Below are 72,089 nucleotides of genomic sequence, written 5' to 3' on the forward strand. Positions count from 1 at the left end.
TCTGCTGCTTACAGTACTCTGCGTCCAACACGCAGCCTGCAACAAACAGAGAAGGCCAGGTACATGGTCAGAGGAACTGTCATCCGTCAGCACCATCTACTTTGGAAACGATGCAATTCCCCACACATGTTCGTAGGACCGTTTTTCCTCCATTTCCAGTCAGTAATGCGTTCGTATAATTTGGCGGTTTTATTAATATTCACCACGTATAACTACTTTACATAACAACCGAGGAATCCTTCTACTGATTCTTAAGCCCGAAACCTCGATAAGAGTTAATAAGCTTCCAGAAACACCAGTATAGAAAACCATTTTACAGTATGATAAATACACTACACAACAGCTCACATTTATGACGACAGGAACACGATAATGTGAAGTTTAAATAGAAGCCAAGTGCACAGGGCAACAATACTGAAGAATCACTTGTTCGAAACCCCGTAAATGGCTCCCATTGCAAGCGAAAATTTTAAATTTGTCTCAAAGCTGCCTACAGCATTCGTCTGCAATGGTGCAAAAGAGTGACCTCCTGTGACGTCACCCTTGGGTTCTTCGACGGTTGTAACAGCAAGGTTTCAACTTACGCAGAAAAGACAGAGCTCATAAGCTCACCAAGCTCTAAGGTCTACATCTACATCTACATACATAATCCGCAAGCCACCTGACGGTGTGTGGCGGAGGGTACCTTGAGTACCTCTATCGGTTCTCCCTTCTATTCCAGTCTCGTATTGTTCGTGGAAAGAGGATTGTCGGTATACCCCTGTGTGGGCTCTTAATCGCTCTGATTTTATCCTCATGGTCTCTTCGCGAGATATACGTAGGAGGGAGAAATATACTGCTTGACTCCTCGGTGAAGGTATGTTCTCGAAACTTCAAAAAAGCCCGTACTGAGCTACTGAGCGTCTCTCCTGCAGACTCCTCCACTGGAGTTTATGTATCATCTCCGTAACGCTTTCGCGTTTACTAAATGATCCTGTAACGAAGCGCGCTGCTGGGTTAACTGTGTCACATGGGCACAAAAACTCACATTCAATTTTCGTCGATTAGTTAAGGAAGCCTGTACACAGCACAAATTGCTGTCTCGCTACTCTCAAATGGGGTGAGTTGATGTCCAGCAGATTGAAGCCTCGTGATTTCCTTAGAGTGGGAATGAAACTCCGAGGAGTAACATCAGAAGCCAAATCTGTCAAGAACCTCGTCCTCTTCCTCACTACACTGCGTAGCGTCGCTTTATCGGGCGAAATGTGTGGGCACCATCGCCCCAACAAAAGGGATAGGTCCATTACAGCGGTCTATGCCAACCCCCAGGGCTTTTTCGTGTCGATTTTGAGCGGCGGTATGCCTGATATGTTTTTATAGTGCACCCAAAAGAAAACTGGCTGTTTGAACTTCGAGTGTCGCAGTACTGACCTCCATCGCAGAGGCGTCAAAGAAAAGAGAGAAATGTGGGCAATACGATGTGCGATGACCTTCCTATACTTTGACACTTCCATGGTGACGTTGAACAGAGCTTCACTGTATTTTGGTACTAACTCGTAACAACTGTGGGGCTGTGATCTTTCTTTCGCAGGTGTCAGCACCTTTCTGTATGAAGTGTCGCCGAGCAGCTAGAGGGTGAAGTCGCAGAGAATGACGCTTTTCTTCAGTTACAGAGCAAGGCTTTAGGCACCTTGGAGCCAAATTTTAATTTTAGGTCTCGCATTGGAGGACAGTTACGGAATTTCGAAATGGTGATTTTTTAATGTAGTTGCACTGTGTAGTTAGTCTGTAAGGCTCCAAGAAACTCACTAACTTTTTTAAGTTCAAAAGAAGTCTTAGTTAAAGATAAAATAGGTTCACTGGCTAGCAAGGATCCACAACACTTAGGAATTCGGTAACAACACAGCATTTGCAACTTTGGGGAAACAATAGGTACGTTACTTGCAAGAATTCACAGTAGAGAGAAAAAGAAGTGAAATGGAATTTCAAAGCCAAAACGCATAGAAGGCAAATGAATTAACTCGTGAAGCTTTACGCAAGCAGCAGGCGTCAAATTCTCAGAGCAGTAATGTCAACCAATGCCGGAAAATTCAGACAGCCAGAACGGTGTCCTTAAAGACAAAATGGTCAAGAACGTGCCCACCAAACTCTGTTCCTCTCATGATGGCCGGGGCAGAAAGCGATGTGCGCCGCCCACTTCCACAGCCAGTTTACCAGTGCATCCAACCACTGCTTGCGGCAGAGCTCCCCACTCAGCACACAGCGTATTGTAGTTACGAGGCCTCCGGCTAGCAGGTGCGCTTCCTCTTGTGGCTCCACACTGCCCTGGTATGCTGCGCTCGGCCAGCGCTGCCTCTTCCTCTCTGCTCCCGACTGAAGTCTAAAATGGAACTACGCAAAACGGTGCAGTGAGAGCTTTACAGCTCCGCAGCTGGAGAGATCGCGCCCTCTCGGGAGACGCTCCCTAACGTTTTGCTGGGCAACTAGCCTAGGTAACTGCGCTGAAGCCCTATTGATACGAGCTGCCACTGCTGATTCTCCTCCCCCTTGCACAATTAATCCGTTCGCGGCAGCAGACACGCATGTGTTCACTGCAGGTAGAGTGCCCAGGCGGCTACGGGATTATACACTACTGGAATTTAAAATTGCTACATCAGGGAGATGACGTGCTACAGATGCGAAATTTAACCGACAGGAAGAAGATGCTGTGATATGCAAATGATTAGATTTTCACAGCATTCACACAAGGTTTGCGCCCGTGGCGACACCTACAACGTGCTCACATGAGGAAAGTTTCCAATTGATTTCTCATACACAAAGAGCAGTTGACCGGCGTTACCTGGTGAAACGTTGTTGAGATGCCTCGTGTAAGGAGGAGAAATGTGTACCATCACGTTTCCGACTTTGATAAAGGTCGGATTGTAGCCTATCGCGATTGCAGTTTATCGTATCGCGACTTTGCTGCTCGTGTTGGTCGACCTCCAATGACTGTTAGCTGAATATGGAATCGGTGGGTTGAGGAGGGTAATACGGATTGCCGTGCTGGATGCCAACGGCCTCGTATCACTAGCAGTCGAGATGACAGGCGTCTTATACGTATGGCTGTAACGGATCGTGCAGCCATGACTCGATCCCTGAGTCAACAGATGGGGACGTTTGCAAGACAACGACCATCTGCACGAACAGTTCGACGACGTTTGCAGCAATATGGACTATCAACTCGGAGACCATGGCTGTGGTTACCTTTGACGCAACATCACAGACAACAGCGCCAGCGATGTACTCAACGACGAACCTGGGTGCACGAATGGCAAAACGTCATTTTTTCGGATGAGTCCAGGTTCTGTTGACAGCATCATGATGGTCGCATCCGTGTTTGCCGTCATCGAGGTGAACGGACATTGGAAGCGTGTATTCGTCATCGCCGTACTGGCGTATCACCCTGCGTGATGGTATGGGGTGCCATTGGTTACGCGTCTCTGTCACATCTTGTTCGCATTGACGGCACTTTGAACAGTCAACGTGGCTCTACCTTTCATTCGATCCCTGCGAAACCTTACATTTCAGCAGGATAACGCACGACCGCATGTTGCAGGTCCTGTACGGGCCTTTCTGGATACAGAAAATGTTCGAATGCTGCCCTGGCCAGCACATTCTCCAGATCTCTCACCAATTGAAAACGTGTGGTCAATGGTGGCCGAGCAACTGGCTCGTCACAATACGCCAGTCGCTATTCTTGATGAACTGTGGTATGGTGTTGAAGCTGCATGGGCAACTCTACCTGTACATGCCATCCAAGCTCTGTTTGACTGAATGCCCAGGCGTATCAAGGCTGTTATTATGGTCAGAGGTGGTTGTTCTGGGTGCTGATTTCTCAGGATCTATCCACCCAAATTGCGTGGAAATGTAATCACATGTCAGTTCTAGTATAATATATTTGTCTAATGAATACCCGTTTATCATTTGCATTTGTTCTTGGTGTAGCAATTTTAATGACCAGTAGTGTATTTACGCCCGTCAGATAAGAATGCCTGACGGCCAAGGACATTCTTGTGCGCCTGGTGGCGTAGTCCGAATTTCTATATTCCTGCCAACGCGTTTATTATCTGATTTTCTTCTGGGAGAGCGCTATAGCTTCCACCTGCTCCAGTTTCATTTCAGTTTACGAGTCTCTCCATTAGATACAATTTGAGGTCCTAACTATACAACACAAAACAAACAAATAAAGAAATAAAAGGGCAAGAACTGGCCAAATGAACCCAAGAACGCTATGTAGGAAAAGGCGAACAAGACAATAAAATAAGTGAAGTTTCTCACCAACACTCGCTGCCGCGACGAGCAACAGCGATAAACAAATGAAATATGTAAACTTAGAATAGAACGTGTGGGTTAGTGCTGAAGCTTTCATGGCTAACATAAACTGCAAGCACTGTGGTAACCGTACACTGAGATGCCAATTTTAAAAAGAGTTTTGTCGAAGAATGGTTCTACTGGAACATGCTACCAGCCTATAGTGGCCATAGCCGTCAGCGATCATCTGGCTGTGTGTCACCCGCCTGCCAGCCAGAAGCTCTTGTTTGCCAACGTTAGTCGGCCGGGCAGGCAGCACAGTCGGCCCTAGGAGATTTGCGGGGGAGGGAGGTGTTTTTACTTAACCAAGAGGGCAACTGGACTATACACATTAATGACTTTATCTAGCCCCACAAAATGTGACAACAACTCACTCGAAATCCTTTTGTCGCCCTGGCCTTCGTTTCCCAAATTTATGAGAAAGACATCACCTGCATTCAACCTCGCAGGACGCCTAACCCGATTACAGCGCTCCGCGTCACCCAGTGTGCAACGTAAATATTGGTCTTAGCTAGCCACCAATGCTTCCAGAAAATCCCTGGGGCGACCTCCTCTGGAACGTCGTTCACAGACCGTAAGTTGGAGGGAAGAGAGTTGAGGGAGTACGTAAACATCAAAGCTGTTGGTGCGGCGGTGTTCAAGACCAGGTTTAGTCATGAGCTAATTTATCTCACATTATGTGCGTGTGGGAGTGAAAAACAGATAGGAAGGATTTGGGATAGAGGTTAATTCGTTCCGAGAACGTTGGTTGTCGACAGTAACGTGAGAAATCTCATTCTCTAGACAAGATTTCTTAAGCTCTCTGGAGACAAAAGAGGGGCGTTATTACTAACTGAGAACTTAGATGGGGTAAAAATAGGGAAACATTAGAGGGAAGGCGATGGTCAGCCCGGCAATCAACACCTACTAGCCGCAGAAAACGAGGTAATGCACCAATAATTACAAGTATGTACCTATGTCTTCCGTAAACTGACATATGGCTGGGAGAGCTGTGTGCTGACCACATGCGTCTCCATGTCCGCATCCAGTGACGCCTGTACCTGAGGATGACACGGCGGCAGGTCGGTACCCCTGGGCCTTCATGGCCTGTCCGGACGGAGTTCAGCTTAATTTCGTTTTTATGCACCTGTGTTGCCTTGAGTGCGAGGAAGAGAACGTATGAAAACATTCCCCATGGGTCTCATTTGGCTTGGTTTCGCTACTTTAAGGGGGGACGTTGGAGAAAATGTATGTGTTTACACAATCTAAGACAGTTTCTGGCGTTTGAAAGATAATAGAACCAAATTTTGCAAGTGAGGTAATTGTGCTATGGGATTTATTCTGGAATTGTTTCAAATTTTTTCTTAAAGATTTGACGATTTCATTGTTAGGAATTTTCAAAACACATGCTATCACACAAGGAACATTTTCACAAAAAAAAAAAGAAACTTAACTTACAACTTTCATATTGCGGTAGGGAATTCTCAGTAATCAGATAAGCAAAGGTGCGGAACAGTTTTTTAGTATCAGTTTTAGAGCTCCTACAATTTATTTTAAATGATTATGCATATGAAACAAAGCAATTTCAGTTTCACAGAAAAGTAAATAATTTTGACAGATATACACTTAGAAAAATTTTGCAGCAGTTGATGTTGTGTTATATTATTAACGAAATGTGCACAAAATTTCACTTTTCTATCTCTAATGGTTCAGGGAAAAATGTTCCTTATAACTGAGAAATGAACGTTCCAGGAAATGCACATAAAAGATTTTACACGGATGTACATCACATACTAGTACCTTAATGTTGACCATAACCATACATTTGGTCTCCTTGCTCTTCGTGTACCTGTTTCCTTTTTATCTCACGTTTCTGGCGTGCCCTATTGGCTATATCATTCAGACAGTTCAGAACGTGCAACACTCGCAGTCTCTATCTTCTTCAATCGCTTGTCGGTGAAGCAACTTGCAACAAATCCCAGCCCAGTAAGGGTCCTTATTATTCCAACGCTACCATCATTTAACACCAGACATGCATCAAATGTGGCAATTTTAACAACAGTAGATGAGCTAAATTTTGTTGTTTGGCATCTTTTCCAAATGAGACTGTTGAACCTCTCATTCCGGTTTTGTGTTCCACCATGGGTACATTTCTTAACCAATCTGGATGAGCTAGAAACTGGAATGTTGCCTATATGGTGTTTAAGACTGCTTCAGGAAGACTGTGTTTATGTGAATGTGTTTTGTTTTCTACTTTTGCCTGCTTATATTGGCACCAAGATATATCACACAATCCATGCACTGGCTTCTCATCAGCTGACAACTTGTGAAAAAATATTACATACACTGCCGTCTGCATTACCTTCAGATCTCCGGTGTTTTGCCTTATTGCTTTGGCATAATTTATTTGCACATAGTGGATACCTTTGTCAGTCAGGCGTTGTGGCCCTCCCAGTGGCTTTCCATCTTTGAGTTTTACACCTTTTTGTTCTCGTTTCAGTTTCAGAAGTCTACCGCCCATCCTCTTCTGAATGTGCCCCACACACTCTAGCTTTTCATTGTTGCATCTATTTCCATGTGGCTTGCTTTCTACAACAGATCTGAAAGCACTAGAATCTCCAAGATATTTCACGTATCTAACTCCATGCCTCATTTCGGTCCGATGAAATATTAATTTCATTCCTGCTGGCTCCATGCCACCACTAGAACCATCATAATTCTTGCTGAAAGTTATTTTGTGTTTTATTTGCCACTGTCTCTCTTCTTCCTTATTGTCTAACGTTGTCTTCTGTGCAAAAATAGAGCAATATTTGGACATCACATGTAAATCCAAAACTTTTCCTGTGTCAACACTTATAACTGATGGAACACCGTGTAGGGTGTGCTATCACATGAAACACATAGATCTGTAGAGGGAAAAGTGTCATTTACTTCTGTCTGAATGTCTTTGTTATATAAAACTGCCTATTTCATCGTTGCTGACAAACTGCTATTACATTCTGTTTCCAAGGCGTTCAGAAGATGATTGTTTAGTGTTCAGTACCAGGCAGACGCAGATGGCATAATCATTACTGCACAAAACAAATTTCTACCTTCCCTTCCAACACCAACACATCTAATCCCATAGCAGAATCGTATGTTGGCTTCATACACCCAATTCTTAGCAGTTGATGTTTTGAATTGAATGGCCGTTTGACAAAACAAATTTCTACCTTCCCTTCCAACACCAACACATCTAACACCATAGCAAAATCGTATGTTGGCTTCGTACACCCAATTCTTAGCAGTTGATGTTTTGAAATGAATGGCCGTTTGACAACTCTCAAAAGAAGTGCTTATTACACATATTACCAACTCTGTCATTGCTGTCATACAGTATAATCTTAAAGATTTATTGCCACAATTACCATATGCACACGATTAATAGAACACGCAATAATTCCTAAGTCAATTATCCTAAAACACTATTCACTTCGTTTTTAGTGCACCGAAACTCTACACTAGTTCTAATTTTCTTCTGTGAACTGCTCTTCGTCTTAGATTCACATTTATCTTCCGTTGTATTATGTTGATTCACTTGTAGAAACTGTTTATTCACATGTAAATGGTGAGCTTTAGCGACTTTCGTAAATACTTTACCACTGTATCTTGACATTTTAAACGGTAAATCATATAGAAAGAGCTTGAACACAGTCGTAATTCTCATACTAACAGCAAAACTGAAATGTTTATATTTATGCACCACAGACAATAACAGCTGCCAAAGATAGCTAGACGCAGGCAAAGTTAACACGACGTAAACGGTTCTACAGCGTTCTGTACTCTTCCGATGCTCTTATGAGAGCAGGCAGCAATAAAACATCGCAATCAAGAAGAGTGTCATCTAGAAAAGTGGGCGTGGTGCTCCGCAGCGACTGAAACAAGACAGCTTCTTTATCATTTGTGGTTCAAATTAATCTTTGAAAATTGGAGACAGTATTTCCAACATTCTACAGAACTATCTGGTGCCAATTTTTTTTATATTTGTGACCAATTTTGCCTACTTCCCCCGTAACACCTCGCACTGATCAATCACTGTTCTGACATCATTACATGGCGTCAGCTAGGTGAGATGATTTTCACGGTAGTTTTATACATTCCCAAGTGTTCTGAATGTAAGAATTCAAGGAAGTATTTATAAACAGCAGGAACAAATTCCTAACAAAGACAAATAATTAATCCAGTATCTATACGAGTGAGACAGGACAGCATCTCTTTGTTGAGTTGGTAGCCCTTCAGTAGTTCACGAGTGAGGTTACTGTGTTTCAGTTCCTGATGCTGTTTTCTTTTGGGTTACTGAATTGCAAACGTAGCTCGAAACATAACGCGAAGACCCCTTTTAATCCTTGATATCTTTCATATCTTCGAGATCACCGCTAACTCAGACAAACACACAGCATATGGCATCAGTTGCTTGGTTATCCGAGTCTCTTATGTATTTTAGAGAAAATCGGAAGGCGGAAATGCCGATGCTCCAACACGCGATTCGCTCAGTATATTGCGGTCTGGCAAGACCCAGCTCACCGCCTGGCTATCGGTTTATAGTTAATATTCTCGATGTTCCAAACTGAATTTGAATTTTTCTAAGGCGACCAAAGACTAGCTTAACAACTCCTCAAACTCACAGACAATTCAGTTGCCAACAGAATCCTGGAAATGTATATTACTAATCGCCAATAACTGTCTTGATCCTGAAGGAGGACTGCTGCGACTTCAGAATTCGAGGCATCTGTTTAATCTATTAAACGTCGCTGGATGTCTGGAACTTCCAACATAAGCACATTAATCAAAATGGTTTTAATATTTACAAACGCGGTCTGTTGTCTCTGCGTGCACTCGGAAGCTTCTCCCTTTCTGCACTGCGATGGTGGGTACTAACTTCCTAAAAAATATTTACCATCCACACAAACCGATCAATATCATTCTTATTCTTAGATGGCGGAGAATTTCCGATGGCTCTGGAATGCTCTTGATCAACCTTTACTCCTATGACAGAAACTAAATGCCCTAGGAGTGAAATAGGGAATATTTAGCGTAGATGTCTTTATAGCGAAACCTACTCTATGCGAACGAAGCAGTACTTGACTAACGAGCTTCAAACGTCCATATAACCTCCTACTATACACAACATGTCTTCTAAATAGTTACACTCACCTCTTAACTTAAGATCCTCCAAAACGAATTCGTACAACTTCGGAAGCATGGTGGTACCTGTGAACAACCCACACGACCCAAGTAAAACAATTATGTAAATATGACAAGGGAACTGATTGTTAGAGCGCCTTTTCATTAAAGGTACAATATCCATTACCGACCTTAAGCTTGCACCATTCCCCTTGTATTCTAGAAAGACACGACACGTAAGTCTAGGTTGACGGCCTGATAATCCTGTCGTGATGCATTTTGTTAATTTTTTGATGCAACTCTCTCAATTCTGGAGGGGTAGCCGCTAAGGTGCGTTACGAACGGGTACGTCATTGGTCAGTGGTATTCGGCACTGAATCTTATCCATGACTCCTAGCTTGTCGATTAATACATCAGAATACTGTATAAGCACCGTCAACAAGTGTTTGGCCTCGCATTGCTGCAAACAGGCAAGTTAAATTCCTGCAGTTGATACGGACACATTAAAGCCTTTGGTAAAACTACGGTCACGTAAACGATTAAGTTCACTCGGCTGCTCTTGAAAATAAAAGTTCCTGCTGGAATAATAAAGAACCTATCTCGTGCTCTGAGTGAAATCACACCCCAGCAGAAGTTCAGTAGACAATCCTTTGACATTCACTAATCATGACAACCATTCAATTTTTACGCTTCGTTTACAGAGCCGATTCAAGGCAGTAAATTCCCACTAACGGTATGAAAATTCTGACTGACTGCTTGAAACTGACAAAACTTACAGTCGTAATCGAAAATGGAGTGATTGCTCCCAGAATTCCACAAGGTATCCACAGTTTCGAAATTAAGAGATGTGCACACGAATGGAAGTAGCTGTTTGGTGAGTGCCATAAACCTATTACATCCCATTAGTGGGAACCCTTGTTTGCACAATGTTTCCTTGGCATCACCTGTTCCAAAATTTCTCTCGTGCACTTCGATAACTGCTGACAAGATTCCTTGGCTTTCCGCAACGATAAAAATTCCCACTGGGAGGCATCACGCTTTCATTTAGCCAATTCATCGACCAGATTCTAAGACAAGATCATTTGGACCGCGTTTTTCGTCACCAAGTTAGAAAATATTTATAGCCACCAAAACCTTTTCGAGGTCCGCAAAGATAATAGGTTTATTAAAGTATATATGAACGATCTTTTGGTCTCATTCAAAAATGTTGACTTGCACGTTCGCGCATTACTCGAATAGGTAACTTCTACTTCACAGTCTTTTTCCACAGATCCTTTAACATGCCTCGATTATGAGAAACTGTACCAACCACAGCACTCATGCAACTCAAAAATGAAGGATATATGATCTGAAGAACCACAGTAAGAGCAATCTTAAGCGTTTCTGCATGGTGTTCCAACTTATTAAAGGACCACAGGAACATATCTGTATCCTGAACATTCTCAGCAGACAAATCGCTCATACCATGGAGCACTCGGAAGATGGGACTAAGTAACTTAGTGGATGGTACATATATCTCATCAAGAACACCAGTCTCGACGTGCTACAAATTGTCCCTGTCCTTCATTCACGAAAAACATTTATTCCTTATATGAAGATAGTAACTGTTCCGAAAGAACAGATGCCAATGATGACCACGCAGCTTCTCCAGAAAGAAATGATAATTAATCGACACCCTCAGCTACCAACAGGTGTTGTTGATATACCTCAATGGGGACAGCTGAAAATGTGTGCCCGGAACGGGACTCGAAAATGGTATCTCCTGCTTACATGGCAGACGCTCTATCCATCTAAGCCACCGAGGACACAGAGGATACTGCTATTGCAGGGACTTATCCTTTTCACGCTTCCCGTGAGACCCACATTCCCAACTGTCCACAACCTACATTCGTAATGTTCCCAAGGATATCTGCGCATCCACTCATTACTCGTGCCAGCTAAGGTGACGATTTCCGTACGAGTTCGGGTAGAGTGTGCGCATTCGCACAGAAGAAGGTCAACGGCCACATTGAGGTATATCAAAAAGCAAATGTTGGCAGCTGAGGGTTTCGATTAATTACCATTTCTTTATTCCTTATCCTCAACAAGGCGTTCCTCCATTCTGATGCACTGAGTCTGACTTGAAATTTTTGTAATTTTTAGATTCTGGAAGACTGTTCCTTGCAGTTGTAAACTAACATTAAGTCTTTAATTCGGTTGTACCCATCGTTAATTTGGATCTGAATACAATACGTCCGAGCGCAAGACGGATTACTACACTTCAGTAAGGCAACATTTCCCTGCAAACCAAAGGGCCTACGTCACAAACAGAGTGGTCTTACCTCGTCATTAATTATTCTTTAGCCTCTGAACACTGATAGCAATTAATAAGACCACCGGTAAAACTGGCAATGCAACTTATTTTACAATATAGTACTACACTAGTAGAAAAAGAACAATTCACATTCAGTACAACAATAAAACAATAACGTAAAGTTTAAACACGATCAAACTAGTTTGACTGCAGGAATCCAAGAATGTCAGAACTTTGTGAGAGCAGTTAAGGAATCTAAGTTAAAACGGGAATAACTTAGTTGACTAACAAGAACTTGCAGAACTTTGGTAAATTGGTAAATTCACAGTTTTATATAAACACCAGGCGATTTAGTTACAATAATAGATAACATAGAGTGAAATAAATTAAAAGGAGATATAAAGCCAAAACACATCGCACAATGACGAGAATACAAGGCAGCTACAACAATATTCACAACGACTAATGCCTTCACTTGCTAAAACAAGGAACCAAACGAACTCACCAGGGCCACTCTTCACCGTCGTGAGTACCAGAGCACAGAAATTTCGGAAGCAGATGTAAGAAATGTGCTCACCAAGTTCCCTTCCTCCTATGAGAGCTGGGGCTGAGCAAGATGGACCCAGGTCTCTTTCACAGACAGTTCACCGGTGCTTCCAATCAACATTCGCATTTGGCCGTGTCAATTACCTCGCTGTGTACTGCAACCAAGTAGCGTTCATGCAATACGTCGGTTTCATCTTGCGGCTACACACCACTCTGATATGTTCCACTCAGCCAGTGGTGCGCTCTGTCATCCGCTCCCATCCGAGGTCAAGAACAGAACTCCTTAGGATGGGCTGGAAAACAAATAAATGGACGAAACTGAGGATTGGATACACTACTTGACATAAAAAGGTTGACACTCAATGGAGAAGCGGAAATGTTTAAACACTTCATGATATCTGAGTGTACGTGATATTACTTCATGTATCATAAAATTTTAAATGTATTTACAATGAATTTGGAAGTATGAGACATCTTATGTTTATTTCGTTGACCTTTCTATGCGCGTCCAGTAACGCCACTGGGCTGAGGATGACACGGCGGCCGGTCGGTGCTGTTAGGCCTTCATGGCCTGCTCAGGCAGTTTTTTTTATCTGTCCTGGATGTACGCAGAGATTCGGTTGGATCTCATGAAGTAATTGTATCCTCTTATGAGACACAACTGTAGTAACTGGCGCCTGAGTCCGAATACTGGCACTGGAACAGAGTTGACTCCAGAGGTTTCCCATAACCTTCATTTGGGGACAGCTCTAAAAAACCTTGATGGCTACGGAAATGTCTGAAAATGATGTGCCATTCATAGACACACGTTCCAACGAAATTGCCCAATTTAGTATGACCTTTTCTTACCACTTACCACACATGGATAGCTCTGACAAATTTAAAGTGTCTGTGAATCCAGGCCCTGACAGGTAAGGAGGTCCCAGACACACTAGAATAGTAGTTGTTATATACGACCTAAAATAAGTGAGGAAGGGATAACCTCTACTTTAAATCAAACAAATGAAACTACTACATGTACTAAATATACGTATTTTTACTATCACCATACACATTGGGTCCAGGCTGCGTATTTCTGCATTACCATGCAGTGGTCTCTCTAAGTCATGTTCGTTGTGCTCAGAGATATTGGTTATTTTCTGTAATATTTTATATATTTCTTCATGAATTTCGACTGTCAGTTCATTACCTCCGACATCTGGTTCATCTGTCCACGCATATCATGGATGATTTCTTCTGACTCATCTCCCTCAGTTTGGATACATAATTGTATGTATTGTCCAGGAATCCTATTATGTTGAAACCTGTCTTAAGAGAAAAGTGTAACATGACTTGACGTCACACTCCCACTTCCCATGCCCAAAATTTCTTATTGTTGGTTTAAGAAATTGGCTCTGATGGTCATCTCTATTGATAATTATGGCAGATTTACAAAATTGGTTTCTATCGTGAGACTTTGACATTTGAATGCTATCCTAGTGTGTTTTGTGACATTGCTGGAGTGACTCACAAATCGTCGTTTGATTTTCACGTTTCATGCCGGGGACACTGGAAGTTCACTTTCAGTGTCGCATCGAGTGAATAGTTTTTTCAAAATGGCTGCCACCTCACTCCTACTGTCAATTATTGCATTTGCCATTGTGCTACCAGTTTCAGCACTAATTACTGGGTATACCTCAAATGGTAGATTTCGTTCATCCTCTCTCGCAAGCGCTTCTTTAATCACGTTGTACACACGCCTACTAATCTTTGTACTCTTCAATAGCAAACTCTATGGTACATCGATCACTTCATCTCCTTTTATATGGAAGGCTTTCCCAGAGTATGCTGGTACAGTTTTGCCATACTCTTCTGTGTATGCTCGAACAATCACATCATAATCCCATGAATATTACACATCAGAGCTGTACTCTAACTTGGATTTCCCCTGATTGTTCATTATCCTCATGAACTGAACGCATTCTCTTCTCTGTATCAAACACTGGTATAAGCAATGTAATATCTCATCATCCTCCATTTGTGTTATTTCGATTGCTGGAACTTCTGCCTCATCATCAGTTGAAGCCCAATCAATCGTGTCCCAAAATGCTAATTCTGCTTTCGATACTAACTGTCCTGTCTCTGCCACTGGTTTCTCTTGTTATAAGTCATAAGAACCTCGGTTAATTTGTCTGCTGTTAACTTTACAATTTTTTGTGGGTTGCGCGTTATCCTTCTTGTCCTGCCATTTTGACTCCTTGTCAATTCTGATGTTTGCCTCGGTTAGGTGGCCTAATCTCAACCGCACGTAATTCATTTGCCCTTTGTTGATTTGACGTACTCAAATACTGTGATTCTTTCACTGTCCCCGAAGTGTTGTTCAAATTCGAGTCTTTTTGATTCTATGGCTGAAACAAATTTGTCACCATTTCGCCGGTTCCCATTTCTATGATTATTTTTGTGTCGATAAAATCATCTGTTGCAGCCTTTACTGTTTCCACCTGAATTCCAATTTCCTTGATTTTTTACATTACTGCGGTCTCATTTCTGCCTTGACACATTATTATTGCCATTTTACCCATTTTCTGTCCTCGGCCCATCACCATTATCGTCTTTTTACTATCTTTGCTTTCGTGGATCATCCTCGGTGAATATAAAGTGCAACTCACGAAGCATTCCCTTGAAATACACTCCTGGAAATTGAAATAAGAACACCGTGAATTCATTGTCCCAGGAAGGGGAAACTTTATTGACACATTCCTGGGGTCAGATACATCACATGATCACACTGACAGAACCACAGGCACATAGACACAGGCAACAGAGCATGCACAATGTCGGCACTAGTACAGTGTATATCCACCTTTCGCAGCAATGCAGGCTGCTATTCTCCCATGGAGACGATCGTAGAGATGCTGGATGTAGTCCTGTGGAACGGCTTTCCATGCCATTTCCACCTGGCGCCTCAGTTGGACCAGCGTTCGTGCTGGACGTGCAGACCGCCTGAGACGACGCTTCATCCAGTCCCAAACATGCTCAATGGGGGACAGATCCGGAGATCTTGCTGGCCAGGGTAGTTGACTTACACCTTCTAGAGCACGTTGGGTGGCACGGGATACATGCGGACATGCATTGTCCTGTTGGAGCAGCAAGTTCCCTTGCCGGTCTAGGAATGGTAGAACGATGGGTTCGATGACGGTTTGGATGTACCGTGCACTATTCAGTGTCCCCTCGACGATCACCAGTGGTGTACGTCCAGTGTAGGAGATCGCTCCCCACACCATGATGCCGGGTGTTGGCCCTGTGTGCCTCGGTCGTATGCAGTCCTGATTGTGGCGCTCACCTGCACGGCGCCAAACACGCATACGACCATCATTGGCACCAAGGCAGAAGCGACTCTCATCGCTGAAGACGACACGTCACCATTCGTCCCTCCATTCACGCCTGTCGCGACACCACTGGAGGCGGGCTGCACGATGTTGGGGCGTGAGCGGAAGACGGCCTAACGGTGTGCGGGACCGTAGCCCAGCTTCATGGAGACGGTTGCGAATGGTCCTCGCCGATACCCCAGGAGCAACAGTGTCCCTAATTTGCTGGGAAGTGGCGGTGCGGTCCCCTACGGCACTGCGTAGGATCCTACGGTCTTGGCGTGCATCCGTGCGTCGCTGCGGTCCGGTCCCAGGTCGACGGGCACGTGCACCTTCCGCCGACCACTGACGACAACATCGATGTACTGTGGAGACCTCACGCCCCACGTGTTGAGCAATTCGGCGGTACGTCCACTCGGCCTCCCGCATGCCCACTATACGCCCTCGCTCAAAGTCCGTCAACTGCACATACGGTTCACGTCCATGCTGTCGCGGCATGCTACCAGTGTTAAAGACTGCGATGGAGCTCCGTATGCCACGGCAAACTGGCTGACACTGACGGTGGCGGTGCACAAATGCTGCGCAGCTAGCGCCATTCGACGGCCAACACCGCGGTTCCTGGTGTGTCCGCTGTGCCGTGCGTGTGATCATTGCTTGTACAGCCCTCTCGCAGTGTCCGGAGCAAGTATGGTGGGTCTGACACACCGGTGTCAATGTGTTCTTTTTTCCATTTCCAGGAGTGTATCAAGACAAAAATGACACTTTGATGTCTTTCGTACGGTCTGCAAGTTTGAGACACCCTTTGCATCATTTCTGCAATCACACCGACCATGTGGGCACAAATGAAATCAAGGCTGTATGATAATGGCCAATGGGTTGGTAAACCAGTCTGAAACTGGTACATAAAGATACTTAGGAGCAAGGAATTTCAGTCTTCTTTGTAATACTGAAATTTCCTTACAGTTAGGAAGTGGTCATTGTCAAATTTAGTGTTGCACCACATGGAGTAGGTTTCAAACCACCGCTCCTCCTCCCCAATCGCACGTTTATCATTATTATCTGTGCATTGTACCTGCATTACGTATTGCACGCTTTCGCTACATGTGATTAAACCGTTGTAGCAGTACACAGCTGAAGGGCTTATTTCAATAGTGGTACAAGTCCATTTTTGTTCATTCTGAGATACAGAGTCATAAAGTTAAAAGAGGACTGAAAAATCTGTAGCTGAGATACCAAAAATATTCAAGTATCTATACTTGAATATTTCTGGTATCTCAACTGCAGATATGTAATTGAATATTGATATATACTTGAATATTTCTGGTATCTCAACTGCAAATTTTTCAGCGCTCTTTTATCTTTAGGACTCCGTATTCCAGAATGAACAAAAATGGACTTGTACCACTACTGAAATAAGCCCTTCAGTTGTTGGTCGCAAGTGGAGCCAAACGTCCAATATTCCCCGTAATGGTTACTGATGTTCGATTTTGCTGCATACTGTCCATGACAGGATTGATATCCATTCTTGGCAGTGCCATCAGACTCTGGTATGATCTGTACCGTTCTCTATAGAAACTTGCTGTTGCCTGGTCTACTTCTATCGGTACTGCATTAGCTGTATGATCAACTGGTACGTTCGTTTCCAGCTTGCCAGTACCTATTTTACGCATCGGCATACTCGTTTTATCGCTTGTTACGTCCCTTTGCACATTTGTACATTCAAACATGCAAATGCACTCACGTGTCTGTTAATTTTCGCTGTCCTCTTGCATCCCGTTATCCCCTGCAGATGACTATTTTCCGCCCTTTATAGCGTCTCTATTCGAATTTACAGTGGATTCAGACGTCGTAATCGCCTCTGAACACAAGCTGTCGTTGTCGCTTCGACCTTCTCTACTTCGCCATAATTCCGCTGTGAGTCTTTGGAACTGCTCCTTGTTTCTCGATACGATCTTCAAACTACGATTATCAAACCATTTCAAAACTGCTTTCTTAACACTTCTTTGAATTGTTATCTCTTCGTTTATCTGTTGTGCCTTACGAGTTGTTTTCGTTGCAAGCTGTTGCTTGGGATGTAAAGAAAGGGACCTGACTGACAAGGTGCACTGAAAATTAATACGTTGAATAAACATAATGTTCTTGCATATTAATTAAAAATTCAAAATTTGTTAATGAGTATATTCAGTTTCATTACTTTTGAAACTTGATTTTTGACAAATCCATGACTTTATAATCAGATGGCAAAGGTAATGTATATCGGAACACTGGGAGGAGTTGTGGTCTAAATAACAACTGATTTATTCTTTCCTAATATCGACTGACAAATGATGGCTAAATAAGTGACACACAGATATTTTATCTGACAATAGTTTTGAGTGATATGCAGTCTATGGATTACAAAGCGACCAGTTGGGGATCTAGGCACTCGCACTAACCAGAACTAATAGCTTTATCTGACTACATAAAAGTGAATCTGTGGTATGGCACAAAAACTACGCTACTATTAAGCTCCTAAACTGTTGCACAAAGAAAGTGTTGCCGGTAGAGGATTTTGTGCACGAACTGACCTCTCGATTATGTCTCACGAATTTTCGATGAGATTGATCTCGGGTGATCTAGATGGCGAAGTCATTCGCTCGATTTGTCCACAACGTCTGGCGGCAAGGCGCATTCTGTAGTGTGATGTGAGCGGACCTGTATGGGAGCTGACACTATCACCAGTTGTGAAGTGACTGGCACAGCTTGTAGACCTGCTGCCTGAAGAAACAAGCTGGATTATTTTTACATAAGGAAATTCGTTGGGAAAAGGACGAGGAAATCTGAAAAATAACTGAGACTGAGCATCACTGTAGGATAAGGAAATACTATCGAATCCTACGAGACACTAACTCACTGCATTGTTCTTTGAGGTTTCGAGACTGCAGAAGGTTCATACTGACTTCTTACCACAATATTTCGGCTGGTAACAGTCCCACCATCATCAGGTTAGTGTCCGCCACTGGAAGCTGTCACGATGTCGGCTTTATAGCAAAACTCGGAAGCCTGACAAAGACCCCACAGGGAAAGTGCAAAGCAAAACCTCAGTGGCATTGAATTATTCGTCTATTATGCAAAAAGTGGCCAAAAGATAAAGACCTCATAGTTCTGTGCCACCCAGGTTATATGGTCATCATACAAAACACAAAGAACAACGTCCGTCACGGCCGATCGTCAGTAATATCGACACTCCCACACATCTCTACTGAGACCTTCTGTGAGGAATTGCACGCATCATGTTCACAACTCTGCCGACTTTGTCAGTAGACCGAAGCCACTTCAACTCAATGAAGCTGACTTATTAGTGAGCTTCCATGTCAACTTACTTTTCACTGAGATTCCTCTTACCGACTCTTCATCACTCATCCGAAATAAGTTCACGGCCAATATAACAGCACTTTTTCATTATTTCCTTTCCTCAAACTACTTATTGTTTAACAATGAATATCTTGAGCAAACTGACGATGTTCACGTGGGCAGTCCTCTCTCCCCTCTGGTAACAAACTTTTTTATGGAGGCTTTGAGGAAAGGGCACTTGTTTCGGCAGAACTTAAACCGAGAATCTTCTGGCGATGTGTATATGCCGCTTCCGTAGTGTGCCCCTTGATTAAGAAGAACTGCCACGTTTCTTGTAACATCTGAATTCAATCCATAAGAATGCCGAATTTACTATGGAGGCAGAGACCTATGGTTGCTTACCGTATTTCGACAACTCGGTTAGTATAAAAGTGGATGGGTCATTAGAGTATTCTGTCTACCGTAAGCCCACACATACGGACCTCTAGCTGCAAGCGTCGAGCTGCCATAACCCTTCATAAATTACCGGCGTCCTTTGGTGCACGGGCACATGTCGTTTCCAATAGAGACAACCGTACAAAGAAGAGAGAACATCGGCAGTTGGTGTTCAAAGACAATGGCTACTCTCTACATCAGATTAGTACAGCGCTGAGGAGGAAGAAATGTGAACGCCCATAACATCAAGAAGATAAGAAGCTGCTCAAGTCCAAGGTTTTCCTTCCATATGTCGGCAACTTTTCGTCTAAAGTAGGCTGGATCCCTAGGAAACCTGGAGTTAAGGTAATCTTGAGGCCACCGGCTAAAATTAATGCTGTTTTCGGTTCGTAAAGGACGATCTGGGACTGCGGAAGTCCGGAATAAACGAAATTCCTTGCCATTGCGGCAAAGCTTACTTACGGCAGTCAATAAGCCCAGTGCATCATAGGTGTGTTAAACATGAGCACCATACTCGCCTTCTGCAGCCCAATAAGTCGGCTGTAACTGAGCATTGTATTACCATAGGACATTCTCTGGATTATTCTACTACAAAGATCTTGGTACCGGCGGGATCCTTTTGAGATTCTGTTATTAAAGAATCTGTAGCAACACGTCTAGCACAAAATCTTACAAATCGTGAGGGCGGCTTTCAACTGGACAAGGGTTGGGACTCTGTGATCTCTGTAATTTCTCCTGAGAGAAAACATTTTATTCATAATGACACATCAGGAGACATCCGACGTTCGTTTTAGCGCCGCAAGCGCGCGTTCCAACCGAGGGCGGACATGTAGTTTCACCCTCATGCATGCAATTGCGGGCCACAGATGGTACAATATTTGCAGAGGACACTGCTGTGACGGCCGCCAATGCGCATTCATATCCGCGTCATTATTTGCTATAAAGCCAACACCATGAACTAGCAGACTCCAGTGGCGGACACTCACATGAGGATGGTTGCACTGTTGCCAACCGAAATATTGCGGCAAGAAGTCAACGTGATCCGGTTGCAGTCCTGAAATCTAGAATATCCAATACACTGGGAAAGCTTCTAGAATCACACACTGACTTCCTTTGTACAATCGTGCATGCATCCTGTGCAGCTAACTGCCACGAGAATTTAGGTCCCGTCTCGGGGGGCCAAGTCTGAGGCAGACTGAGATAGGAATCTGAGTGATCAGCAGCGCCGGCGGCGCCGCTTGTATAGGCTCGCTTGACGCGCCTCCCACGCGATCACGCGTTGTCCTCCTGACCTAGGCTCCTTCCAAGAGCTTCTATTTTAGTGGTCACATAGCCCACACTCCCATACCTCAAAAGCAGTTCCTCCTGTTTTCTAGGGTCCCCTTTGACATTAGGTTGCTCCTTTACTGGCACACCTCGTGCAACATTATATCTTCAGCTACACACGCTCAATACTTCACGCTACTTATTCGGGACACATATTCGATAACTGTAATCCATCAAAATTCCATCGTTTTTTGCTGCAAATCGTTTTCAATTAGGTGAACATACTCTGTTACAATCAATGATCCGTTCAATTGGAACGAGCATCCAGCCTATTCCATGTAAACACAGCCCATACCAGCTTACACAGTGCCTTGTTGACGGCATGGATTCATGGCTTCGTGGTATCAGCACGGCACTCCAACCTTACCGTCAGCTCTTACCACCTCAACTCGGGTCTCATATGACCAGGCCACGGTTTTCCAGTCGTTTAGTGTCCAACCGATATGCTCTAGAACTAGGAGAGGGGCGCAGGCGATGTCGTGCTCAAATGTTCAAATGTGTGTGAATTCCTAAGGGACCAAACTGCTTAGGTCATCGGTCCCTAGACTTACACATACTTAAACTAACTTAAACTAACATATGCTAAGGACAACACACACCTCATGCCTGAGGGAGGACACGAGCCCCCGGCGGGAGGGGCCGCGCAGCCCGTGCATGACGCCCCTAGCCACGCGGCCACTCCGCGCGGCTTTCGTGCCGATAGCAAAGGCACTCGGTCGGTCGTCTGCTACCATAGCCCATTAACACTGAATTTCGCCGCACTATCCTAACGGATACGTCTGGCCTACGTACCACATCGATATCTGCGGTTATTTTGAGCGGAGTTGCTTTTCTGTTAGCCGCAGAGACGTGGGACACCCGCTCAAGGATACTTCAACTCAATAAAGACAAGGCAACAACTAAAAATGAAATACAAACTCTGGCTTGTAATTTCAAACACATTATTCAACAATTGCATGACAATAGAAAACTAGTGTTTCCCCAGAATAATATACATAATAGTCCTACAACTTGAAACATTACTAAAGAGACAAAATTTCTCTGGGCGTCAAAGCACACCCAAAACAATAAATAATTTAAGACCCTCTTTACATAATTCTTACGAATCATACAAGCAATAAATGGTATACTGAGAAATAATTCCACAGAAGCAGGACATCTATTACGATATAACAGCAGATATTAAAACTCCAGTACAAAGAAAGCTATCCTTGAGGATTATAAAATTTCGGCGGCAAACAATGGCTCCTGTTTGTTTACCTCTGAAAACATTACCTAAATATCAGCAGACAGCCAGAAAATCGAACCTGTGGCTATTTTGGAGTGCACAGACACGCACTTAGATATACACTGCTTGCCCGTATCTCACGTGTGTCCAAAACAGACAAACCTCATTCACAAAAGTAACTACTCTTCAATAAGTTGTGCACGAGTGGTCAATACGAAACAGATGACATGGGCCTCCAAACACTGGGAGGTTCGTTAACTGCAAACAGAACGAAATTCATTATACATATATACAGCAGGCCTTTAAAACTTTGAATAATTCCCACGGTTTGATTCTGTAGCGTATACGGTTGCAGGCGGATACACTCCAAAGCCATTTTCACATGTTCACATCGTTTAGAAGCGCAAACGAGACCATCGTCCTCTCACGAGAAGCAGTACACACTCGCCGACGGCGCGTACGTCTCCGTCCGCAGCCCCACAGCTCACGTTGACAGAAAGAGGCAGAGCATGCGCAAAGAGCGACCATCGATAACCAGACTGCACACCGGAGCGCCAACCAACCGACCAAAAACAGCCCTCTCCCCATAGCGTCGTGTACTTTAATTGCCGGAAAGCGACCAAAGCGGAAACCCGTGGCCACGCGATACATAGTCGATCGCAGAGATCTTAAATGAATACAGAGAAGCTACTGGCGCCAACGACGCCAAGTATCAGCCTCTGTTCTCGGTCGTTAAGTGGAGCCATCGATTTCCGAATTGGAATGTCCTATGTGCCTAGCTCTAACTACCATTCCGTCCGTTAACTCCCGTCGGGCGGCCATAATCATGTGGGAAATCTTTTCATGCGGATCAACGCTCCACTAATGCACTGCCCTTTCATACCCTGTGTACTCGGAATTAATGGCATCTGTATTTGGACATATAGCTATCCCATGAGTAACCTAATTTTGACCACTGCGCACCGCTACGTTGGATACCGCATGGTGGCGCTGCGGGCACGTGACGCGGCATCAAATGTATGTAAGCGGAGCAGACACGGACGGGGGATCACACTAGCAAAGGTATGATCTGCAAATGGGGAAATTCATTGAGATAAGCCACCTTACATATGCTGAGCCTGTGAACGAGTATATCGAAAACGGTGAAGCTGGTCGAATGTCCACTTGCTACTGTCTTGAGCAGCTACAGAAAGAGGTACAAGAACCCAGAAACTACCACTGGACGCTATGTTGTTGGACGTCCACGAAGCTTCACAGAACGTGAGGTTCGGAGGTTTGTCTGCTACGTAAAGTAGAACAGATGGTGATCTGTGGCACCTCTGCCGGAGGAGCACAACGGTGCTACACGCACAAGTATTTCTGAGTTCACGGTACATTGTTGAACAAGGAGTTCCTCAGCGAACCACCCCTCCGTGATCAAATGTTGACCCAGCTACGTCGTCACTTACGAATGCAATGGGCACGGGACCGTCATGATTCGACAGTCGATCAATGGAAATGTGTCGGCTCTTCGGGTGAATCATATTTTTGCTGCGGTAGGGTGATGGTCCTCCCCACAATGGCGTCATCGACGTGAAAGACGTCTCGAAACGTGCAGTGCGCCACGAACGCAGGCTGGTGGGAGCAGTATTATGCTATGAGGGATATTCTCTTGCGCTTGCATGGGACCTGTGGTAGTAGTCGAGGACAAGCTGATAAGTGCGACCCACCTGCATCTCTTCGTACTTGATGTCTTCCTCGACGGTGATGTCATCTTTCAACGTATACTTGTCCGTATCTCGGAGCCAGAACCGTGCTACAGTGGTTTGAAGAGTATTATGGTAAACTCATGCTGTTGTGAGGGCGACCAAATTCGACTGATGTAAATCCTATGGAAACCATGTGGGTCTCCATCGGGTGCCATCACCGCATACGCAAATCAGCAGCCCGTTATTTATGCGAATTACATGTCCAATGCCACATACCTCCACAAAACTACCAACGAAATGTCGGATCTCTGATAAGCGTAATGAGTGATATATTTCGTCCAATAGACGAACACACATGTTATTAGGCAGGTGGTCATAATGTTTTGGCTCACCAGTATATATGGGCGACACCAAGCCAGAGGGCCCTGTTTTACATTCCAAAGCGAAGCTGATAGAAGAGTGGCTTCGATTTAACACGTTTTCCGATGAATATTATTAAAATCTCCCAAACTTCTCCTGATTTAGTTTTTCTGTGATTTCGCTATGTTACCACCACAGTGGCCTCGGTATTAAAGGCTGGCCCACTTCGCCCTTTATCCTCCTCGTGATAACGAAATGTACGATCTTCACTGGGAGTTGTGAACACCAACTGCAATCTTAATGACAATCATAAATGCTCAAGTGATCACGACCACTCTTTCCGAAGTTTTTCTGCCAGTGCGTCAGGTGATATGTAATAATACACTTCTGCATAACTCGAAGACGAGTGAGGTACAGTAACATAACTTATTAACTACTAGATAGAAACGAATAAATGTGCGTTAGCGTGTTGCCATAGTACTCCCACTCATACACAGAAAACTGAATGTCACTTGCCTAGTCTATATCGCCAGGTGTACCTGGGCCCTCAACATAACTGGAGGAAATGGGAAAGGCATTTCGTGTTAATCATTGAGCAATTGCAATGCACTTTGGTGCTGTTGTCGTTAAGACATGGCCCGGAGACAACATTCGGATGGCCTGTCACGGGGAAGAATCATCTGGTAACCGAAAAAAGAACGAAGTAACACGTGTGCAGTGCAGTAGTTTGGTATTGCTTACAGCATAGTCTCAAGTGCAAGGGAAGCGTTTGGAATCACTGGCAGCGGTGCCGAAGTAGAAGAGTTGGTAGACCGCAGTCAGCTATAGCAATAGATTGCATCTACATCTACATCATACTCCGTAAGCCACGATATGATCCCTCGAACCCTGTTCCACTCGCGAATAGTGCGTGGGAAGAATTATTGTCGGCAAGCGTCTGTACTGGCTCTGATTTCTCGAATTTTCTCCTCGTGGTCAATAGGCGAGATGTATGTGGGGGGAAGTAATATGTTGTCCGACTCCTCTTGAAAAGTGCTGTCTCGAAATATCAGTTACCGTTACATTGTACAAGGGGCAAGAGGAGACCCACGTCATTCAGCGGGTGCACTTGTAATCACATTTAACACGACGGCAAGGCACGCAAATTCAGGAGCCTCTGTGGCACGGTGACTGCGTAGGAATGGTTTCTTTGTCGAACGCCCAGTACGCTGTGTTCCGTTGACACATCGGCGCCACCATTTTCGACAGAGCACGTTGCAGAGGACGCCGTCCGTGGTGATCACACTTACAACTGAGAACCATATCGTTCCTTTTGTACCGTACAAGGGACCGTCATAAACAGCGGTAACTTCCGTCTAACTACTGTCTTTCAATAAAAATGTGATTTCTACTCGCTTCACTGCGCATTTCTTTCAGTTACCTTCTGCAGTATACTGTAGTAGCGTTTTCTACGTATATACGCCCCAAGTTTGATCGAGCTACGTTACTTGGCAGTGACACATCTTGTGACATTTACTTCTGTCCTTCAGTTTTGCACACAATTACAGGTGAGTTAATCTTTTATGGATCTCCACGCTTTAGTACCCAGTTCTTAAAGACTTCCGAAAGACGTTCTGCAACAGATTCTCTTTTACTTGTGGAAAGTGAAGACGAAATAACTGACCTCCGTTGCTAACACTCTGATACTTTTCTTTCTATATTACGTTGTAGTACTCATACGTCTATGATCTCTTAAATTATGAGATTAATCTCGGCTGAAGTGCATTATATTTAATGAACGGATCATCAGTAGAAGTAAGACGTTCCCGCCGTAGCGACCAGTGCTGACTCCTTGCATGCTTGTATGCCACTGCAATTGTAAAACGTCAGTACTACTGATAGCACAGATAACGTAAATCTGTGATGTATCACATTTATATCAAATAACCAACTTCAACTCTCTCAGTACCCCAACCTCCTGATATCACTTGAGTTTTCACAGGCACATTTATCTTTACACGCATTCCGCTGTGTGCTCTGTTTGCTGTATTTCTTTCTTTCGTCAGTATTAGTTTGAGAGTTAATAACGCACTATATGAAGTAGAACACTGTCCACAATCATGTTTAACCCTCTCAATATTGTCTGAATTGATGTACATAAATTACAGAAACCACTAAATAAGATTCGTCGGGTAAGGAGCTGTAATCCTACTTTTCTTGAACACGAGACATGGAAAGAAAATAGTTGTTCCAGTGCATAATTCTTCAAATCCACATGAATGAAATTTGATGGAACAACGTAAGGGTGAGTCATTTGTCAATCAAAATATGTTGTGTACAATTTAAGATTATGTGGTGCTAGACGTCTGCGACTTATCACAAAATTTCAGTCAAAATTAACTCACGCTCTTCGATGAATAAGGAATTTGTTGAAGGGAATAACGATATTCACAAACGTTAAGTGCATAAGTAGTATTTTGCAGCACTATCTGTCTGTGTAGAAAATCCAGTAATAAATGCTGGTCACTATATCACATATGAGGTATCTTCTCGATATTTTTTTCTCCCTTAAAAGTACTTTTCTTCTAGTGTTAGTGATAGTGCAATGGTTGTCAATTATTTCTTTCCATGCAATGTGTCTTGCGCATCACACTCCGCTCCAGAAAACATAGTTGCCTGCTTACTTCAGATCTAATACAAGACTTCCTGTAAATATCAGGTACTACGGTATATCAATAATTAGCATTTGATATCGTCTATTCCGTTAGGAAACTTTTCACCAACAGGCGATTTCTATTAATGGGCTTCTATGAAGTCTCTGTCGTTTTACCCGTAGGATTTTAGCCTGTTTCTGTTTGTGGTTTATTTCCTCCGAAAATTAATTTTCAGCAACTTCTTGGTTTTAGAACGAAAAATAAATCATCACAAATGACGGGAGAAGATTTTCTGTATGAACAAGCATTTTCTTCCTGCCAACAGGTTTCACAAAGAAATGTGGGGGAACGGATACAAGCAGCAGGCATCCCGTGGCGTTTTGAGTGGGAAAATGCACCTAAAAGGGAAGAACCAATAATGCGCAACGCCAGAACAAGGCACTTTATGTACCAATAGCAATGTAGCAACAAAAGCAAAACGAAAACAATGGAATGTAGTCGAATTAAATCGGGTGATGCTGAGGGTATTAGATTAGGAAATGAGAAGATTAAAGTAGTAAATGAGTTTTGCTATTTGGAGAGCAAAATAACTGGTGATGGTCGAGGTACAGAGGATATAAGATGTAGACTAGAAATGGCAAGGAAAGCGTTTCTGAAGAGGAGAAATTTGTTAACATCGAGTATAGATTTAAATGTCAGAAAGTCGTTTCTGAAAGTATTTGTACGGAGTGTGGCCATGTATGAAAGTGAAACGTGGACGATAAATAGTTTGGACAAGAAGAGAATAGAAGCTTTCGAAATGTGGTGCTACAGAAGAATTCTGAAGATTAGATGGGTATATCACATAACTAATGAGGTGGTATTGAATAGAATTGGGGAGATGAGGAGTTCGTGGCACAACTTGACAAGAAGAAGGGACAGGTTGGTAGGACATGTTCTGAGGCATCAAAGGATCACCAGTTTAGTATTGGAGGGCATTGCGGAGGGTAAAAATCGTAGAGGGAGACAAGAGATGAACAGATTCAGAAGTATGTAGGTTGCAGCAGGTACTGGGGGATGAAGAATCTTGCACAGGATAACATGGAGAGCTGTATCAAACCAGTCTCTGGCCTGAAGACCACAACGACAACATGTACCAATAGAAAGTTTGGCCCGGACTGCACAAACGGAGAACTGGTGGAGAGCATAGGCTGCTGTTTTAAGTGTATAACGTACTGTAGCAATACACGGAAGAAGGTCAGGAAAGTATTTCGTGAGAGACATTCATGGGCAGCATCTTTCCTTCTATGATCAGACGAACACTGTTCATCACCAAGAGCCTAGAAAACTTTCATAAAGCAAGATCCATCTTTCCATAGTGTAGCAGCGTAATTGAGTCCGGGTTACACAATGGGCACTCTACAAATCAAGGCGGGGATTACACTGCGACAAATTAAACAGATGCGCCACCGAACTTGTGCCATGTTTAAAGAATCAGTGTCGCTCCCAGCTGTACCACCACTAGCACAACCGGTCCCCGAAGCTTAGTGAGTTCTAGGAAAGTGGAGGTATTTCACAATCCTGGATACGGAAATTGCTGAAGCAACGACACGAGAGTCATTAACGCCACCCGCGGAAGATGAATAAACAGTAACATCGGTGGAAACCAGCGGTATGCAACAGGTATTGAATTCCATACTTACAGCAAGTTTCCCAGACGCCAGGCCACAGCGACCAAATGTGATATAACTTATTTTTTCACGTAGTCCATAGCTATCATAGTGCCTTCGGTTACTACCACATATCCAATGGCAGCCCAGGCGAATAGCCGGCCAACAGCCTACGTCCGCGACGCACTGCATTTATCGTCTATTGTCTTTGATTTACAGTCCAATTCCCATCATAATGTACTCACTGACGACATCATTGGGTCAGATTGGCTGGTGGGAAGCCGCATGTTCAACAATGTGCGCTGAATAATGTACTCCGAATAGCTTATCACTGCACAAGAATTGTGTTCTGTCGTCAGTTATACGAAAAATAGTCGCCTATGCAGCTTAACAGAGCGTATAAGCCTTCGATGAAACGTGGACGTGGACGTCCAACACCACCGCCCACTCATCGTACCAGCCTCCGCCAGATACTTTACATAGGTTATCAAGGCAATTAACACACTAGTAGCCGACCAGCTTCACCGTTTCTGAGGTGCTCTTTCCCAGGCGCCGTGCTATAAAAATCTGCCCTTCGTCAAAGGCGCTTATGTCACTGGAGCTTTTGCTTCATCAGCATATAATGTTACGACTTACGACCGAACGTAAGCTGACAGCTCGAATTGTAAGTTATCACAGTGCACACGGACAGATGGTTTGTTGAGCCGTTACAGATCGTGCAGCGATCGAGTCACGTGTTCATCCGCGTGCGAACTGCCTCTACTTAAACGTAAACAAGTAATGACCAGTGAGACATTTATGTTTGAAGCGGACGTTGTACGTCAGCTTGGGTAAATGTAGCGAACGCGACAAAGTGCCAAAAACGGACAATCGTGTTCGTCGTGCCCACGGTGACATGGTGTGTGACGTTGCTGAATATCATTGTGTTCCGTGATGGAGTGTTCAACGTGTCTACAGTCAGTGGTGTATCATTCGTTTCCACGAAACGCGAAGTCACAATAGTGGTCCGAAAAAGATCCTGACAGAGAGACCCGAGAAGCGTGTGAGACAAAATCCCTTCGAAATCCAAGAAGAGTGGCTGCAGGCAGTGAATGAAGGTCGATCCCCACCTGCAGGCGAGAGAACATTGCGACGGGAACTGCATGCAGTGAACATGTAGAGTCGGTCGCCTTACAAGGCGCCATTGCTCAAACAGGCACTTAAAGCTGCCCGCCTTCAGTGGTCTGGAAATCACCGAACGTGGACAGTAGCTGACTGACGGAATGTAATGTGGACTGCCGAATCACATTTCTCCTTATATTAAAATGTTTCACGTCACTGAGTGCACCGATGACCAAATGAATCATTTCATCCTGAACGTGTGCAAGGTCACATTCAAGTCGCAGATGGCTGTTTGACGATTTGGGGGTGTTTTTCTTACCATGAGTTGGGCCCGCTCACTGAGTAGACTACAACATGAACCAACATGTTCATTTAAAGATTCTGAGTGATCCGGAGTTGCCTTTCAGTCGACAGTTACATGATGTGTGTGATACTGGTACCACTATTCATCAAAATGACAACAGCAGATTTCATCAGACAGGAAGAATATGTGACTGATTTCCTGAACACTCCCCCACCTCGAATGGCCTCCAAAGTCACCCGACATGATCCCCACGTCGCACACACTGTAAAAGTGGAAAAAAAAAGTCAGCATCAGCATTCCAGCTATTGGCGGTGTCAAACGCTTAGCAAGTGGCTTAACCTGGATGCGGCAAACCCTTATTAACTCACTTTCTAACCGAATCCAGGCGGTTATTTAGTCCAGAGTCGGAATTATACGGTATTTAATTTTGCTTGTTATTATTTCTTTAGCAATTACCTGTTTTTTGTCCGGTGAGTGCGTTAGCTAACTCCTTTCTAGTGTTGATCCTAGGGTAGAGGTACTAATAGTTTTCCGTTGATACACGAAACGATTAGTTACATTTTAACAACTCTGAGCATCAGATAGCGGAAGCTGTCTATTTTTCATGTAATAACAGACAATATGCGCGTATGATTACGTCATCCACACACACTTTTTTGCTTGTTTGAAGATTTTACACCACGGCCTGCCTGCTACAGCGTGCCAAACTTCACACGTGGGCTGTGTGCGAGCCGCGCTCGGAACAAGGCTTGGCCTGTCACTCGTCTTAACTCAGTCCATCTCAGAAGTTCCAGGAACTCCGCGACCTTCATTTTCGCTTAGCATTGCGATGTGCATTTTTTGCTCGCCAAAACTGTCTGAGTTCGGCAGAATTGTGACGTCAGCGCTGTCTACCCCTAGATCTTGGTTCGTGGTATGAAAGATGTTCACAGGTCCAGTGGCTGTCAAATGATCTATTGTCACAAGCCTTTAAAATGAATGGGAATGACAGAAGAGGGGAATGAGATTCTCAACTGGCGTAAGCGACGTGTGAAACGCGTACATACATGTTTTGAATGTCTGGAATCGAATTTGTAAGGTTTGAATTGCTTTGTCAGCACGCGCAGTCTCCGCAGAGAATCTGTGCTGCGGAGAGGTAAGTTAGATTGCTCTGCTAAGAAGGGCGCCAGATTTATCTGTTGAACGATAGGAGAGGAGAGGAGAGGAGACAGACACCTGAGCTCTGGTGCTAGATGTCAGCAGTGGAGTTTTAGTTTAGTAACAGTATGCAACAAGCAACAGGGAATTTTGGGAAATATTTATAGATTATTGGAAGATTTATTGCGGAGACAAAAAAATTGATTTTTGCTTTGGTTCGATCATACTCCTGAAGCACGAATAATTTTTTTTTTTTGGGGGGGGGGGGGGGAGGGGCAGCGGTTTGATAATGCAGCATCCTTGGTGCGTCAGACATCCAGATCGTAAATTTTTGCTTCTAATTTTTTTTAGGTTTTTCGATCATTGTGAGAGAAATGGATTTAAGATTTAGAAATTGGAATTTTGTTTATGGAAAGATTATACACGTAAAGTTTAATTTGTATAACTTGCTTTATAGTGGCGCGATTTGAATGAATGTTATTAAGTCAAATGAGTTAATTTAACCCAGACTCCTTATCAACACTCCACCGGTCAACTAATTTTCAATTTATTTAAAACAATTATCAAAAATTATTAACCAAGATTGATAGCAACGTTTTCATAGAACGCATTGCACCTTACCGTGTTGTTACATTTTGCTGCTCTGTTATCGAGGCACGCTGTAGCTACGAGAGCGGTTTACATGTCGTTATCTAGCGCCTCTCAGGTAAGCTAAACAACGTAGCAACAGGTTCTTTCTTTAATTAAATTTCAGATGGACAAACTTTAGTTTCAAAGTAATGTTTCCCATTAAAGTTCATTTTCAGATTTTGTGACAACAGTAAGTTTCAGACAGTGCATGATTTTGTAATAATTCACGCCGGTAGATGTCTGTATACGTTCCCGCAGTTGTTACCTTTACGCAGGCTGGTAGAACAGCAAGCCGAAAGCTTAACATCGACAATTTAACAATGGAAAACACAACGTCATTACAGACACGCCTTCATTAAAATAAATTTAGAGAGGTATCTTTCATGGATTCTCCATATTTGCTATGAAGCGTCACTGCAATACCACGCAGAAAGAATTTAAATATTTAATTGACAAGGAACGAGCAGAAAATTACAAAGATCGAAAGATGAAACTTATTATTCGGTACATCAAGAAGCACTTAGTGCTAAATTTGAGTTCACGGAGCGGGAAGAAATTGGTGGTAAGAATAACAAAATTTTCGAAGTCGCATACGTTATTCCATTGTTAGTTTCAACATTTTTCAGTGGAACTGAACGAAGAGTATGGAGACATTACTGCGAAGTACGTTGTTCACATAAAGAAGCGTGCCTGGAACAGCTATCCCACTCCAAACTTGCTACTGTAGAATTTATTAAAGAAAAATCAGCACAGGGACAAAAATTAGAATATCCGTAACGGTCTGCAGCCTTCGCAATTTAAGTGGATTTGACTGCGTACTGCCCACAATAAGACACTGCAGGATAACTTATTTCTGATTTGATGGGAATGCATCTGAAAACAAAATCGCTTTTTACAGGGGAGACTTTCTGACAGAGACAGTCCAGGTCCGTAAGCTCACTGGCAGTAAATAAAACGCGATGTTTGAAGAATTCATTGTAGTCTTGAAAGAAATAGAAGGACAGTTTTATACACGTTTTGGAGACACTATCAATCATACATCTGTTTTCCAGCTGTTGTCGAGGCCGTTCGCAGTTTCAGAAAGAACTGTCCTTGTGCATGTGCTAATGTAACTGTTTCACATGCCAGGTTATTCCAGATTCAGTGACAAATCTTTTTACATTAAAGCTGTCCAGGACGTCAACATTGCTTTCCTCTGATAGAGTTTCCTAGTCTCCATGCTGAGGTTGCAAAAGTAATATAATATTTCGATCGACATATTTCTGTGAAAGATTTTTCTCGATATTGAAACTAAATAAGTCAGGATTACGTGCCGACTAGTGTGTGAAACTCTGTGAAATTTTCTGCGTCTGGTTGTATGCCGACAATTTGTACCAGAAAAATATTGTATTACGTCTTCAGCGTGCCAAAAATAGTTAAATAAAATCAAAAGTTTTCTTGTTTGTGATCTCTGTTGCTGAAAAATGTGAAATACAAACGCAAATCACATGCAGGGTGCTGTTTAAATGTGGCGCGTTTGCAGTTTTCTCCCCGTCCCCCTCTTTGCACTCAGACGGCTTGGCGTGGTGGTGGAGGGGACGTGCAACGGGACTGAGCGCTTCACTCATGCCCGGGAAAGGTCCGCGAGTCGAAATTTTTACCGCCCCTGCTTTACGCAGTAGTCGAATTGGTATCGATTACATTGCAAAGTGGCGTTCGGAGATTGCAAAATATGAAAGCAGAGTTTACTGCTGAAAATCAGCAACATGAAGCTTATTCTATAAACAGCGACGTAAGTGCCAGTGAATATGAAGTCAGCTAGTTAGCGACGAAGATGGAAGTGAGAATACATCAACTGAAGTTTCATCGTAACGGAAATGGCGACGCAATCAAGTTCCCACACTCTGACCGTTAACAAGAATTTGCACTTCGACGAAGAGCTGTGCCAAAATGGAACTAGAATATTATCAGCTTCTTTTACTGACATATTTATCCACGTTATTAATAATACAATAAACGTGATTTCAGCAGAAATAATTCGGAGTGCAGCCCCACAAAGAAAACACTCAATGTTCCACTCTTGGAAATCCATTTCATTTGAAGAAATAGCGGAATTTGTCAGCTTAAGACTATAGATGGCTCTGAATAAAATGGCGGATTCCTTTTTGTTAAACAGCGGCTGCTAATATTACTTCCTACCGAAAATAAATAGCGGCTTGGGAGAACATTTTTAGCACAAAATATGAGTACGTGAAGGGTTAATTAACAGTTCTATATACAAAATATGGAAAGAAAAAGAATGGTGAATCGTAGCAGTACAAACTCGGCAGTTGGTGAGTAGCCTTTGAGAGACACAATGTACGAGATTCAGTGTATGAAGCTGCTGAGGGCAATTCCACCTCACAGGATACTCCGGTATAGCTGCTATGCGCTTTACAGGCCTCTTCTCCACGAGTGTTCACAGCTATCGAATTACGTCAGGGAATGCAGGTATGTCACACGCGCAACCCCGTATACGAGAAAGGTGCTAGAGGAGCGAATACGTTTCCGCGAGTGTCCGTTTTATGTTTCGGGACGAGTGCTGCCGGGAGACTTGTTGCTGTGACAGAGCTGCGTTTACGGTTTCCCTGATTCTGTAGTCACCTGGGAGATCCAGGTCCTCTGTTTACCGAGCACGATGCTTTCAGTTCGTAACAGACCACACCTGATTGGATGCGAGCCGTCGGCTAGAACCCACAGACGTACAGTGAAGCGTTCACACACACACACGTACACACACACGGCAGCAATCCAACTCTCTGGCAAACACAAATAAACGACTTCTCGCTCGCCAAACACGGTGGAAAAGCTACGCGGTTGTCGCGGTTGCACGGAATGGGGAATCAGAACGAGATCGAGAGACGCAGGAAATGGCAGGTACGGAGAGAGAGAAGAGAGAGAGAGAGAGAGAGAGAGAGAGAGAGAGAGAGAGGTTAATGACTCCACTGTGTATTTATCCACTGGTGGAAAGAATTTCCTCGGTGACTTAACTGAAAAGTAGTGCCAGTCAATTAAGCTCTGAGATACTTCAAAAGTAACTGACAGATAAGATTATCTAACGATTATTCAATACAACTGAACGATTAGCAAACGTTGAACATCATACAAATTTCACAAAATAGTTTCCACGTTATAGTATTGAACCGTAAATTTTACTTTCAAAATCTTTTCTTAAAGAAATTACTTTATTTACTACCGACTCATCAAGAGCATTAACACACTATGTGAGCGTGAAAGTAGTTGGCAAGGAGTAACTGATGGAAACAAATTAAATTTCAACCAATAGAAATTTTATTCATAAAAGCCTTTTCAAAACAGTTTTAAAATTATAAACAGAAAAGCACCCTCGAAATGTCAAGTTACATTTATTCAGAGGCAGAATAAAAATTTTTTTTCTTTACAGTAGGAGCCTTGGGGCTGAGAAACTTCCGCCCCCTTTCAACACGGCCGTAGTCACGACCGCTCACAACGACCTCTGAAAAACGACACTAGTTCAAATCTGCAACACACCACATTACTTTAAACTAAAATTTTTAACAACTCACACAAACACATTAACTATGCACCCCGTAAGAGGGATGGAAATGGTACAAACACTCACACTAAGAACTTATTTTCCGCCAAAAGTGCAATTTGTTTTTAAATGGGCTCTTACGGTGGAAGGGTGGCAACTTTATAAAAATGACTATTTAAATAAAACCCATGATATTCAGACTTACATAAAGTGTACAACATGCTCTACCTTACACATATACCGCCTCCCAAGGTCATAGGCAAGATAAAAATATATTTCAGGAATTCGGCCCTTACCTTAATTCTATAAATTCGTTAACACCGAATCCGACAAACATGACAAAGGCAGCCATTAACGTATGGCAGATTGACAAAAGGACGGGGGAGTTACTAAGAAAACCGAACCACAGATTACTCTAACCCTCCCCAATTCCACAAGGGAAAAACGGACCGCCCAATTCACAATAACCACCTTCCCGCGGGTGGGCAAACGGAGAAGAACGGTGGGACGACCCCAAAACAAAGCTGCTGGTGACCTCACCAAGAAAACAAGTAGAATTTAAAAAGTAAATGAAACAACATATCTCCAATCACTTAACTTTTAATAAACTGTGATGGCTGGTGAAGACCTGGCGGAGCACGCCCAACGCTCTCCCGAACCGTCCGTTGCCAGCCGCTTCAACGGACGCAGGAAGGCGCACCGATCTCCCGTCGCACGGCGTCGCAGCTCGCCCCGGCCAGCCCGATGTTGTGGTTCCGCTCCTGTTGCTCTCTTGTGAACCGCGAAGCCACCACCCCTTTCTATACACCGCTGCCCACTGGACTCACTTGGGAACCTCACATGCACCGACACTCTAGGCGGAGAAGTCATCTCGTGTCTCAGTGCGCGACCAACCAACCGACCAATCCAACCGCCAACAACCGTTGCCCGAGCAGACTTGCGGCCTAACTTGCAAACTCAGATGCCGGAACTCAGCCCCGACCGGGCGACCACTGGCTGAGTTCTGTTACTGGCGGAGTGGCAAGACTCTCATTTTCTGGCTTAAAGTTTGATCCAAACGACAGACATACATTAACTGCCGCACACTGACCCAGCTGACCAACTGACCAGACTCGCCGAGACTGACAGACTGCCCAACTGCCACTGGCCAGCTTATAGCGCCGTTTAAATGCACTTGAACAGACATCCTTTCCCCTTTCACACCAGAGGGAGACACCAAAGCCGCGGTCGTCACAGCAGCGCCACCGCCAGAAACGGAGGGCGACTGCTTTACAATACGCGCTTTTCAAAATAGCAATTTTTACTACGGCTCAAGTATAGTCAGTTTCATCTTTTTTTTTACTGAATCTTCAATCGTATATTAAGCATGCTTTCCATCCGCGTCACACATACTAGGGTATTTGTCAGTACATAATGCCAACAGAAAAGGAGCAGAATTGGTCACAGAGTTAATTACTATGCTACACTGTTGTAACAATATGGAAAGTTTTCCTGTGATGATTCACAAAAAGCACTGAAACTGAAACTTAGACAACTGCTATTATGAGAAAAGGCTTTTGGCACATGGGGTGTAGTGGCGATTCGCATGAAACCACCTAGCAGAATAGTAAATACACTACTGGCCATTAAAATTGCTACCACGAAGATGACGTGGTACAGACGCGAAATTTAACCGACAGCTTTTCACAGCATTCACACTAGGTTGGCGCCGGTGGCGACACCTACAACGTGCAGACACGAGGAAAGTTTCTAACCGAATTCTCATACACAAACAACAGTTGACCGGCGTTGCCTGGTGAAACGTTGTTGTGATGCCTCGTGTAAGGAGGAGAAATGTGTACCATCACGTTTCCGACTTTGATAAAGGTCGAATTGTAGCCTATCGCGATTGCGGTTTATCGTATCGCCACATTGCTGCTCGCGTTGGTCGAGATCCAATGACTGTTAGCAGAATATAGAATCGGCGGGTTCAGGAGGGTAATAGGGAACGCCGTGCTGGATCCCAACGTATCAGTAGTATCACTAGCAGTCGAGGTGACAGCCACCTTATGGCTGTATCGGATCGTGCAGCCACGTCTCGATCCCTGAGTCAACAGATGGGGACGTTTGCAAGACAACAACCATCTGCACGAACAGTTCGACGACGTTTGCAGCAGCATAGATTACCAGCTCGGAGACCATGTCTGCCGTTATCCTTGACGATGCATTACAGACAGCAGCGCCTGCGATGGTGTACTCAACGACGAACCTCGGTGCACGGATGGCGAACGTCATTTTTTCTGGTGAATCCAGGTACTGTATAAAGCATCATGATGGTCGCATCCACGTTTGGCGACATCGCGGTGAACGCACATTGGAAGCGTGTATTCGTCATCGCCATATTGACGTATCACCCGGCGTGATGGTATGGGGTGCCATTGGTTCCACGTCTCCGCCACCTCTTGTTCGCGTTGACGGCGCTTTGAACAGTGGACGTTACATTTCAGATGTGTTTTGACCCGTGGCTCTACCCTTCATTAGATCCCTGCGAAACTCTGCATTTCAGCAGGATAATGCACGACCGCATGTTGCAGGCTCTGTACGAGCCTTTCTGGATACAGAAAATGTCCTACTGCTGCCCTGGCCAGCACATTCTCCAGATATCTCACCAGATGAAAACATCTGGTCAATGGTGGCCGAGCAACTGGCTCGTCACAATACGCCAGTCACTACTCCTGATGAACTGTGATATCGTGTTGAAGCTGCATTTGCAGCTGTACTTGTACACGCCATCGAAGCTCTGTTTGACTCAATGCCCAGGCGTATCAAGGCTGTTATTACGGCCAGAGGTACTGATTTTTTCAGGATGTATGCACCAAAATTGCGTTAAAATGTAATCACATGCCAGTTCTTGTATAATATATTTGTCTAATGAATATCCGTTTATCATCTTCATTTCTTCTTGGTGTAGCAATTTTAATGGCCAGTAGTGTATTTAGCATACCATCTCTGGTGAAACAAAGTTCATCCGTCATGAATACACTGCCGCAAAAGCAGTTAATACATCCGGAAGGACTATGTCGATTTTTATCTGATGACAGCATATGCCACTTGGGTGAGATATATGTACTGAGTTGATATAGTAGTTGAGCCGCGCGGTCAGAGGCGCCTTGTCACGGTCGGTGCAGCTCATCCCGTCGGAGGTTCGAGTCCTCCCTTGGGCATGGGAGTCTGTGTTGTGCATATCGTAAGATATTTTAAGTTAGATTAATTAGTGTGTAGGATTAGGGACCGATCACCTCATCAGTTTGGTCCCGTAAGACCTTACCACAAATTTCCAAAAAAAATGACAGTTGAAGAAAATGGCTCTGAGCACTATGGGTTCAAATGGCTCTGAGCACTATGGGACTTAACTTCTAAAGTCATCAGTGCCCTAGAACTTAGAACTACTTAAACCTAACTAACCTAAGGACATCACACACACATCCATGCCTGAGGCATGATTCGAACCTGCGACTGTAGCGGTCGCGTGGTTCCAGACTGCAGCGCGTAGAACCGCTCGCCCATCCCGGCCGGCATAAAAGTTGAAAAGTTGTCCACAAACAAATAGCATAGCAGCACGTGTACCAGAACCACAGCGCTATCTGTGTTTATCTTATAGTAGGGAATGCTCACCGCCAGAAGGCTCTATGCAGTCAGTGCAGATATGTGAAGCAAACAGGCAACCATGAAACAGACACACACTCATGCTTCCTACGGCCAACTGAGTGAGTTATATAGGGGCCAAATTTTGTCCTTCCGAGTGGAGGGGTGGTACTCTCTGAGAACTGCCACACAAGTTGGACATGCTGCCTCAGTTGTGCAACGAAGCTGGTCACATGAACATTCTCAATCTGTAAACATGGTTCTGGCCGTCCACGCAGTCAGACACCTGCCAATATCATCGTATTGTAAGGGAGCAGTGGCAGATCGTACATCTACCACAGCTCGGTTAATAGGGATTATGAGATCAGGCGTGTCGAAACGAACTGTTGCGAGCCGGTTATTAGTAGTCGGACTACAGGCACGCAAACCTCTAACCCATCTTCCATCCTGCCACAGCATCGACATGCGCGGCTCGATTAGTGCCGTCAGATGATCACTTCGAAGAGGAATTGGCACACCCTGGTCATCAGCGATGAAAGCTCATTCCGCCTGCACGCAAGCGATGTTCGTTTGCGCATACGACGTGGACTCTGTCTCGTAGAGTGCCTTCGTCCAATACGCCTTACCGTCTGGGACGCGATGAGCTACAATCCTCGTTCATCTTTGGTGTTTCTGGAGGTGTCGCTAACTGGCACTCGGTAAGTGCAGAATGTTGTTAGACATTTTCTTTTGCCGTTCTTACAAGAGTAAGGTGATGTGTCGTCCCGACAGGATAATATCAGCCCACACACTGCCCATGAAACCCAATGCCCTCTGTAGGACTTGCAGCAACTTCTCCTGCACGACAATCTCCTCCGTACCTGTCACTATGGGAGCACCTTTGGGACATGATGTGGCGGGAAGTGACTCGTTCTGACTTGGCAACCTGCAACTCCTATATAACTTAACGTAAACAAGTGGCATAACGTATCCCAGGGCAGTATTCACCCGCTGTACAATCGATTGGATGGCAGAGTCAGCGCCAGCATTGCTAATCGTGGGGGCTACACTACATACTACTATGGGTGTTTCAACATGGAACTATACAAGGTACATCAGAAAAGGTTGTGCTGTCGGTTTGTAAATCTAATCATATTTCAGAGGCTCCATGTTATGCACCGTCGCAACAATAAATCTTAAATGAATTAAAAACCTATAAAAGACTTCTTTCTTTTTTGCGGCAGTGTACAGATGCAGAAAAGTAAGGATCGACCATAACTCGCTGCAAAAACCTTTGGCTGAACACGACACGAGGTCCAAGGTCAGCAGGAGTCATGGCAGGCACTATCTGTGGTTGGTAGGGTTGTAGTTGCATTTCACGCAATCCTCGATACACAGTACACTGCAAAACATAGACTTCCCTTGCAAATGACCGAATGCTGATTGCATAGCTTTCAACCACTCGAGCAAACAGTGCATCTTGTAATTCGGGAATCCCTTTGTTCGTCTTCCTCGGTCGCTGTACTCGCTGTACCGTGGTGCCAATTACCCTGTTTCACTTAAGCATTGGAATACTCTTCGAAACATCTCATGAGACGCGTGTCTTATGCGGGTTATCGGTCATATACAATATTTTCGCGCCTCTGCTGCTTTCATTTGCTTGCCCATACACGTAAATCATGTCTGCACGTACCATCATTGGGTACAACTACATTGGTTAGGGCTCGTCCACGTTACTATTTCAACTTATAAACACAGTCTGCAGTGCACTGGGATAAGGCATTGTTCACCACGAGTGCACATTCAGTACAAAAAGCGCCATCTGTATTGGCTTAGTTGAGTTATAATCCCAATCTCCTCACGAATGTACTGTTGCCTAGCCTACAATATTAGCAACAAGTTTACTGCTACATATATTCCATTACCAGAGGATTCAGAACGATTTCCGCTTATAAATTTCGACTCAGTCGATTCAGAATCTGGCACAATTATCCATCACCTCTGAAAATTTGTGACACCATTACGGTATCATCCTGTACAGTTATTTCGAACGTTGGGAGTTGAAACGTAAAGGTTTCTTTCTTTTGCTAATGTGACTGTAGCTATTGGAGAAACGCGGAGAAAATGAGGTCTGTTGGTAAACTGTTCCTGCTTACGACAATTGAGTCGGTAGCCTCAAGTTGCTGCATGATATTTTCTCATCCTCATTCAGTAAGCAACGTCGGACTTGTCGTAGCAATGGAAACAATTTAATTCACGAGACTGTGTCCGCAAAATTCGCATTAACTGTATGATTTATGTGAAGTGCACCAAGTCGATGAGTCAAACTCAGAAACTCTCAAAAAAATCTTACAGGGCGACGGCACAGTAATTAGCCATCACATACAATAGGACGGTATTCTAGAGAAGTGGTTACCGTTGGAAAAAAGAGTGTTATTCACTAGAAATATTCCTTCTTCGACACATGCGCGGTACAGACATAAATGTTTGTAGACTAGCTTTGTAACGGTAGCTCTAACTAGGGGAGCACGTGACTCACCAATTTTTGTAATTATTTATAGTTAAGGTACGTGAAGTGTAGAACTCCAATATACCTCTCTCAAAGCAGCTAGATGCAACTTTCACAAGTTACCGAGAAAACAGAATGGACACTACCTTAGTGAAGCATCTTAAAAATGCTTTTGAGAGTTGCATTGATATGAGTTGGGAAAGGTATATTTGAATGCTGAACTTCATGTGCCACAAATATAAAAAAGTTACAAACATTCGATTACCGAGTTGTCCCTTGGAAGTATCTATTCCAATAGACTTGTCTGACATAGAGCTAATAAAGTGTATGCATAAACTTTCCTCGTCAATCTATCTTTCAGTGAAAACAGTATTATATAGTCACATCAGTAGTTGAGATTAACCTTTACATACAGTCGGAAAATCTTCAAGGTGAAATGTAATTCATAATTCGTACAGATGCATTTTCGCTGATCAAGCGCAGTACGCAGGTCCACATTTCACGCAGACATACAAAAGGAGCTGAGGAATGTAGTATAGTTCACTTTCCCTATCGCTTTTCCTCGTCGTAAGTCTTCTGAATGGTTTGATGCGGCCCACCACAAATTGCTCTCCTATGTCCACCTTTTCATCTGAGCAGTAGTTGAAACCTACGTCCTCAATGATTTGCTGAATGTATTTCAATCTCTGTCTTCTCTAGCGATGTTGCCCTATGTAGCTCCCTGTAGTAGTACCATGGAAGTCATTCCCTGATGTCTTAACACATGTCCTATCAACAGGTCCCATCTTCTTGTCAGTGTTATCTATGTTTTTCTTTCCCAGCTGTTTATACGGATAACTTCTTCATTCCTTACCTTATCAGTTTACCAATTTTGAACATCTTCCTCTGCTACACCACACATCAAATGATTCGAGCCTCTTCTGATTTGGTTTTCTCGCAGTCAACGTTTCACTACCGCACGCTGCTCTGCTGGAAACGAACTTTTTCGGAAATTCCTTCCTCAAAATAAGACCTATGTTTGACACTATTAGACTTGTTTTGGCCAGGGAGGCTTTTTCTGCCGGTTCAGTTTTGCTTTTTATGTCCTTCTTGCTCCAGCCGTCATGGTTTATTTTGCTGCCTAGATAGCAGAATTCCTTAAATGCGTCTACTTCGTGATCACCAACTCTGAAGTTAAATTTGCCGCTGTTCTCGTTTTTCCTACTACATATTACCTTCATCTTTCTTCGATACACTCTCAGTCCACATTCTTCAGTCTTTAGACTGATCATTCCCTTCAAGAGATCCTATAGGACTTCTTCATCTTCACTAAGAATAGCAGTCATCAGCGAATCTTATCATTGATGTCCTTTCGCCTTGTTAATCCCACCCTTGAAACCTTCTTTTATTTCCGTCATTGCCTCCTTACATATTACCTTCATCTTTCTTCGATACACTCTCAGTCCACATTCTTCAGTCTTTAGACTGATCATTCCCTTCAAGAGATCCTATAGGACTTCTTCATCTTCACTAAGAATAGCAGTCATCAGCGAATCTTATCATTGATGTCCTTTCGCCTTGTTAATCCCACCCTTGAAACCTTCTTTTATTTCCGTCATTGCCTCTTCGATATGTCGATTGATCACCAGGGGCGAGAGACTACATCCCTGTCTTAGACCATTTTTAACTTTATCACTTCGTTCTTCTTCTCCTTCCAGTCTTATTGTCACCTCTTCGTCCTTGTACATATTGTACACTGATCAACCATAAAAATTGCGACCACAGAGATACTATCGATACAAACCCATCCATGCGATAGCAGCGTCACCTGGAGAGGAATGACTGTTAGTCAGACACATGCACGGTGCATGTAGTATGATGAGCATTCTGTCCATGTGTAGAATGAGAAGGGAGCCTGATCTCTCTGAGTCTGACCGCGAGCACATTCTGGTGGCAAGGAGGCCAAGCACGAGAATTTCGGAAACTGCACGACTTGTCGAGTGTTCGAGGAGTGTTGTGGTGAGTGTCTTCAATACGGGGTGAAACCGATGTGAAACCACTCCAGACGTCGTGGTGTTGGGCAGCCACCTCTCATTTTAGATGTCGAACGTCGTAGGCTGTGCACATTGGTAATGCAGGACAGTCTACGAACTACTGAGAAACTAACATCAAACGTCAATGCTGGGAAGAGTACAAGTGTGTCTGGACACTCCTAAGAGAGGGCTTCCGCAGATGATGGACGACCCATGGAAGTGCCAACATAAACACCACGAGATTGGCGACTACGACAGAAATGGGCACGTGACCATCGGCACTGGACGTCGTTACAGTGGCAGAGCGTTGCATGGTCTGATGAATCCTGATAATTTCTTCATCACGCCAATAGGAGGGCGCGAATCCGTCATCTTCCAAGGAAACTGCCGTTTTTTTTTGGTTATGGTTTCAGGGCGCAAAACTGCTACGGTCATAAAAGCCCAATCTGTGGTTTCGGGAAGGGTACATATCCGAATATTAAATCAGCAGCAATGGGAGCGAAACTCAAGGAGGAGAGAAACTAAAACCGGAAGGAAATCTTAGAAAACTACTCTTGAAGGAAGGGGGTGAGGGTTGTATTCCCAAACAAGCGCTTCAAATGACCGACGTCATCTCACTGATACGATCGGCTGAGCGCATGTCATCTACTAAAAGGGAAGATATATCAGGTGATAACTGTAAACGGGTGCGTTGCCGATTAAAATAGGGACACTGATGTAAGAGGTGTCTCACCGTCCATAGTTCAAAGCGGTGGGGACAAAGCGGGGGAGGATCGCCACTTGAAAGATATCTATGGCTAAAAAGACAGTTCCCTATCCGGAGTCTAGCTAAAATTACCTCCTTTCGACAACGAGGCCGGAAAGAAGAGGTCCAAGTACAGGGAAGAGGTTTTATGTCCCGTAATTTATTATTGGCAAGTGTGTGCCATAAAAGAGCAACACGACGACATAAAACGCTCTGTAGATCAGCAAAGGGAAATATGCTAACAGCGCGCAGAGGAAGAGAGACTGCCGCCTTGGCCGCTATATCGGCTGCCTCGTTTCCGCTGATACCAACGTGCCCTGGGATCCAGAGGAATGCCACAAAGATGCCCCTCAATGGAGCAAGTGGAGGTTGTCCTTAATCCGGTGGACCAGAGGGTGGACGGGATAAAGAGCTTGGAGGTTGAGAAAAGAGCTGAGGGAATCCGAGGTTATGATATACTGTAGCCGCTTATGGCGACGGATGTATTGGACAGCCTGGAGAACAGTGTAAAGCTACGCAGTAAAAACCGAACACTGGTCGGGAAGCCGAAACCTATTAGTGGTGTCGCAAACAATATAGGTACTCCCAACACCAAATTTGGTCTTTGAGCCGTCAGTGAAAATAAATGTGGCATCCTCCAATTCTGCACATAGGGCAGCAAATGCCCGATCATAAACTATAGTGGTGGTACTATGCTTGGGAAGCTGATAAAGGTCACGGAGAAGGCTGGACCGGGGACGAAGCCAAGGTGGCGCCATACCACATTTGTCAAGAAAGTCTTAGGAAAGTGGAAGGAAAGAGAACACAGCAGTTGACGGAAGCGGACTCCCAGTGGTAGTAGAGAGGAAGGGAGGCATTCATACCCTAAATCCAAGGAGGCATCGCAAAAAGGGCATGGGTCGGATGACAGGCATGGAAGGCAGATGACTAGCATAACGACTCAGAAGGACAGCTCGCCGACTGGACAGCGGAGGTTCAGCAGCCTCAGAGTAAAGGCTCTCCATAGGGCTGATGTAAAAAGCTCCAGACGCTAAACGCACTCCACGAGACTGCTAAGAACAGACGGCCTTGCAGTGGAGTAAACTATGCTTCCATAGTCCAATTTCGAGCTTACTAAGGCGCGATACAGGCAGAGGAGGACCTCTCAGTCCGCTCCCCTCGAGGTACCAATCAGAACACGGAAGGTATTGAGGGATCGAAGACAGCGAGCCGAAATAAATGAAACGTGGGAAGACAAGCACAGTTTTTCCCAAAATTTTCTCGACGTCCGCGATCGGAAAGTCGACAAAGCCTGGGTGTAGGGAAGGTGTAAGATACTCCATACGACACCAACAATTCACACAGACGGTCTTACCGGGAGAAAAGCGGAAGCCGGTTTCGATGCTCTATGAGTGGAAGGCGATCGAGACATCCTTGAAGACGTCGTTTAAGATGGCTGGCCCGTTGAGAGCTGTAGTAGGTTGTAAAATCGTCGACAAAGAGGGAGACCGAGACATCGGGAAGCAGACAATCCATAATTGGATTTATGGCGATGGTAAACAGTACAACACTTAGCACGGAGGCCAGGGGAGCCCCGTTTTCTTGGGAGAAAGTACGGGAGAGAGTAGTATTCACCCGCACCTTGAATGTTCTCTGTGTCACATATTCACATATAAAAAGGGGTAGCCGACCTCGAAAGTCCCATGTGTGCAGGGGATGCCTGTCCTCAAACAGGTATCGTATGTTCTCTGCAGATCAAAAAATATTGCTACTGTTTGGCGTTTCCTGAGAAAATTGTTAATGATAAAAGTGGAGAGAGCCACAAGATGGTCAACTGCAGAACGATGCTTTAGGAAACCGCATTGGGCAGGTGTTAAAAGACTGCGGCACTCCAGCCACCAAGCTAAACGGCAATTCACCATCGCTCCGAAACTTTACATACTCATGAGAGATATGGGGCGATAGCTCGAGGGGAGATGTTTGTCCTTTCCAGGTTTCGGAACAGGAATGACGAGAGCTTCCCACCATCTTCTGGGAAAGGTACTGTCAGTCCAAATTCGATTATAAAGGTGAAGGAGGTAACGCAGATTACGGTATGACAATGCAGCAACATTTGGACGTGGATGCCATCCGGTCCTGGGGCGGAAGAGCGAGAGAAAGAGAGTGCGTATTGGAGCTCCCGCATAGAGAGTAGCATAGCTTTGGAGAGGAGAAATCAAGAGGTCGCTCTTCTGCTGCTCGTTTTTTCGGCAGAAAGGCTGACGGGTAACAGGAAGAGCTCGAAATTTCAGCAAAGTGTTGACCCAATGAGTTAGAAATGGCGACTGAGTCCACTAAGGTATCTTATTCGACAGTGAGCCCAGAGGTTGGGGAAAAACTAGACATGCCAGATATCTGTCGATTTGGACTCCAAACCACAGATGAGGGAGTCAATGTGTTAAAGGATTTGGTAAAGAAGTCCCAGCTTGCCTTCTTGCTGTCGCGGATGATGCGACAATATAGCGCACGTAATTACCTGTAGCGGATGCAGGCGACAGGTGGGCAACATAGGATGGCGACGGAAAACCCAAAGAGCACGTCTCCGCTCGCGTATTACCTCATAGCATAGGAGATGAAGGAGACCGGCCGTTTCCATTGGTGTGGACGATGGAATGTATACAATACAAAGAGAGAAGGTGTATCCAGAAAGGGAAAGACGTACAATGACAGCTTGGAAGGAACTGTTTAAAGGGATTGAGTATTAATGGACAGTATAATGGAGAAGAATCGTAAGTCCCCTGGGTCCCGGAGTGCCATCAAACCGGACCGTTTGGGAATGAGGGAAGACAAAGCGATCATGCGGCTGTAGCTTTGTTTTCTGAAGACAGAAGACGACAGGGGATCGACAATTCATCCTGATTCGAGCGAATTCATCGGATATTCCAATATATAATTGACATAGGGCGGGCAGAATAGGGAAAAATCTCACTACAGTTGACGTCAACTCAGCGACCGGCGGCGGCCGATGGCGTAGAACGGCATTCAGCCAAAGGCAGAAGATCCTGATCCATAGGTTACTCGGGAGCAGCTCCTGACACCAGTGATCGGCTGGTTGATCGTCCGCCAGCGGTGCGTCTCGGCGACACGGAAGACGGCCGAGGACGGCTACTACTGAGCGGTGCTGTAGGAGAGGAACTTTGTTTCTTTTGAGCCTTCTTGGAAGGAGAACGTTGAGAGGAAGGCGGAATCGACGGTTGGGAGGTCGAGGCACGTATTAAATCTTCGCGAGTAGGCTCTTTTTTGGAAGTTCGTGCGTCCGATTTTGGGGCCCGTAATATAGCAGGAGCCGATGAAGTGAACGCTTTAGAGTGAGCAGCTGATAGAGGGGAGGTTGAACGGGAGATCTTTGGGCTGGCGTATCTGACGACCGTAGCAGCCCGAGGAGAGGCAAGGACAGTTACGCATTTACAGGACAGTGGGCTGGGAGCACAGTGGGCTTTCTACTAGCGAACAACTTAGGAGCAGCAAACGTAGACACCTTTTCCTTCACTTGGATTTCCTGATTATTACGTTCATCTTTGAAAAGAGTGCAATCTAGAGGAAGCAGAGTGGTAGCGGATACAGCTGATGTAACGAGGGGATGGAGGTGGACAATCACACTCATGGGCATCCCTGACACATGTAACCCATTTGGCCGTATTGGAACACGACTGGCTGGTATGATTAAACCGCTGACACCGATAGCAACGCGTAGGGTTGGGGATGTAAGGCCAACGGTTTTACTGTTCAGTGGAAGTTGAACTCTGTCAAACTGCTCCTTGACCCCTATACTGCAGGACAGAGACAAGCTGGAGGAAGCTCCATTATGCTCTTTGGACAATTCACGTGGGCATCCCTGGGTCCAGTGGAGCTCGTGTAAGGCACACTGGACACCCAAGGAGTATCATACACTGTTTGAAAACCACATACACCCCTTCACGACGATCATCTCTCCCGACAGCAATAGCATTTTTCAACAAGATAATGCGCTATGTCACAAGAATGGGACTGTGATGGAGTGGTTCGAGGGACACAGGGGCGAATTCCAATTGATGTGCTTACCCACAAATGGCTAGATCTGTACCCGACCAAACACATCTGGGATGTTTTTCACGATAAAGGATGACAGACAAAAGCAGTTGCAAGATAAAAATTTATTAAAATTCTTGACCAAGGTTTCGGTACATATAAATTTACCTTCATCAGAAGTAAAAAATCTAAAATTACATCATGCAATGGAGATTAATAAAACAATTGTGCCAAAGGTGTCGTAATTTTAGATTTCTTACTTCTGATGAAGGTATATTTATATGTACCGAAACCTTGGTCAAGAATTGTAATAAATTTTTATCCTGCAACTGTTTTTGGCTGTCATCCTTTATCGTGAAGAATTTCCACAGTTGCTGTTGCAGCCATGTTTAAAATCTTGGCATCTGGGATGTGACTGAACGCGGCGTCTGATCTCATCGCGCCTCTCCCCAGAATTTTCAGGAATTCAGTGATTTGAATGTGCAGATGTGGCACCAGCCCCCTCCAGTGATCTACCAAGGCCTCACTGTCTCCATGAAACGACTCATTTCTGCTGGACGTACCGGCTGTTAGGTAGGTAGTCATAATATTCTGGCTAATGATTGTGTATTACCCGTCTTTCCCTACAGCTCACCAGTATTTTCTTAAGAATTCGGAATATCTTCCATCACCTTACACTGTCGAACTTGTTTTTCAGATTGAAGAATCCTATAAAAGTGTCTTGATTTTCTTCAAATTTGCCTCCATTATGAACTGAAACGTCAGAACTGCCTCTCTTGTGGTTTTACCTTTCCTAAAAGCAAACAGGTCGACGTCTAAAAGATCCTGAGGTTTGTTTTCCTTTCTTTTGTAGAGGATGATTCAAAATTCCTGTTACAAGTTTCTAGAGGTTGTAGAGGGGACGTAGTAGAAAATTTTTTGATATGGAATCCACGTTCAAAAATGTATAGTTTGATTATAAAATACGTTTGAAAACCTGATCACTTTTTGTTCTCCTATTTCAATGTAAGAACACAAGCTGATAAGGGGGCTCACATCACATAACACCTCTGTTCGACTACAACAACGGATGCGAGAAACTGGTATGTTCGGAACTGAGAGAGTTGGGTGTGGTGTTCCACAGACACGCTGCTTTCTCGACTCTGAAGAGGACTTTCTTTGTCACGCAGAAGAGAACCCGAGGATTAGTACTCGTTAAAATGCCCGTATCATGTGCTCCTCTAACACATAGGTCAAAGCTACCGTCTCCAGTGTGTGCGTATCGTGAAGCGAGAGATTCGAAAGTGATCTGACCCTCAAACTGATTTTACATCCAAACGGCACATTTCCGGACATGGGTTCCTTATCAAAACCTCATGTACTTGGTCTGATAGACAACCTGTAGAAGCCTGTAATAGAAATTTTAGATCACCCTGTGTATTGTTCTTATCAGCAACTTGGACACATGAGCTCTTACGCCGATTGTTTAATAGTTCTCGCTGTTATCGGCCTTGTTATCTTTGGAATTATGTGAATAGTATTTCGCAGATAGTGTGATGGTCCGTCGTCAGTCTCACCAATGTGAATAGTCGTTTTGCTACCACCTACCCCCCTCCCTCCCCCCTCCAGATTTCAGAAAGTCGAATGAAATGTTATCAACCCCTTCAGCCTCTTTTGCATTATTTGTACTTGACTCGTCCTAAATTGTTTTAAATTCTGATTCTAACACTTGATCTCTGTTAAATCGTCTCCTGTTTCTTTTTGTGTCACATCAGACAATGCTTCTATCGGATAGAGGCCTTCAATGTACTTTTTCTACCTATCCGCTCTCTCCTCTGTATTTAACACTGGAATTCTCATTGCAATCTTAACGTTCCCACACTTGGTTTCAATTGCATCGAAGGTTAATTTGACTCTTCTATAAGGTATGCTGAGTCAGTCTTACCACCAATCTTTTTCCCATTTTTTTCACAATGTTCATGCAGCCATTTCGCCTTATGGCCACTGCTTGTCCTGTTTATTTCGTTTCTGAGTGATTTGTATTTCTGTATTTGTGAACTTCCTAAACGTTTTCGTATTTCCTTATTTCGTCTGTCAACTGGAGTACGTCTTCTGTTAGCCATTGTTCCTTCACATTTACCTTCCTTGATCCTATTTGTTTTCTTCTAGCTTTTCAGCCTACTCTTCATCCTTACTTAATTGTAATCTGAGTCTATATGTGATCCTATACATGCCTTACAATTCAGTATCTGAGTTCAAAATCTCTGCTTAACTATGATGTAATCCAACGGGAATCCATGTCTCCCAGCCTTTCCCAAGTATATTTCCGCCTTTTGAGATTCTCCAATAGAGTACTCGCTATTACTAGCTAAAATTTAGTACAGAACGCAGTCTTTCTCGTCTTTCGTTCCTACTTCCAGGCCCATATTCTCCGATAGCCGTGTCTTCTGCTCTTCCCGCGAAAACACCACTCAGTCCCCATGACAGATTTTCATCTCTCCTTCCGTAGAGAACTATTCGCTCAATATCCTTATATATTTCCTCTATTTCTTCGTCTTCTGCTTGCGGCGTCGGCATTAATGCTTGAACTACTGTTGTCGGTATTGGTTGGCTGTCGCTCCTCATGAGAACAACCCTGCACTGAACTGTTCACAGTAATACACTCACGGGCAAGGACGGATTCAGGTGGCGAGGGGATTTAGTCAATTCCTTCTCTGACAACAAAAGCTACAGTATTAACGAAATAGCTGTAGTGTTGGCATTTTTTGTCATCCGTTGTCATCTGTTCTTCATTTGGCCCGGTTTCAGTGAAAAGACAGCTGCTGAGACAGAGTAGCGAACCAACAGAACGGTGAAGCTTACATTTTGCGTACCAAGTGGGATGTGTAGGCTCAATGTCGAATAAAGTGAAAACAACTTACACTTCAAAATATGTCCTGCTTATCAGAAAACAATTATCAACATACCTGATCACTGGTCACTGGCACTAACGAATACGTGGGTTGGAACTTAAATATAGGCAACTATTTATTCACAACCGATACAGAAGAGTTACATGTTTACATATGTTACTGTACTCCAAAGTAGTCACCAGCGTTGTGTGGAACCCGTTGCCAGCGATGTGGAAGGCTTAGTATACCGTTAGCAGATCCTGTTCTGTTGATGGTGCGAATGGAGCGGTCTAAATTTACGGTGATTCTCGTGTACGACTGTGATCGTGTTATCCTAAAGCATTACGTTCGTCCACGGCAGACCAACAATGCACAGCATTACTGTTCGTTTTTGGAGCATCACTTGTGACCAGCTTTGCGAAAGAAGCTGCGACACTTTCTGCGCAACCCACCCATCATTTTGCACGACAATGCGCGGGCGCATATAGCACAAACTGTGGGTGCTCTGTTCGACAGATGGGACTGGGAAGTAGTGTGCCAGTCACCATACTCCCCGGACATAATTCCTTGTGACTTTGATTTGATTCCGAAGATGTAGGAACCACTTCCTGGCATCCGCTTCAGAACTGTTCGACAGGCAGTAGACCGCTCCGTTCGCACCATCAAAAGAACTGGCTCTGCTGACGGTATACTACGCATTCCACACCGCTGGCAACGGGTTGTGCACAACCCTGGTGACTATTTTGAAAGACAGGAAACAGGTGCAAACATGTAACTCTTTTGTGTCGGTTGTGGATAAATAGTTGTCACTATTTATTTTCCAACCCTCGTATATGATATTTCGAAATAAAAAGTTTATTTATCAGGTTACTTCCCTAGATAAAAATTTAATAAAAATCAATTCTTTAGCGAATATTTACATTCAGTATCTAATGAAATGGGATAAAAATAGTGTATTACTTTCCTGGGTTCATGTATACACGTATAATGAAACAACACTACTTTAATAGTCAGACAGTAAACGTTACGAAATTTCTCAATGGAAAACTGAAAATTTTCCCTAAATGTGACTTCCCACCTCTATATCTGCAGAACTAGTGCACTCGTCTGGATATTGTCTTCTTTTTTATATTCCTAATTAAAGCAACAGCTTCCCGATTTGCCTCCGCATCTGCTTCAAACCATGTTCAACAACTATGTCCCTTTCTCTCGCGGGCTGCCTATTTGACGACAGTATAAGCTTTAGAATAAAAAGCATGTACTATGGAAGAGAAGTGCGGCCAGTATGGTACACAAAACTGGCATTTCCCACATATAACAACATCTCAAACTAAACACTATGTTTGCATGTTGATTCCTGAGGTATCCGTTACGACATATGGCGTACAAAGTTTGAAGCTTGAAGGAGGCGAAAGCATATAGCACAGTGGATCAGATGCTGGGCAGTATTTGCAGAGGGGTAGGTTTCAAATTCCCACTCAGTCCACCATAGGGATTTCTAATGCTGTCCCCAACAAATATCTGCCTAACTATTGCTTCGAAAAGGCAAAAGCTAAATTCCTTCCCATTCACCTTCTAACTGCATAAGCTCTGCGCCCCTGTGACCTTGTATCTGATGGAATCCTGAACTTAAACTTCTTTTGAGATGGGACAGCAGCATTAGTCAGATCATTGAATGATATATTAACTACTTTTCCGGTGTCTACTGCATACGAATTTAATTAGCTCGTTATTCACACAAGCCGAGTCTCATTTCGACAATTTACCATTTACAAGTAGTCGTGCCGTATAGAATATACTGTTTTTTGTATAAAATTATAAAAATATAAGGATGCTTTGCTGTAAAATGAATATGGCCCAGGCACTAAAGGTACGATATATGTCTTAGTTTGTGTACTTAGTTAATTGCTTTCTTTAGCTCTGCTCATTTTCAAAATACGATCCTTTTGACAAAGCGAAGTCTGCATTAGAGTTCTCCGTTGCTGGAAACAAATTTGCGTGTCAGTTACCTTGAAGTCGCTCCGAGTTTCGCCGGTTTATTTATTTCGGATGAAGAGCTAAAACCGGAGTACACAAATCGTCGACAATACGCTGAGGACATCGAATTAAACTAAATTCTTGTGTCCTAACGGCAGAGTAAGGACCCAGTTTGGTGAGCAGCTCTGTTATCTTTTTTCTAATGTAGTGAGTGAAGTCAATGCACACTATTATCTTTCGAAATTTTCTTTACAGTGGTGACATTTTTGTCTCTAGCTAGTATTAATGAGTACGAATTTACACGGAACTGCGATTATTCATTGCTAAATCTGTACGGGACCACGAGAGTGTTTATGAGCCTTAGCTCCTCTCCACCTTCCAGACGAATTACAGGAATCACTGTGCTCGGAGGGGTTTGGGGCGGGAGGAGTGGGGTGGGGGGGGGGGGGGAAGAGGTAGGAGGCAACAAGCCGAGAACAAGATGCAGAAGTCACGCCGGGGAGTCTCAGCGGATCGTAATAAAAGTTCTCCGGCTGCCAACGGTGGATTGGGCGGGGGAGGGGGGGGGGGGGCAGGGGTCTGCTCTCGCCTGTCGAAGGGGGAGGCTCGCTCGCTTGTTTCAGCCGAGTGGCGAACTTGCAGCAAACAATTCGTCCGCGCCTACAGTGGCGGCACGCCACCCCGTGTCCCTCCGCAACGGGGTCGTAGGCGCCGAGGATCAAGAAACACAAATTTCTTTGCCGGCGCGATATTAAAAAAGACGAGAAAGAATTTCGCTTGCGAAGAGAATCTTTTTCCTTACCCTTTGAGAAGAGTGTGCAGTTTACACAAACGAGAAACCTGAGAATTTAATTTCGCTATGAAACGTCGTTTGAAGACAAGCTGCATAACATTGACACAAGCACTGGCATGCAAGTGGTCACGTAAACTACTTTCTAGAAACAACTTTTAGCGAATGGTTCACGTCACTACACAAACTAGAAGATTAACGGCTTAGACATTGACCTGATATCTTACACAATGAACCCTACACAGACATCCGTATCTGTACTCAACAAACAACCCTCAAATCTAAGGCACAGTATGTTTATTTTAATGTTCCCTCCGCCGAAGTTTGGCGGGAAGACTGACGGGTTGGATGCCTCAGTGTGCACTGTAATTCGTCTTGCTGTGTTTTCAGTGTATCCGTGTGGGCTTTAATATGTCAGGGTTAGGAAAAAAAAGTGGAAACCCCAGAAAATATTGCCTTGCCTAATATGGTATAGGAAACCCACTGCAGTTCGAAACAACTTCCAGTCGTTTAGGAATGGGTAAATACCGGTACAGACCATGTATGGTGTTCAGGGAATCTTACACGAGTCTTCCTGCAGAATGGTAACAAGGTCAGATAACGATGACGCAGGTGGTTAACGAGCAATGGTTAACGAGCAACCTGCTCTCCGAAGCAGACCACAAAGGCACAATAATACTGGATCTGGTGACTGTGGTGACAGGGAGAGATGCGACAATACGTCATTGTGCTCACGAAACGTTTCCTGGACGATGTGAACAGGGTGAAGATTGTTCTTGCCGCCTTTGAAAGCAGCATCACCGTTAGGGGACAAACATTATACCATGGGATTGACTTGATTAGCCAAAATGGTCATACAATGATCTTCAGTAATGCAACCTTGCAAAGTGACCATGGGACTCATGAAATACCACGATATGACTGGCTAAATCGTCACCGGCCCCCCTCCATGTACGACACTTGGGACGTAAATTTGCACAGTGGATGGAAGGAGTATGAAACAAGACTCACCTTCTCAAAAGACTTTTTCCGTTAATCCATAGAGCAGGTTTTGTTGCTTCGGCATCACTTTATCCCGTTACATGCATTTGCATCACTGATAAATGGCTTTGAAATTTCAGCGGTCATGTAATTCGCCCATTATGAGGTTCCTTTCGTATTGTCTTGTTTTTGACAAGTGTTACGATCTCATCATTCAATTTAGCAGCTACTACTGCTGCTGTCGCCCTCTTATTTTTCGTTACAATCCTCTTCAATTGCGATCTGTAGCAATCCCTCAGCACACACTTTCGTCCATGTTGTTACAGTAGATCTTACATATAACGCCTTCCATTCCTTGGGGAATCATTCAGCACAGGAGCACCAACAATTTCCCCACGTTCAAAACCGCTTACCTTCGACAAAATGCATTCAAAACCACACGGAATACTGTCTTCATCACGACTGATACTTGTAAAGTATTGAGGCGAATGCACAGGTACCGTTCGTGGTCAAATACAGCGCCACATGTAGGTTTAACGAGCATCTGCATTTGAAGGTCCAGGCGAAAGAAGTAGGTAAGTCAATTTTTACGAAATTCGACAGTAAGCGATTTTAATGTTTGAACGGTGATTACATCAGTACACACCGGTGTCCAAAATTAAAGCAACAAACGGAAATTTCGCAAGGTTGCATTTATTTTTCCACAAAGCAGTGTAAACAGGTGATAGTAAAGTAGAAACAACATAAAGAATACAGATCATAATGAACTGCAACATGCCCAACGTTAGAGAAATATGTTCTTTGTTTTATCCAATTCAACGGATTTACACACACATTCTTACAACAGGTTAATATGCTCAGTATAGGGTGTGACCACCTATGCCACCAGTACAGGCCTGACAACGACGGGACATGCTGTGAATTATTTTGAGGCTATAACACCCAGTCCTCCTGCAAAGCTGCTGACGGTCTTGGAGAGTGGTTGGTGGATGCTGACGTGATGCATCCCATCTCCCCAGTGCATCTCAGACATGCTCTATGGCACTGAAATCGGGAGAGCGAGTAGACCACACCATGCGTGCAGTGTCTCCCGTTTTCAAAAACCTACGACCAACCGTGGTCTATGAGGTCGAGCATTATCGTCCATCATACAATGTCTGGGCCCACAGCACCTCGCTACAACCGAGCATGAGATACCAAGATCTCCTCACGGTACCTGAAAGCAGTTAAATCTTGCCGATTCACCCGTAGAATATCACTAAGAGGTGTTTGCAACGTAATTCCGGCCAACACCATTAGTGTCCCTTCTCGACATCGGTCCCTTTCCACAACGTTTGAGTGTCGAAATCGTGCTCCACGTGCCCTCCAGATGTGAATACGTCGTGAAACTCTCTCCAGACCAAATCGGGACTCATCTTTGAAAAGAACACGGGTCTACCATTCGATCAACCAGACGGCATGTTGACGGCTCCACTCTAGACGTTTCCTTCTGTGAAGAAACGCCAAAGGTAAACAGACAGCAGTTCTCCAACAATAAAGGCAACTCAGCTGAAGCCTTCTGTACACGGTTTGCCTCGATACAACAAGTCCACGGGATGCTGCGAGGTCAGTTTCTTCGCAGCAGTAAGGCGGTACCGTCATGCCCTTACAGCCAAAGAACGGTCCGCTCTTTCTGATGTCACACGTTTCCGGCCCTGTCCTTGCCTCTGGGATACCTTTCGGTCTCTATAAATTGTCGCCGCATCCGAGAAACAACATGATTCGCATTAAGCTATCGGGCTATATCACTTTGCGACTTTCCTGCTTCCAGTCTTCCTATGGCCCTCCACAGCAGAGAGTCTATAGGCACCTTCTCTGTGCCATTCTGCATCGTCTGTGACTGTGTACGCAGAGACTATGCATGTGGGACTACACTGCAAATACTAAGCCTAGGTGCCCCGACGTCGCTGCTGGCGTGGTCGTCCGTTGAACGGAGTGCCGTCTTCCATGCAGTACACTATCGTAAGGACATCTGTTGACAGTTTGTATGATTATATCGTGGATTACACACAGTATGGAGATATACCAGTTTGTTGCTTTAATTTCTGACACTAGTGTGTAAAAACATAAAACACTTTTTATTTCATAAATTAAATATCATGGAAGCATCGCATGTAGAAATAGCGCTTTTGGCATCAGGAGTGTTCCCAGAAAGAAGTAGTTTGCCCAAATGCAGTCTAACGTCACTCTGTAAGGGAAAAAATCGGCGAAGTAAATCAAAAAGACCATGTAATTCCTTAATAATCACTACTAAAGAATTCCTGGGTTTGATAACACAGCGATACAGTTCATAATATGTATTAGGTATATTTAGTTGGGGCAGCTGACTGAAGTACTTCACAGCACCAAGACGGAAAAAGTTATTCAGACCACTGAAAACTTTATATTTTAACCCGTAAATTGTAACGAAGAATGGAAGGAAGACTGCACTTCGATAAGGTGAACGGTCACTTTAAAGGTGCCGTAGATGAGTCGGAGCATCTAAAAATATCCAAGACTGACAGAAGATCAGAATTTAGATTAAAGACACAACAGATAAATTAAATAGCAAACGCACGACATAAATTCCATCATACAACCAGGATAACTAAAAATTTTGACAGACTAAAGTGATCACAAAGGAATTCTAATGACTGGATTTTAAGGAATGAAGAACATAGATCAAAACCAATAAAATCACGAAGATACGGAATTTTAAGGGAATACCAGGAAAAAGAGTTATGAAGCAATGTCCACAATTCGGAAGGGATCTGTGGTCAATCTCAGTAACTGAATCCATAACAAAAGTTAAATCACAATCTCCCAGGCTGTCGACACTAATTATAAAAGTAGCAAATAGAATATACACAATAATAAATGCCCATGCTCCAACTAAATATAAAAATAGTTCAAAATGGCTCTGAGCACTATGGGACTTAAAGCTGTGGTCATCAGTCCCTTAGAACTTAGAACTACTTAAACCTAACTAACCTAAGGACATCACACACATCCATGTCCGAGGCAGGATTCGAACCTGCGACCGTAGCAGTCGCGCGGTTCCGGACTGTGCGCCTAGAACCGCGAGACCACCGCGGCCGGCTATAAAAATAGTAATTAAGGCTACAGAGATGATGAGGATGAATTTTGGGAGCATTTACATCACACAACAACAAACACTAAAGTCACGCAAAAATTTTAAATGAAGATGTTAATGGCCAGTTAGAAAGGGAAAAAGGATACAGAGACCTAGCAGGGAAATATAGAGATGTAAAAGGAACATTGCCAGCACAAAGAAGAAATAGGAATGACATGAAACTGGTATTACAACGCAAGCATAATGTGTGAACCTACCCACAATCCATGAAGCCTAAAATCCTTTGAAGAACTCAAAACCAATACTGCATCTGGAGAAGATCAAACATTTGCGGAACTTTAGAAATACGCAGCAGAACCAAAGAAGGGTATCGTTATACTAATGTATAGCGAAAATTTGGAACAAAGAAGAAGTACCAGAAGTCTGGGCTATATCTGTGATCCATCCATTAGCTACACAAAAAGGAGACAAATCATATTCTAACAACCGCATAGGAATTTCCCTTTCGGGTATCACATATTACGTATTATCAAGAATTCCATACATTCGTTGTAAAGATCAACTTGAACTTGACTACGAGAATACCAAGGAGGGTTTCGACTCTGGAGAATCTGACAAAAACAGATAATCACTTTGAAACTGGCAGTGGAGTACTACAAAAGAATAAAAAGCAACAAGTCATAATAGTCGTAGATTTTGGAAAACCTTACAGTTGTATCCACATATCTTCAATGATGACGATACTAAGGAATTTTAGACTCCTCACCAAATTAATAAAAATGATAAACTTAACTCAAACAACCATCAAATCTAAAATAAGGTTCATACGAGAGATTTCTAAGCCATTTACGATTAAAATCAGGTTAACACAGGGACGTGGCTTTTGCCAATTTTTTTCAGCTGTGCACTCCACTACACGATGAGGAATCACACAAGGAAAATCCTAAAAACTAAAGAATACAGTCAAGTAAATTTAAATTGTTTCGAATTCGCATATGACTTAGCATTACTAGATAATATCAGACAAGAAGCCAGAAATCAAATAACAAGCTTACATAATACAGCACATAAAATAGGACTCCAGACATCACTGGAAAAGACGGAGATAATGGTAGAAAACCCACACTTAATAAAGACATACAAGTAAATAAAGTGAAAGTAAAAATAGTGAAATGATTTAAATGCCTAGGAAAAATTTTAACATACAACTTGGACGAGAGACCTGCACAAATAAGAAACATCAAAAAGATGAAAAGTGGCAGATAGTGACAAATGATGTGGTGTACAGCGAAATGGAGACCATTAATAGATACTGCATGGAAAAAAAAGGATCTCTGTTTTTGATCACATTATGTGGATACCAGAAACCAGATTATCAAGAAAAATTGTTCAGAAACTTTGAAACATAAAGAAACAAATAGGACGGCTAAAGGAAGTCAGGGAGAATATGAAAGAGCTAGAATTAATCCTGGGTGTTGCAACACAAAAGAGAAAAATTAAGGAAACCGATAAACATATGAGTAATTTTAATTAAAGTTAGACAAGCGAAAAAAAAAAAAAGAAAATGGTATTTACAGCTGAGGAACTTCAAGAAAGTTCAGGAGGAATGAAAAGATACTGAGGAATTCGTAAAGAAAATCTATTGAAGAACATGACCAGAAAATCACTGATGAATTGGTCCAATGAGGCCATAAAAGCAAAAGAAGAAGAAAAAGAACGGAAATGTTCGACTTAGATTACAGTGAATGGAGATAAGTGTAATAATATTGTGCCCTTGACAAGTAAGGAGTTCTAAACAGACCATTGTAAGCAGGTATGGGCAGTCCAGACAGCTCATCCATTGGCTGTCACTGTCGCGGTGTCCTTATTATGCCAGTATGCATTCCTCTGTGACATTTCAGCATCCTGCTGTTATTAGATTCATCCTATCTTAATAGGCTGAGCTTAGAAAGGGAATTTGACAGTGTACTCTGAGTTAAACAGTGTCTCCCGTTTTTCAGTTAACACTGAGTACAGTCAAACGAGGTGGCTTACATCAATGAGCTATTGTTTCCATGAAACATTGGGAGTTTCCATGGCCACGCGTAGGGAATGTGATTTAGCTCTTCTTCAGGCCACCAATAACACTGAGAGATGCATAATGAATTAAGGGGAAGACGGTGACCTTTTAAATTGGATCACCAGCAGTGTCTCAAAAATACAGGTTGTCCAGAGAGGAATGATCAGTATACAGGAAGGATCATTCGCAGCAAAAATGTTCAGATGTTCAAATGTGTGTGAATTCCTAAGGGATCAAACTGCTGAGGTCATCGGTCCACAGATTTACACACGACATAAACTAACTTATGATAAGAACAACATACATACCCATGCCCGAGGGAGGACTCGAATCTCCCGTGGGAGGAGCAAAAATGTACAGTAAACATGGGCTCTACAGTGTATGTCTTATGAACAATGAGTAATTGTTCATTTTCTGTATTCTGAAACACTTCGCTTTTCCACAAGGGCATCCATGACAAACAGTAAAAAGAATTCGCTTGTTGCCAGAACATGAGAATTGAACGAATACACCGAAGGCCGCCGCTTAAAGTAAACGTCTTATGTGAAAGCGTGGTATCTTTTCTTTCGGTCAGCTGTGATGGAAGAGGAAGGGGCTACTGATGTCAGCTCCATCGGGACTGTATGCGGAACCAGCGTCGGCGGGTGGAAATGTGTACCGGACCGTAACTTGAACCCGCGATCTTCAGCTTACTTGGCAGCTGCATTAACAGTTGTGCTATATACACACAGTCTTTATCGTGACTGCGTAGACTATTTCGGCAGGCCTCCCGGCCGACATACATTCCCTCCGAGAGCCACCAATCCGTAGTCATCGTCCTTGTCCTTCACGCTCGTTACTTTAAGATTCCCTCAGGACTTCGAACGTAATTGTTCATCCACACCACTGGATTCATGGTCGATCGAAGCAAATGAATTATATGAATTCGTGGTGCCCGTTGTTTCGGACATGTCCACCACATTTGAAGCGGTTGCAGAGTTACATTCGACCATCTGTGGGAATATCAAAGTAGCGAACATAGAGGACATGGACCCAACATGAGGTATTGCTGTATTGTTGACACAACAGCCTGGTGGAGCAGTTCGAATCTTTCCCCAGCCTAGAGTAAAAAATCCCAGTGGAGGTGGAAAACTAGGCTTCTGTATATCAAGATGAGCGCTACAGGGTGCATTAGCAGCTGAAAAATGGGTCTTGGTGGTTTATTGATACGACACAGTGCACTAAGTTGTGTATAAGCAATGCAGTGAGTGCATGGAATATCAAATAACATTCAGTAAAGAACTCTGTGATTTCTGTGTGACGAGTTGTGGTTGTTGATTGATAGCGCGTCAGGAGTTCTGGTTTGTGTCCTGCGAGTGAGAGGCATTTACCCGTTTCAATTTCAAGCTGTATGCATAATCAGTTCACTTTGCTGGAAAGTGATTTGTGGGAACTACACTTCTGTTAACAGAATGTCACATAAGGATTCACCTTACAAAACATTCGTGGTGTGAGTTGATTTTGGTAATGTGGGATATCACTTCGTGCCTCAATCTGTCTATACAAAATAGTGCCGCCAATCACCAATAAATTATATGCACTGGATATATGACTTCCATTAATTGATATTTGGGCCCTGATGTTGAAGATGAAGTAAACATAATGTAATAGTTTCTCTCCCACATAAATTACCTTAAAAAGGGTTGTGGGTTCAGGTGTCTATTGGATTTAAAGATGTTGAGTGTGATTACACAAATTTATTACCATGAAGACACAACAAAGAAATACAATGAGTCAACATAATAAGATATAATTAGACAGATCATGAAAAGTCTGACATGGGTAGACTTAACTCTTGGTTCCTAATGTGACTGTAATTCACGGTATTGTCAGAGACTGTGAACGGCAAATGTCGAATTGAAACGGCTGCTATTTTAGGGGTGAATGCCATTAACGGTTAGCAAACGCTCACCAAAATTCCTGTAAATTTGGAGCAGTGTAATGCTTACCATCCACCGGAGGCTGTCTGCAATGCGGCGAACCATACGCCACAACGGTGACTACCAATTTATACAGTCTCTGCAGCTCGATGCTGAGCCCGGAGCTGCGCTTCCAAACCGCACTAAAATTGTAATGCATTGTGAACCAATCATACTGGTCATAAAGTTCAATCATATTTGCCTCACGGCAACAAACCAAAAATGGACCTCAGATGCCTTACACCTAGCCCTGAGGGAATGATGGGCATCGCGGCTGCCACACAACACCCACAATTCCGACAGTCTGTTTAGGACCCGTCTCCAGTTATCTAATTGCAACCTTCGACCTGTTCTCACAACCTTCAGAAAGTGAACCCTCCTCCACTCCCTATAACTTCCAAAACGCTACTCCTTTAGTCTGCTCTAGGTACCTTCCGAAGCCCTGAACTCCATGTGGAGCTGCTTCCAAACGTACAGTGCACCAATGGTGGATTGTGAACGATCTTTTGCGTCAGTCATGTATTTCTTAATACCCTTTACTGACTCCCTCCAACAGATGCGCAGATAGTCTTCGTCCAATCTTCTCTCTCTTATTACACCAAACATTCGCCATCTGGTACACACCATGATGATGCAATTAGGGCGCAATCAAAAAGAAACTCTTCTCAGTTGGCACAGGATCACCAGCGTGGGAGTTAGTGGATTCCTCAACGAAAATAATGCAGACAATTTTCGAACATGAACTCAGTGGATGTCAAGTCACACCGACACTTTATGGCGACCTTAGTGAATAAGTTTTCTTCCACAGTGCGAAAACGGTGTTCTCCGGAATTCTCATGGGAAAAAGCATTCTCGCGGCTATCTGCGAAAGCTGAGTCATGATCACTATTCTACAGGTATCAACTGCTATTACCCTGTGCCGACACCCATCTGTGAAGGTGTCTAAAAGCTCTGGCAAAAGCCTCGGCACTTAACTGCATTATGTACCATTAAGCCATTAAGTGCGTCTCCTATTGGACATCGGTCTACGCCCCCCCCCCCCCCCCACCACCACCCCCCAACCCCACATTGCTAGGGCCCATCCACCACCACTCCACTCGTAGCGGACGTGATGATTGAGACTCTTCTCCCGTCACCAAGGAAGGATACCCGAGATCAGCCGTTTGCATTCCCGAAACTACCTGCCATAAAATCATTGTTTTGCTAGCCACAGTGGTGTCAGCCACGTGTCCGACAGCAGCCTTGGCTGCCAATGCAGACAACGCATTTCCAATATGAACACAAATCCTTCGCTTAGAAGTGTAGTACACAAAAATACGTTGTAACCAACACAAAGCCTAACCACTGTCAATCTTTTGATATGTTCATTGACTTGGTCACTGTGAACTATTAACACGACAGGAGTGCCCCAATCTTCATACGGACTGAGATCAATTACGTGAAAAAGAGATTGCCCAAAGGACTAGCCACCTTTCAAGCTTGTTACTTGTTCTCGTATATGGTAGGTAGTTATGTAGAGCATTGCTGAAAGTTTGTTGCCATAGCTATTTGATAGCAGTACTAGTAGTACAACAATATGATGGTCCTACAGTGCAGTATGAGAGTGAGTAGACCCTTGCTCTGCTACAAACCCAGTATATTTCGTGGAAGCCTATCATATGGCGGCAGTCTGCAGTGCTTCGTCATCAGTAAATGTGGAGAACGGCAACCAGTGATGACAGCAAACATTCGTAGCTCAGGCTGCACCTGGGTATGGAAAGTGAAGATGGAGACTTGGACTAGCCAGCAGAAGACCTGAAAAGAGTGATTACAAATGGCATGGTAGTCAGCTGCCGCACTGACTGGAGGGAGCAACATCTGAGCAGAGCTAAGAGTGAGAGCGTTGACAAGCTGGTCACTGGACGTTACTTTGTCACAACTGCTATTACAATGCCGAAACGACATCCTGCTTAGAATTGGTACAGATCAAGAGGCCGACTTGAACGTCAACGAGAAAAGACTTTTTGAAAAAGTGGTAAACAAACGTCGAAACTTTAGGAACGAGAGTCGATAACTTAAATTATGTCGATAAATGGAGGTTCGACAGTTTGGGGGGGGGGGGGGGTTGTGTTGTGTTGTGTTGGGGGAGGAGACCAAACTGCGAGGTCATCAGTCTCATCGGATTAGGGAAGGAAGTTGGCCGTGCCCTTTTCAAAGGAACCATCCCGGCATTTGCCTGAAGAGATTTAGGGAAATCACGGAAAAGCTAAATCAGGATGGCCGGACGCGGGATTGAACCGTCGTCCTTCCGAATGCGAGTCCGGTGTGCTAACCACTGCGCCACCTCGCTCGGTTCGACAGATTCTTTGTAGCCAGAGACTGTACAGAACAAATAACTACAACAACTAATTAGCAATGGTGATGGCAGAGATTATGCTGTATAAATTACAGGAGAGTGATTTTTTGTTCACACCATCATCAAAGTCATGGAAAGGTCCAAAGCGAGATACAGAAACAGACATATTTTTCCAAGAAAGAATTCAGATCAACTTAAAAAGCACTTGAAGCTGCCGAGCTCCTTCAGCTGCAAGCCAAAGCCTGGATTTTGTCATAAACACCGACCAAACAGGATGTGAATATCGTTTCAATATAAAACGTGCGTTGACACATCGTGGCGAAAGGATAACGTTTGTCGTAGCAAGTAGTGTACATAAAGTTACACACTCGTACATTGCGTGTTCTCATGAATTACTCTCATTCAATCAATAGAAACATTGAAATACTAACATTGATACAAATACAAATCAAATACACATACACATACATATATACATAAATATTGACAAGAAAAAAAATTCGATTACAGTAATTCGTTTGAAGTATAGGTGCATTCCGCCAATTTTGAACAGAACATAAAACAAATCAGTCTTTCTCGTAGCGACGCCATTCATCACTTTGTTGTTGGGAGTATTTCTCATGAACTCGGGTGATTTTCACAGGGGAATTCTTTCATCACCTTTCACTTTCCACTGCACTAAAACTGGGGATCACCTTTTCACATTCTGGTGGAAAACACTGGGAATTTCACTATGGGAAGGGGGAAGTGTATTTCTTGACTCAACGATCCATCGGGTGATGTCGGGAAACAGGGAAGTCGATGACTGGTTCAATGACGAATGCCAGTTTGGTGGCTGTCTTAATCTCATTCCAATTCATGTTTCACCACATTAAAATACAGAAAAAAATCTGTATTAGGACTTGCTCATTAACTAGCATCTTAATCTAAGGGAATATAGAGTAACAATTTAAGACAATAAAAATTACTACATAGACTATGTACATATACATTATATATTATTCATGTTTTGTGTCTAGGTTTTATATTATTTCGTTAGCAAATATTAGCAAAACACGTTTAGTCTTCTAAAGGTCTTTCTCAACCGATGTATTTAGCAATATTGCCGTAGCAACTTTCATAGTTAAGGAAAAGTCATCATTAGTGTCCTTTTCATGTAAATATAGTAAAATCGTGCGTAGTTTATCAACGTTTTATTATTTTTATGTCCATTTTCATCTCAAATCTGGAGCACGCTCGCGCCCATTAGGGAGAGGAGTGCTTATTGTTGAGTACGGGCCGGCGATCAATCACTGAATGTTGCCACGGTGTTTCACAGCCACGTGGTGACTAATTGGCGGTTTAACGGCGTTGGCAGTCCGCGTCCTGCACGAGGCAGATAGTTCAGTGGCTACCAACCCATTTTTTTTAAAAAAAACTTGTGCATTTTGTTGGATCGGGATACTGGAGCAGCTCGTCAAGGCGACATGGTCAACCTGGACGGTAAATTGACTGCACCAGCGACGAAGAACAGTCATCGATGAAAATGACTACTGTCACCTATTGCAGTGAGTACAATAGCTTGTCTATCCGTTGACTGATAGTCACTATATCGTCGTTGCAACGTGAGAATACTTGTAATGCTACTTCACACGCGGAACATCACTCGTGTCCATAAGTTTATTACAGTTTTGATTCACACAAGAGATAACTAGTTTTTCGTGTCCATACATGTGTCAAATTACGATTTTACACACGTGTCCATCATTTTGTCACTGAGTCACACACATCAATCCACACGTGTCCATTTACGTGTCTTTATACTACAGAGTAGTAAAGGTAATGCCAAAATTACTTATCATGAAAGGATCATTTACAAAATATACATAGTTTTTTTTTAAATTACTGTCCAAGACCTAACAAAAAACGTGTTTGCTATTCTGAATGGTGCTTCTGAAGCATGTTAGATTTTATATGTATTTTAAATCTGAATCTTTTCCTTTTCTTATTGTTCTATAACAGCCTTTTTCTTTGTTTCTTTGTTCAGGTAAGAATGCTAAAGAAGAAAACTACAATAGGACAGTGCAAGGAAATGAAAGATACGAAGGTAGATAATAGGTGAAATAATCAGTTGAGCAAATTCATTCTTCGGCTCCACTGTTTTTAGTGTCATCCACGTGGCATAACTTGACTTCAGCATTAAAATGTCGCACAAATCCGCTTCCAGCAGATTATCTCAGTCCTGAACTAGGTATCTTAGTATCGAAGGTCTCTGCATGATACTCATGACATAGGAATAGTCTCTCTAAGTTTCTCCAATACAGAACCTAATTATCATTATAGATGTATATTTCTTAACTGGTTGACTCATAGTAATAAATAAATTAAAGTTGCTCTCCAGTTGCGAGTACCATTATTCATTTCTTTGTAGATTACCTATATGTTGCTGCTTATACTCGGTGTAATCTACAGATTACAGTGTATCAGTTTTGCATCGTACATGGTTCTAGCGACTTGAAATATCAATCCTTTGAAAGCTTAACTTAGGTTATTATTTCACATATACCGACATTCGGGTCTGAACGAGGGATTTAAAGAAAACCTTTACTACTTGGTAAAGACGAGATTTGCCATAACTTAAAACTAAAGCAGCAGGTGGCACTTTGGCACATCCCTTACTCAATTCAATGACTGCAGTCCTCTATTGCTCAATAAACTTAAAACTACCTTAAAACTAAGGCAAATCTTATTTCTTAAATACGTAGAGTACCTTCTTCATCACTTTATATCTTTCAAGCTCCATTATTACTTTGTGTCCACCTCACTCAAATGACTACGTCACCTGCAGAATACATGTACATGCTGTTGACTCACATACTTTCTAAACAGATCACACTCTTGTTTCAAGTTGCAGCTTAACATAATAAATGATATTTTTTTAATGTTTTTCATGGTACTTCTTTAGGTCTACATGGTGTTAAAGTCCTTTTATTCGTCCACTAACTGGATCTGCCAACACGTAACAACCAATATGTGGCTTCCTGACTATAACAAACGTTCCTTCGTATTGGTGTTGCCACTTACGATTTTTACGTAAGATGAGTGATGGTTTGATGTGTCCCCTCAGATGAACTAGCTCGTTCAGGCGATACGACAGAACTTTATTGACATGCTTGTCAAACGCCTTTTTTCTTAAATTGACATGAGTTGTGAGAGAGATCAGGGCTTGTCTTAACTTATTATCTAGGTTGACTTCTGGACCTTGTATCTTGGGGATAGGATCAGTCCATTAATTGCTTTCCTTTTGCCTGGAGATTAGTTCTGTAGGTGTGAAACTGGTCGAAGTGTGCGGTCGATTATTTACAATCTCTTCAAATGGAGTAACGAAATCGACACACCGTGTTTGCTGGTTCGGATCATAGGTGCGAATAAAACGATTAAATTCTTTGAAGACTCGTTTGTCGGGTTACTTTGCGGTCAAAATCTTGAGATTAGAACCTGTCTAATACCATTATTGGCAAGAAACTGTCTCTACTCTTTTCCAACGAAGTTTTAATCATTATCAGATAACATGGTTTCCGGCTTACCAAAATGAGGAAAATAATCCTTTTCTATTCGTCTTATTAAAGATTTTGCACTGGAAGACTTCATCGCGTATAAACGCACGTGCTTAGTGAAGAGGTCTAGCAAAACAGCAAGGTACTTAGACTTCCTATTCCTCTCGGAAGTGGACCTGCATAGTCGAGACTGACTATTTGGTTAGGACGCTTAGTCTAGATAGGATTCAAAGGAATGCCATTCGAAAGATTGAAGGGCTTAAGCTTCTGACAGTTTAAACAAGTGCTTAGCAGTTTATGAATTCTCTTATGTAGATTTGGTACGTAGCAATAGACAGAAAAATTTCTTTTACACTTCTCGGGGCCATAATGTCCAGAGGATAGGTGAGTGTACCATATGAGGTATTCAACGTACTCCTCAGGAATACAAACACACCATTTCTCCGTCAACATAGATGTACGTTAAATTAAAACGCCATTGTGTGATTTATAAAATTTCGACAAACGATAATTGTGGTTGCCTTGTAGAAGCTGTTTGACTCTCTTCCACTTACCGTCACTTTCTTGCAGAGTACCCATCTGTCGGCAAAGACGTAGAAAATAACTACGATTCAAGGGATCTTGTGATTGGAAATCTGTTCTACAAGTTCCGTAGTAGGCTCCGGCATACCTTCCGGCATGCGTGATAGTGCATCTGCAACGATGTGGCTCTTGCCTTTCACGTAAACAATTTCGAAATTGTACTCCTGTAGAAATAGGCACCATCGAGTAACCCTCGGATGATAGAGCTTACACGAAAGGAGAAAGCTAAGAGCTTGATGATCGGATGACCATAAATTTAATAATTAAAACCGCGGAACGCCCATATAACTGCCAATCCTTCTAACTCTGTAACAGAGTACGATCTCTCGCACTCCGTCAGCACATGACTGGCGAAACTAACTATCCTAATCACTTCTTTATCTCCAGTTTCTTTATCTGGAACAAACAAGCGCCCAAGCCTTGAAATGAGGCGTCACAAGAAATGCAGAATTCGGAGTTCATATCCGGATGACTGAGGATATTGCTATTCAGAAGAGCTTGTTTGATTTTTTCAAAGGCTTGCTGACATTCAGAGGTCCATACCCAATGAACGTTTTTCTTTAATAGATTGTGCAACACTGGACTCTTCATGGATTGATTTGGTTTAAGCGACGAAAGAAAGACGTTAACCCTAGAAACCCTTTTAATTGTCTTTTGATCCAGGGCACAGGGAAGTTCATAATTGCAGACAGTTTGTTAGGATCGGGAGAGATTCCCTCAGAAGAGATAATATGACCAAGGAATTTTACTTCCTTTTTTACAAACTTTGATTTCTGTAAATTGGCAGTAACGCCAAAGTTAGTAAACCTCACGAAGATTTTCCGAATCAAGTCAAGATGTTCCTCCCATGAAGTCGAGGCTACTAAGATATCATCCACGTAGACAGTTAATTTGTCCAGTAAATCATGACCTAAGACATAGTCAAGTGCGGCAATAAAGACACCTGAACTAATATTCAAGCCAAAGGGTACGACACGAAATTGATATGATCGACCCGCAAAGATAAAGGCCGTGTACTTCCTTGAAGATGGCGACAACTTCACCTTCCAATAGCTGCTTCGAAGGTCGATGGAGGTTAGAAATTTGATACCATAAAACCTTTGCAGTTGGTCCTCCAATGCTTCCGATCGGGTACACACAGGAACAATAATATTGTTGATGTTCCTAGCGTCTAGAACAAGCCTAACACTTCCGTCCTGTTTAAATATGGACAATAATGGGCTCGAATATGGAGAGTCAGAGGGCTAAATTATTTTCCAGTTTAACATTTTGCGGACTTCCTGTCGTACTGCTTCCTTGCGGGATTGCGGAACTGCATAGGTGGGGGCCGGCCGGTGTGGCCGTGCGGCTCTAGGCGCTTCAGTCTGGAACCGCGTGACCGCTACGGTCGCAGGTTCGAATGCTGCCTCGAGCATGGATGTGTGTGATGTCCTTAGGTTAGTTAGGTTTAAGTTCTAGGGGACTGATGACCACAGATGTTAAGTCCCGTAGTGCTCAGAGCCATTTGAATCATTTTTTGCATAGGTGGTTTTACAGTAGGTGCTGTGGGGCTTCTTAACCTTCATGTCGAATACATAGTTGGCTATGATTCCCGGTTTCTTAGAAAACACATTGATAAATTGTGTCAATAGGCCGTATAGTTCCTTTCTTTGTCGATCACCTAATCCGTCAGATTCATTAGCCTTCGTCAGTAATTCTTCATGTGTCGGTAATAAGTCAAAGTCTTCGTCCGCATCTCCTCACTCGACTAAATAATGGAAATATTGTTGTCGAGATGTGAGCTTAAGGAGCTTTACTTTATGTTCTTGGCTGGACAACTTAACTTTGGTCCTCATAAGTCGAATCACTACACTCTTATCCATGCATCTGAAAGTAAATGTACCTTCATACAAATCTATGATGACACGATTCTGCCGTAGAAACTCCATTCCTAGGAGGCAAGGTTCTGACAGATTTTTAACAACTATAAAAGTACATGGTACGGTGTCTGATGCAAATCTCACTGGTACATGAATCTGTAGCGTCACCTATTGAACTAGAGAGCCTACAGCTCCGGATACGGTACACTCTTGTACTGGCAATGACAGAACATTTGCTACAGAACTCACTTTCTTATATACACATAAAGACAAAACATTGATATTGGCACCAGTAACTATTATAACGACAAGTGGTACATCATGAATATGAATCATAGTGGATGCCTGAACCTGGTTTTCCCATAAATCCTCACCATTCAAAACGTCATTTTCCTTCAGCAAGTCATCTCGTAAGTCACAGTCATTGACATATCGTATAAGGTTGATTTGCCCTCTAATGAAATCGTCCCCCACATGTTCCGCAGCTTCCCCAAGGAGGCAAGAAAAAGAAGCTGCTTTTAGTTTTCCGCATGTTCATTAGATTGAATTTCGCTCACAATTACCTTTGAAGTACCGGGAGGTACTCTCGGTAGGAACTTTGCTTCCGTATTCCACCTAAGTTGCGAGCTATTTGCCGGAATTTCAGCCGAGATGGTGTGTGTTGGCTGGTTTTCTTGGGCATAATAGATGCGAGAATTTTGAGGTTCGTGATTTTGAACTTGATTGTTAGTAAGAGGTGGAGGACTATTTCTAAAGTTTGGAGCATACCGTTGTTTGTATTGCTTGGAAGCATCTGGAACATTTCTCCCTTGAGAACAGTGCTGGAATCTAGGCTGGTTACCATACTGCTGTTGACTGTTCGTGTTAATCCAACGTCCTTTTCCATTGAAATTCTTATTATTCTGGTGATCGTTATTCTAGTGATAGCGATCATTGTAATTAACTGGTGAATTACCGCATTGCTGTTGTGTTGTCTGGTATATGGGGTGGTACATGGTTTGATCCTGAAATTTATGTTTCTGCTTCCCGTTACGGCGATAGTAGTTGTTATTATCACAAAAAAAAAAAAATGGTACAAATGGCTCTGAGCACTATGCGACTTAACTTCTGAGGTCATCAGTCGCCTAGAACTTAGAACTAATGAAACCTAACTAACCGAAGGACATCACACACATCCATGCCCGAGGCAGGATTCGAACCTGCAACCGTAGCAGTCGCGCTTCCGGACTGAGCGCCTAGAACCGCTAGACCACCGCGGCCGGCGTTATTATCACACGGAACGTCGTGTCCTTTACTGTTGTTGGGTTGGTATGACATACCTGAGTCTGCGCCTACACCATGCGGCTGTGTAGTGTGCATGGCAAGATTACAATTACTCCGCGCACTAGCACGCACGTCTTCTTGAATCATGTCAAGGTTGTCAAGTACCGGCAGAAAAGCCTCCGTGTCGTCGTCACTGACATTTGTTAACTTCTCCCTGATTGATACCGGTAGCTTTGATTTAAGGATCATAATTATGTCCTTCGTGGAAATGAGCATGTCCCAAAATTGTATTTTTCGCAGGTATTTCTCAAAGTACCTACGGAGACCAGCACTTCTTGTATTAAACGGTTCAGCATTATATACTTCCTTTCTTAGGCGTTGTTCTATGCCTGAACTCCAGAATTTGTTCAGAAATTGCTTTTCGAAATCAGCGTAATTATTAAATCTGTCAATTACTTCCGTTCCCCAGACAGAACCCTGTCCTTGAATGTAACCTACTATAAAACGCATACGTTGCTTGTCATCCCAGCTCTCAGGAAAAACACCATAAATGACTTCAGGAAAACCATTGGGTGGATGTTGCGTTTCTCTGGCAGAAAAGGCTGGAACACGCGGTGCTTGAGAACGCTTTCTTCTTTCATGAGCTCGACAAGAGTTACTTGATCATTCTGGTTGCGTACTGACGGATTCTTACTGCTGTGACCATGTACAAGTGGAGAGAATTTTACACGAGACACGGGATTATTATTGTATTCATGTTCTGAAGAGAGAAAGTGGAAATACTTACTTCTATTGTCATTAGGAAAATCATTGACTTGTTGTTTCAACTGCTCGATTTCCTCAGTGAGGTGTCGTTTCC

This window comes from Schistocerca americana, chromosome 3 (assembly GCF_021461395.2).
Source record: "Schistocerca americana isolate TAMUIC-IGC-003095 chromosome 3, iqSchAmer2.1, whole genome shotgun sequence".
Taxonomy (NCBI): domain Eukaryota; kingdom Metazoa; phylum Arthropoda; class Insecta; order Orthoptera; family Acrididae; genus Schistocerca; species Schistocerca americana.